This window comes from Coptis chinensis, chromosome 3, assembly GCF_015680905.1.
Source record: "Coptis chinensis isolate HL-2020 chromosome 3, ASM1568090v1, whole genome shotgun sequence".
Classification (NCBI taxonomy): domain Eukaryota; kingdom Viridiplantae; phylum Streptophyta; class Magnoliopsida; order Ranunculales; family Ranunculaceae; genus Coptis; species Coptis chinensis.
The window spans coordinates 123,242,653-123,314,741 of record NC_141458.1 but is presented as its reverse complement, the minus strand read 5'-3'; the positions used below and the strand labels follow the sequence as shown (position 1 = coordinate 123,314,741).

General features: G+C 38.1%; 1 protein-coding gene, 2 long non-coding RNA genes and 1 pseudogene across 3 annotated transcripts; 1 reads left to right on the top strand and 3 right to left on the bottom strand.

Moving 5' to 3' along the window:
• Positions 1–41,694: 41,694 nt before the first annotated feature.
• Positions 41,695–50,111, bottom strand: LOC147514067 (pentatricopeptide repeat-containing protein At4g22760 pseudogene; annotated as a pseudogene).
• On the top strand, positions 49,975–51,206 carry LOC147514066 (uncharacterized). The gene has a single exon (XM_086598988.1). The coding sequence runs from the start codon at positions 50,194–50,196 to the stop codon at positions 51,037–51,039; it is 846 nt and encodes a 281-aa protein (XP_086455114.1). The 5' UTR covers positions 49,975–50,193; the 3' UTR covers positions 51,040–51,206.
• Positions 51,207–62,262: 11,056 nt separating this feature from the next.
• LOC147514065 (uncharacterized) lies at positions 62,263–62,694 on the bottom strand. The gene is made up of 3 exons (XR_015215886.1): positions 62,656–62,694; positions 62,455–62,543; positions 62,263–62,363 (listed from the first exon to the last, which is right to left on the bottom strand). It is a non-coding gene; the product is annotated as an uncharacterized LOC147514065 (long non-coding RNA).
• Positions 62,695–62,701: 7 nt separating this feature from the next.
• Positions 62,702–63,598, bottom strand: LOC147514064 (uncharacterized). The gene is made up of 4 exons (XR_015215888.1): positions 63,502–63,598; positions 63,198–63,404; positions 62,855–63,119; positions 62,702–62,751 (listed from the first exon to the last, which is right to left on the bottom strand). It is a non-coding gene; the product is annotated as an uncharacterized LOC147514064 (long non-coding RNA).
• Positions 63,599–72,089: the final 8,491 nt, after the last annotated feature.

Sequence of the window (72,089 nt, the reverse complement as noted above, 5' to 3'; positions counted from 1 at the left end):
TAGTTGGTTTAGGGACTTATCTTTCACAGGAGGTACTTGGGTTTGAGCTGTGGTGAAGCTAAAATAGGTAGAACTGGGTTTGTCTACCAAAGTCTTATTTCTTGAAGACAAAACACATCTGAGCTCCTTTTGCCTAACAAAACAATTTTTCCTAATAGTTAAAAAAAACAACTAATTTCTATTATTTTTGGGGTTTTCATAAAGGCACCACCAATTTTATCAAGTGGTGCCAACACTAAAACAAAACCAAACATACCCAAAATTCCAAACATGCACTACTTGAAAATTAAAAAGGCTTATAACTTTACATAAAAAAATAATTGTTGAAAGGTTTTGATTTTTATGTTTACGTTGAATTGAATATATGAGCCTTTTCAAAGCGTTAATAAATTTATAATTTCAACCTTAGGATTTGGACTAGACCGGACAAGTTTTATTGATTTGCTGACTTGGGTTATCTATTATTCCATTTTAATCCACCGACTTATTTGTATAGATACTGTATTATACTGGTCAAGCGAAGCCATTTGTACTTTATGCTGTCTTGGTCCTTAATTATTTTTTTTTTCTATAATTCTTGATAATTCTTGGTCCTTAAAAAAACACAAAAGATGGTTGTTGATAATTGGGTACCCACTGACAACCCTAGTCTTAATACTATATTATTTTGGTCAAGCTTTTAAATCATTTGTACTTTATGCTTTCTTGGTCTTTACAAAAACACAAAAGAAGGATGTTGATATTTCATGTTATGTAAAAATAATTAGCATTGCTTACACAAATTAAACAACAGCTAGCCTAGTTGGTTTAGGGACTTAGCTTTCACAGGAGGTACCTGGGTTTGAGCTGTGATGAAGCTGATATAGGTAAAAACAGGGTTTGCCTATCAAAGTCTGATTTCTTGAAGGCAATTCACATCTGAGCTCCTTTTGCCTAACAAAACATTTTTTCCTAATAGATCAAAAAACAACTAATTTCTATTAGTTTTGAGGTTTTCATAAAGGCTCCACCTATTTTTCCCAGTGCTGCCAACACAAAATCAAAACCAAACATACCCAAAATTCCAAACATGCACTACTTGAAAATTAAATAGGCACCACTTAAGATTTATAACTTTACATAAAAATATTGTTCTTAGGTTTTGATTTTTATGTAATGTTGAATTGATTATATGAGCATTTTCAAAGCGTTAATAAATTTATAATTTTAACAAAGGATTTGGACTAAACCGGACAAGTTTTATTGATTTTTGACTTGGGTTAATTATTATTCTATTTTAATCCACTAACTTATTTTTCTTGATACTTTATTATTTTGGTCAAGCCAAGCCATTTGTACTTTATGCTCTCTTGGTTCTTAAAATTTTCTTTTCGATAATTCTTGATAATTCTTGGTCCTTAAAAAATAAAAGATGGTTGTTGATAATAGGGTACCCATTGGCAACCCTAGTCTTGATCTTGTATTATTTTGGTCAAGTGAAACCATTTATACTTTATGCATTCTTGGTCCTTACAAAAATACAAAAGAGGGTTGTTGGTATTTCATGTTCTATAAAAACAATTAGCATTGCTTGCACAAACAACAACTATACTAGTTGGTTTAGGGACTTAGCTTTCACGGGATGTATTGGGGGGTTGGTGGATGAAGCTAAAATAGGTAGAACTGGGTTTGTCTACCAAAATCTTATTTCTTGAAGACAATAAACATCTGAGCTCAGCTTCTTTTGCCTAACAAAACATTTTTTCCTAATAGTTCAAAAAACAACTAATTTCTTTTGGTTTTGGGGTTTTCATAAAGGCACCACCTATTTTATCAAGTGGTGCCAACACTTAAACAAAACCAAACATACCCAAAATTCCAAACATGCACAACTTGAAAATTAAATAGGCTTATAACTTTACATAAAAAAATTGTTGATAGGTTTTGATTTTTATGTTACGTTGAATTGAATATATGAGCCTTTTCAAACGTTAGTAAATTTATAATTTTAACCATAGGATTTGGACTAATCCGGACAAGTTTTACTCTTTTGCTTTGAATTGGGCTATCTATTATTCTATTTTAATCCACCGACTTATTTGTATAGATAATGTATTATTTTGGTCAAGCCATAAGCCATTTGTACTTTGCTGCTCTCTTGGTCCTTAAATTTTTTTTTTTTTTCGATAATTCTTCAAATTCTTGGTCCTTAAAAAACACAAAAAGATGGTTGTGGATAATCGGATACCCATTGACAACCCTAGTCTTGACATTTGTATAATTTTGGTCAAGCAAAACCATTTGTACTTTATGCTTTCTTGGTTTTACAAAAAAACAAAAAAGGGATGTTGATATTTCATGTTATATAAAAACAATTAGCATTGCTTACGCAAACAAAAGCAAGCCTAATAGGTTTAAGGTCTTGGTTTAGGGACTTACTTGGGTTCAGTTTGTGATGATGCTTAAATAGGTAGAAATGGGTTTGTTACCAAAGTCTGATTTCTTGAAGACAATTCACATAGGAGCTTTTTTAACCTAATTTTTCTAAAAAAAAAAAACTAATTTCTATTAGTTTTGGGATTTTCATAAAGGCTCCACCTATTTTGCCTAGTCTTGTGCCCAACACAAAAACAAAACCAAACATACCCAATATTCCAAACATGCACTACTTGAAAATTAAATAGGCACCACTTAAGATTTTTAATTTTACATAAAAAAATTGTTGTTAGGTTTTGATTTTTATGTAATGTTGAATTGAATATATGAGCCTTTTCAAACATTAATAATTTTTAATTTTAACCATGGGATTTGGACTAAACGGACAAGTTTTTCTTGATTTTTCTGACTTGGGTTATTTATTATTCTATTTGAATCCACCGACTTATTTGTTTAACTTTGGTCAAGTTTAAACCCGTAATTTAAGTTCTTTGGTCCTTGATAATTCTTGGTTCTTTAAAAAACAAAAAGATGGTTGTTGATATTATTTTGGTCAAGTGAAACCATTTGTACTTTATGCATTCTTGGTCCTTACAAAAACACAAAAGAGGGATGTTGATATTTCATGTTATGTAAAAACAATTAGCATTGCTTACATAAACATGCTAGCCTAGTTGGTTTAGGGACTTAGCTTTCACAAGAGGTACCTGGGACGTTCGAGCTGTGATATGAGGTTGAAATAGGTAGAACTGGGTTTGTCTACCAAAGTTTGATTTCTTGAAGACAATAAACATCTGAGCTCCTTTTGCCAAACAAAACATTTTTTTCCTAATAGCACAAAAAAACAACTAATTTCTATTAGGTTTGGGGTTTTCATAATGGCACCACCTATTTCCACAAGTGCTGCCAACAAAAAAAAAAAAAACCAAACATACTCAAAATTCCAAACATGCACTAATTGAAAATTAAATAGGCTTATAAATTTACTTAAAAAAATTGTTGATAGGTTTTGATTTTTATGTTACGTTGAATTGAATATATTAGCCTTTTCAAACGTTAATAAATTTATAATTTTAACCACAGGATTTGGACAAATCCAGACAAGTTTTACTGTTTTGCTTACATTGGTTATCTATTATTCTATTTTAATCCACCGACTTATTTGTATAGATACTGTATTATTTTGGTCGAGCGAAGCCATTTGTACTGTGTGCTCACTTGGTCCTTAATTTTTTTTTTCCAATAATTCTTGAAATTTCTTAGTCCTTAATAAAACAAAAAAGTTGGTTGTGGATAACCGGGTACCCATTGACAACCCTAGACTTGATACTGTATTATTTTGGTCAAGCTAAACCATTTGTACTTTATGCTTTCTTGGTCTTTACAAAAACACAAAAGAGGGATGTTGATATTTATTGTTATGTAAAAACAATTAGCATTGCTTACACAAACAAAAGCCAGCCTAGTTGGTTTAGGGACTTAGCTTTTCTGGGTGGTTTTGGGTTCGAGTTTGTGATGAAATTTGAAAATAGGTAGAACTGGGTTTGTCTATCAAAGTCTGATTTTCTGAAGACAATTCACATCTGAGCTCTTTTTGCATAACAAAACAATTTTTCCTAATAGCTCAAAAAACAACTAATTTCTATTAGTTTAGGGGTTTCCATAAAGGCTCCACCTATTTTGCCCAGGGCTGCCACCACTAAAACAAAACCAAACATACCCAATATTCCAAACATGCACTACTTGAAAATTAAATAGGCACCACTTAAGATTTATAACTTTACATAAAAAAATTGTTGATAGGTTTTGATTTTTATGTTACGTTGATTTGAATATATGAGCTTTTTCAAACGTTAATAAATGTATAATTTTAACCATAGGATTGGGACTAAAGAGGACAAGTTTTACTGCTTTGCTGACTTGGGTTATTTACTATTCTATATTAATCCACCGACTTATTTGTCTTGATACTGTATTATTTTGGTCAAGCGAAGCCATTTGTACTTTATGCTCTCTTGGTCCTTAATTTTTTTTTTCTGATAATTCTTGATAATTCTTGGTCCTTAAAAAAAACAAAAGATGGTTGTTGATAATTGAGTACCCATTGGTCAAGCGAAACCATTTGTACTTTATGCTTTCTTGGTCCTTACATAAACACAAAAGAGGGTTTTTGATATTTCATGTTATGTAAAAACAATTTGCATTGCTTACACAAACAACAACTAGACTAGTTGGTTTAGGGACTTAGCTTTCACAGGATGTATTGGGGTTCGAGCTGTGAACAAGTTGAAATAGGTAGAACTGGGTTTGTCTACCGAAGTCTTATTTCATGAAGACAATACACATCTGAGCTCCTTTTGCCGAACAAAACATTTTTTCCTAATAGCTAAAAAAAAAACTAATTTATATTAGTTTTGGGGTTTTCATAAGGCACCACCTAATTTACCAGGTGGTGCGCGCCAAAACTAAAACAAAACCAAACATACCCAAAATTCCAAACATGCACTACTTGAAAATTAAATAGGCTTATAACATTAAATAAAAATATGTTAATAGCTTTTGATTTTTATGTTACGTACGTAGAATTGAATATATAAGCCTTTTCAAACGTTAAAAAATTTATAATTTTAACCATAGGATTTGGGCTAGACCGGACAAGTTTTACTGATTTGCTGACTTGGGTTATCTATTTTTCTATTTTAATCCACCGACTTATTTATATAGATATTGTATTATTTTGGTCAAGCAAAGCCATTTGTACTTTATGCTCTCTGGGTCCTAAATTTTTTTTTTTTCCGATAATTCTTGTTCCTTAAAAAAACACAAAAGATGGTTGTCGATAATCGGGTACCCATTGACAACCCTAGTCTTAATACTGTATTATTTTGGTCAAGCAAAATCATTTGTACTTTATGCTTTCTTGGTCTTTACAAAAACACAAAAGACGAATGTTGATAATTCTTGTTATGTAAAAACAATTAGCATTGCTTACTAAAACAAAAGCTAGCCTAGTTGGTTTAGGGACTTAGCTTTCACAGGAGGTAATTGGGTTCGAGCTGCGATGAAGCTGAAATAAGTAGAACTGGGTTTGCCTACTAAAATCTGATGTCTTGAAGACAATTCACATCTGAGCTCCTTTTGCCTAACAAAACAATTTTTCCTAATAGATAAAAAAAACAACTAATTTATATTAGTGTAGGGGTTTTCATAAAGGCTCCACATATTTTGCCCAGTGCTGCCAACACAAAAACAAAACCAAACATACCCAAAATTCTAAACATGTACTACTTGAAAATTAAATAGGCGCCACTTAAGATTTATAACTTTACATAAAAAAATTGTTGTTAGGTTTTGATTTTTATGTAATGTTGAATTGAATATATGAGCCTTTTCCAACGTTAATAAATTTTTAATTTTAACCATAGGATTTGGACTAAACCGGACAAGTTTTATTGATTTTCTGACTTGGGTTATTTATTATTCTAATTTAATCCACCGACTTATTTGTCTTGATACTGTATTGTTTTGGTCAAGCCAAGCCATTTGTACTTTATGCTCTCTTGGTCCTTAAAATTTTCATTTTCCGATAATTCTTGATAATTCTTGGTCCTTAAAAATATACAAACGATGGTTGTTGATAATCGGGTACCCATTGGCAACCCTAGTCTTGATACTGTATTATTTTGGTCAAGCGAAACCATTTGTACTTTATGCTTTCTTGGTCCTTACAAAAACACAAAAGAGGGTTGTTGATATTTCATGTTATGTAAAAACCATTAGCATTGCTTACACTAACAACAACTAGACTAGTTGGTTTAGGGACTTAGCTTTCACAGGAGGTACTTGGGTTTGAGCTGTGGTGAAGCTAAAATAGGTAGAACTGGGTTTGTCTACCAAAGTCTTATTTCTTGAAGACAATACACATTTGAGCTCATTTTGCCTAACAAAACATTTTTTCCTAATAGCTCAAAAAACAACTAATTTATATTAGTTTCGGGGTTTTCATAAAGGCACCACCTAATTTACCAGGTGTTGCAAAAACTAAAACAAAACCAAACATACCCAAAATTCCAAACATGCAATACTTTAAAATTAAATAGGCTTATAACATTAAATAAAAAAAAATTGTTAATAGGTTTTGATTTTTATGTTACGTACGTAGAATTGAATATATACGCCTTTTCAAACGTTAATAAATTTTTAATTTTAACCATAGGATTTGGACTAATCCGGACAAGTTTTACTGTTTTGCTTACATTGGCTATCTATTATTCTATTTTAATCCACCGACTTATTTGTATAGATACTGTATTATTTTGGTCAAGTGAAGCCATTTGTACTGTATACTCTGTTGGTCCTTAAAAAAAAAATTCGATAATTCTTGAAAATTCTTGGTCCTTAAAAAAATACAAAAGATGGTTGTGGATAATCGGGTACCCATTGACAACCCTAGTCTTGATACTTTATTATTTTGGTCAAGTTAAAGCATTTGTACTTTATGCTTTCTTGGTTTTTACAAAAACACAAAAGAGGGATGTTGATATTTCTTGTTATGTAAAAACAATTAGCATTGCTTACACAAACAAAAGCTAGCCTACTTGGTTTAGGGACTTAGCTTTCACAGGAGGTACCGGGTTAATTTTGTGATGAAATTTGAAATAGGTTGAACTGGGTTTGTCTACCAAAGTCCGATTTCTTGAAGACAATTCACATCTGAGCTCTTTTTGCATAACAAAACATTTTTTCCAAATAAAAAAAAAAAAACTAATTTCTATTAGTTTACGGGTTTTCATAAAGGCTCCACCTATTTTGCCCAATGCTGCCACCACTAAAACAAAACCAAACATACCCAATATTCCTAACATGCACTATTTGAAAATTAAATAGGCACCATTTAATATTTATAACTTTACATAAAAAAATTGTTGATAAGTTTTGATTTTTATGTTACGTTGAATTGAATATATAAGCCTTTTCAAACGTTAATAAATTTATAATTTTAACCATAGGATTTGGACTAGACCAGACAAGTTTTACTGATTTGCTGACTTGGGTTATCTATTATTCCATTTTAATCCACCAGCTTATTTGTCTTGATACTGTATTATTTTGGTCAAGTGAAGCCATTTGAACTGTATACTCTGTTGGTCCTTCAAAAAAAAAATTCGATAATTCTTGAAAATTCTTGGTCCTTAAAAAAACACAAAAGATGGTTGTGGATAATCGGGTACCCATTGACAACCCTAGTCTTGACACTGTATTATTTTGGTCAAGTTAAACCATTTGTACTTTATGCTTTCTTGGTTTTTACAAAATCACAAAAGAGGGATTGTAGCGACCCAATTCATGAGGGCCGAGGGTCTGTCGGGTAAGGGAGCCGGGAAGAGGACGGGGTGTGGGATGACGGACAGGCTACTTAAGACGGTGGGCATGGAAGCCAAATATGGAGGCCGAGAACCGAGGACCGATAGTGGTGGAAACCTGGCGCTGAAGGCTAGTGACATGGAATTGAACCATCTAGACCGTGCCTAGCAGGAGGAAGAGGGGCGAAACCCTAACGCCAGACGGGAACTTAAACACATGGCACTCCGAGGGACCGTAAGATGAGTGGGCGGGAAGGAGGGCCGGGGAGGGAGGAGGGGGATTATAAATAGAATAGTAGAGGAGGAGAAGAGATAGGTCACAACATTTTGGCCGTCTGTGGGGAGAGAAAAGAAAGAGAGTAAGAAAAATAGTGAGATGGCAAAAAAAGAAGAGTGGGGGCGAAAAAAAAGAACCGGTCGCCGAGATGGGCGTGGAGTCAACAAGGAGGCGAAGGGGAGGGCGGGATAGGGAAGAGACAATAATGTCTGGAGCGGAGGAAACAAGGTTGTTGCATGAGGAAATATCGAGGTTGAGGGAGGAAAATGAGGGGTTAAGAAGGGAGAGAGAAACAATAGAGGAGTCGGAAAGGGAGGTGTCTAGAGCAGGAAAAGAGGAGGAAGGGGGAACGGATGCGGAAGAACAAACGGGGGTGGGGCTCATTAAGGAACAAGTCAGGGAAATGATAGCCAGCGATCTGAAGGCTAGCTTGGGACAGACCAAGGGAGCAAGAGGTACGGCGAGTCAGGTGGTGGCGGGGTTGAATCGCAACCCACTGGCAGATTTGGTATGGAAGTCAGAAGTGCCGAAGAGGTTCAACCAGCCAAGGTCTGAGAGGTATGATGGAACGGGAGACCCAGCGGACCACATTCATCATTTCCGGCAGCAGATGCCGTTGTGGCAGGAGCCGCGGTATGACGGACTAAGATGTATGATGTTCCCGGCAAGCTTAAAAGGTGGAGCATCCGATTGGTATTACAGGTTACCTTCTAAGAGTATTGATAACTTTCAGGAGTTGGAGCAGGCGTTCATTGATCACTTCATACATCAAAAAGCGTGTGGTGGTGGACATCGCGCCTTGTTCAACGTAAAGCGCGAGATCCGCGGAATCGATGAGAGATTTCTTGTGTAGATTCAAGGCGGAGACTTTGAAAGTGGAAAATCTAGATGAAAGGACTGCGGTGATAGCTTCGAGAGAGAGGGTTCGCCGGGAACCGGGGTACATGAATCGGTAGCAAAAGAATGAGATAGCAACACTACGGGACTTGTATCCGAGGGTGGAAAAGTACATCGGTATGAGGACACCATGCAGAAGGAGGTGAGAAGGCCAGGAAAGGCGGTGTTATCGTTGGACAAAGCGGAGGGGCGTCGGCAATACGAACCCTCTGACAAAGGGGGCAGCGGGTATCGAAAGTACTCATCACGGCCCGAGAGGGGCCGCGAAGAGGCTAGGAGGGAGGGTCGAGACAAAAAGCCTTATCGCGAGGAAGAGCAAGTGCCAATGAATAAGCCGTTGAGTGAAATACTACCGTTGATTCAGAATTTGCAGGGGTATGAGGGTCCGCGAACCAAGCCAGTGGAGGTACAAGGCAGACCTTATTGTGCTTATCATCAAATACACAATCACGAGACGGACGGCTGCTATGCGTTAAGGTGGTTAATTCAGAGGATGATAGCAAAAGGATTATTGAAGGAGTTTGTAGCGGAAGGGGAAAAAGGGGAGCAGGCGCCTACCTAGGGGAGGATACTGGGAACGATCAACGTGATCTTGGTGAGAGATATTGAGCCACAATGCACACCGACAGGATAAGGCGGCGGCAAGCATACAACAAGTACATGAGGCGGCGAGGGCGATTCGCGGATGGATTACTGGGTCGCATAAAAGGAATGAAGAAAGCATCACGTTCAATCGTAGCGGACCTCCGAGCCATCGACTCCCCGCATGAGGACGCGTTGGTGGTCACGGTGACTATGGGAAATTACATAGTAAAGAGGGTGTTGGTGGATTGCGGCAGTGCTGTGGATTTACTATTTCGAGGAGCAATGGAAGAAATGAACATAGAAAGGAAGCAGCTGAGACCCTCACTAACAAATTTGTTTGGGTTCAACGGGAGCATGACGGAACCCCTGGGGGAGCTCTTGCTCCCAGTGACTGCGGGACCTGTTACGGTGTTTTCAAGGTTTAAGGTGGTGGATGCCGACTTCATGAGATAACGCCATCCCGGGAGGAGATGGATTCCGCGAGATGAAAGCGGTTCCCTCCACTTACTACCAAGTGATTCGGTTCCCTACCCTACCCGGGGTATACGAGGAATCCGGAGATCAGGGTGTCGGCAAAGAATAGCCACCGAAAGTACGGTGAAGAGATTGATCCGGTGGGGGGAAGAGACCTCGCGGTCCGGGAAAAGGCGTGCATAGCAATTCATAATTGCCCTGATTGCCGAGAGGAGGGATCGGCGGAGTTAGTAGAAGGGCGAAGACCTTGGATGAGAGAGTGAGGTAGTAAAATTGGGGAGAACGGTGAAGAGAAGTTCACATCGTGGGGTCGTTTTATCCGAGGAGTGGAAGAACAAATTAGTAACGATTCTTATCATTAACCAAGATGTATTTGCTGGATGATCGAGGAAGTCACCGGATTGGACCCGGAGTTCGCATGTCATAAGTTACATATGAGGGGGCGCTAAAAACCAGTAAAGGCGAGAAGATCACGGGATTAGACCGAGGTAATGCCGATGAATTAGCGAAGAGGTCGCGAGGTTGAAAGGGCGGTATATCTGAGAGGTGTCCTTTACCGAATCGGGTTGTCAAATGTGGTAGCGGTACCTAAGAAGAATGGCAAGGTGCGGATGTGCGTCGACTTCACGGGCGTGAATTGAGTGTCCCAAAGATAGCTACCCCATGCCGAGAGTAGACGAGTTGGTGGATAGAACGGCAGGGTTTAAAGTGTTTTCTTTCATGGGCAGCGTCAATGGGATATAACCGGTGGCCATGTATGGGCGGATCGGGGAAAAGACAGCCTTCGTGGTGGAAGGTGGGGCGTCTTGTTACAAGAATGCCGTTTGGATTGAAGAACGCCGGGCCACATTTCAGTGGGGGAGAAAATGTTGAAAGCAAGATTCGAAAGGGGATTGAGATTTACATAGACGACATGGTGGAGAAGAGCATGTCGGAGGAAGAGCATCTAGAGGGTTTGAAAGAGACATTTAGGATACTGCGGTTGTACAATTTAAAACTTAATCCAGAGAAATGTACGTTCGGCGTCACTACGGGGAAGTTCTTGGGATACATAGTTACTCACCGGGGAATAGAAGCCAACCCCGAGCAGATAAGGGCCCTAGTGGAGATGCCGTCGCCTTAGGATGTCAAGGAGGTGCAGAGACTTGCCGGAAGAGTCGCGGCTTTGAATAGATTCATCTTGAAGTCGTCAGATAAGTGTAGGCCGTTGTATCGGTTGCTGAGGAATACGCGGGATTTTGAATGGACCCCGGAGTGCGAGAGGGCGTTCCAAGAGTTAAAGGGTTATTTAGGTAAGGCCCCTATCTTTGTCAGCGACGAGCGAGGGAGAAGTTGTACTTATATTTGGGGTCACGAAACGCCATTAGCTTCGGTACTAGTCGAATTGTGGGTAAATTGGAAAAGCGGTGTACTTCCAAAGTAAAACACTTCTTGGAAGCGAGACCGGATATAGCGAAAGAAATATGCCTTGGCATTGGTGTTCGACCACGAAGTTGAGACCGTATTTTGAGGCGACTCTGTAGTGGTGGTGACCAATTTGTCGGCTGAAGCAAAGCGTTGAAAAGCTGAGAAGTCGGGAAGGATCTTTGAAATGGGCGTAATGTTGAGTTCTTACGAGATCTGATATCAGTTAGAATAGCGAAAAGCGCAGCGGTGGCAGAATTCTTAGCAGAGTTTCCAGCGGAGGACCCCACCTGGGGAAACGAGATGGTCATGGAGCCGGAAAGGATCATGGAACAGGATTGGTTGGACCCCTGGGATCGAAGGAATGGGTGGAGAGTCTTCGCCGACGGGTCGGCTACAGACAATTGCAGTGGGATAGGGGCAGTGTTGGTCACGCCGGAAAACAACAGAATAGAATTAACCATGAAGCTTGGGTTCGCGGCATCAAATAACGAAGCAGAGTACGAGGCAGTGATAGCGGGCATGAGAATGGCAGAAGAGGTAGGGGTGAAAGAATTGACAGTGTATTCCGACTCAAATCTGGTGGTATGTCAGGCAAACGGAGGGTTTGTGGCGCGGTGCCCACGCATGGCAAAATATTTGGAAGTGCTGCAAAAGAGGGCTGCCGGGTTTGCGAAGGTTAAGTTCATACACTTGGGTCGCGGTGAAAACAGACATGCCGACGCCCTAGCATACGTGGCGGCCGCAATCCCTGAATCGGAAGAGAGGGTGATAAAAGTAAAGCGATTGGAGAAGCCTAGCACGGAGGGGGGGGAGGAAAGAGTGGCGGAAATATGTCAGGCCGAGGAGGAAGAAGGGGGATGGATCGTACCCATCAAGAGTTTTTTGTCGGGGGACGTGGTGGAAGATAAAGGGGAGAAAAGGAGACTGGAGCAGACGTCTCGGAGATACGTGCTCATAGAGGGGGAGCTATATCGAAGGAATTTCAGTGGGCCTTTGTTAAAGTGTCTCGGGCCGAGATTAGCCCTAGAAGTGTTAGCGGAGTTGCATGAGGGAGACTGCGGGAGTCACTCGGGGGCAGAACAACGACACACGGACTGGTATCAAAAGGGTAATTTTGGCCGCACATGAAAAGGGACGCCGTGGACTATGCTAAACGATCGCGAAGTGCGGAAGTTCGCTCGGATGATCTTTGCACCAGTGAACCGTTACGGTGTGTCAAGTCCGTGGGCTTTTCGCAATGTGGGCAATGGACATAGTTGGCCCGCCCATGGCTACGGGCAAAGGAGATTCATGTTGGCGGCCACAGATTATTTTACCAAATGGATTGAGGCGGTGGCCGCGAACAGTCAAGGAAACTCACGTGATCAAGTTAGGTGTGGGAGAATATCATCGTAGATTTGGGTTGCCATATATTATCATAGCGGACAATGGAACCCAGTTCACGGGTCCAAGGTGAAGGTGTTCTTGCAAGCATACAAAGGTGAAGCGGGGTTCGGCCCCATACAATCCAGAAGGCAATGGGCAAGCGAGTCTTCCAACAAGGCCATTATGAACAATCTCAAAAGGAAGCTAGAGGATAAGAAAGGAGTGTAGGGGATGAACTTAGTCATGTTCTATGGGCATACTGGGACCCGCCTCGGACATCAACAAAGGGAAACTCCGCCGGCTTTGGCTTACGGGGTAGAGGCCGTGATTCCCACGGAAATGGTAACAGCCACGAGCGAGGACAAAGGGCGTGGAGGCGGGGGCTGAACGAGGGCATATCTTGGCGGTGGATATGACCTTAGCGTAAGAAAGAAGAGAGCGAGGTAGCGAATCGGACTAGAGGAGTACCACCGCAGCCCGCGGAGGCGTTATAACAAGAGAGTCAAGCCGAGAGCAGATTCAGGGGTAGGGGGATGCCGTGCTGCGGCGGGTGTATGAGTACCAAGAGAGAATGATGGAAAGCTTCGGGCCGAACTGGGAGGGCCCTATACGATTGGTCGGCGTGGGAGGAGCCGGTACCTTACAAGCTAAGAACGGCGGAAGGAAAGGTGCTAGAAAAGCCATGGAATGTGAGAATGCTAAAAAGTTTCATGTTTGAATGTAATGAAAGTCGAGAATGATACTTTGGAGCTATTTGTAAATATATAATACAATGGCACTTTTGAGGAGTAAATTTCACCATTTTACATAAACCGCAACGGTCGGGGCTAAACACAAGTGAGGGCAAAGAGATGCCCGGGGGACGAGAGGTCCACCTCAAGATAGAGCCGCGGGTCGGGGAGAGCCGTCCCGGAAGAAAGGCATCACTGGCGCACCGGGGGCAAAGAGAAGCCCAACGGTAGGCGAAGCCACTCAAAAAGAGGCTGCGGAGGGATGAGCCTTCAGCGGTTGAATGGTTCGAATCAGACCCACGGCAGGTCGAAGCTGCCCGATGGAACCCTAGAGTCAACGAAAGTGACTCAAAGGGGAAAAGAGGAATTCAAAGCGAGGCGGGGATCACACATGGGGGCAAGAAGAAGAGAAGGCCCCAAAGATAGATAAGGACGAAATGAGAAGAAATAGGGGCAAGAAAAATGAGCGGTGACATGCCAGACAAAGCAACAATTAAAGCTAAGAGATTATACATGTAATCGGGAAGAGTGAAACAGTTTCTAATCACGCCAACATACGAATGAAAGGGAGAGAACAAATAAGATTAGTGGCACACTTAGTTGGAAGAGTAAGTTACAAAATAGCTAATACAATAACAGACAGCCAATGTGGGGCTAGTCTAAATTCTGCACCAGATCTTCGGCAAGGGGAGCTTGGTCAAGAGCACTCGAGTCGGGGACCAGGGAGGCGGCCTCGCAAACAGAGCCTTCAGGCAGCGGATTGAGGAGGGCAACGTCAGCCGACCCCGAAACGAGCGGCAATGGGGGTACCAGCGGTGGATGGATCTTCCGGCATGGGGAGGGGGCTTTTGGGGAAGGAGTCTGCGCCCTCTTTGAGAAAACGCGCACATGTTCCTCGGCAAGCTTCTTGGCCACCCGTTTGTCGGCAGGCCTTGAAGCTTACCCCACCGCTCCATGTCTTGAGTGTGTTCTGCAGAAGGAGGAAGCGGCCGTATTTTTCCTTATCTTTGGAGGGCAAAAGGCGTCCCGTTGTTTGCTTAAGCGGTCGTTCCTCCGTCCATGAAGCCCTGGGTGGGAAGCTTCGGCGATCCTCGGTTCATCCTCGGCTTCGGAGTTTGGCCATGTCCGCTGCCGACAACTTCGGCTTGGGGCTCACAGTGGCCCTTAGTCCATCGGGGCGCCGACCTCCTTTCTCAAGGATTCCACGAGAACTTCGGGGAAGAGAAGAGGTCGCGGATCATATAGGCCATGTCCGGGCTCACCTAGCAGGAAGAAGCGTCGAATAAGAGTCAATACAGAAAGTGCAAAGTGGGCAAGAGAGACGGACCTTCTTCCGGCCGGCATACAAAGAGGTGCGCGATGTTGTTCGAAGGTCGAGTCGGCATAGGCCAAGTCCACGAGGAAGATGGGAGCCGTAGAACATTGCTTGAGGCCACGGCGAGGGTTTTCTAAGAGCAGAATCCTCTACATTGACCCGGCCGCCAAGACCTTGAAGTGGGGGGAAAGTTTCTGGAGTCGCAGAGACCGGGGAGAGAGCGGCGGTTTTTTTTGCCGGGCTGTGGATGGGGGAGAAGGCGGAGGAGCCGCAGAAGGCTTTGCGATGAAGGAGAAGACCTGCGGCACTTGTGGGGGCTCTTGGATGAGGGATCCGTGGGCAGTGGGGGAACAGCAGAGGCCGGACGATCGCGGGGAAGGAGGGACTTGATCATCCGTCATCGTCGAAGTCATTGTCAAACGGCTTGATCTTGGAGAGCGTCCATAGGGGAGGTGATGAGTCGGGCGGGGGGGAATTGGGGAATATATTGATCGTCGGTCGGTAAAGGGAACGGAAAGAAGGAGATGTATATTGGCGAGGCCGAGAAGAAAGATGTCGCGGTGGACTTTCGACTATCTCCTCTAGAGCCCGAGCCCGGCCCGGAGACTTGGTGGTTTTATGAGTGAAGCCGAAGCCGGCGGTGGGGTTTACGTTGGGACGGATGGGAGGCGGATAGTGAGGATGGAGAAGCGGCGGAGCTTTTCGTTCTTGGGGGCGGAGGACGATAAAAGGGAGCTGAATATTTGCCCAAGGTGTGCAAAAAGAGGGTCGGATAAAGGGGTTCCATGAGAGGGATCTATGTCGAGGACTTCACGAGAAGAGCCCAAATTGCGGATTTGCTCAAAGATTGCAGACACCGGGCCGACGTAAAATCGGGACTTGGAGTCGGACTTCCAACCCGGGAGAAAAATAGAGACAATGAGTGAGTCCGCAGTATAAGTCAATATAAGAAAAAGAGGCAGTAAAGCGAACTCACCACGAGGCAGGAAGGTGAGATGGTTGAGAGTCACTTCAGGTGGAACCTCCGCGGACACGAAATTACCAGAAACATACAGGGGGTAGTGATGCCAAGTTTTGTCCGAGGTGGTGAGTTTGAGAATGAAGGACTGTTTACCGAGACGGACACAGAAAGAATGGTACCCAACGCTCACATCTTTGGTACTTTTGCGTATGTAATAGTGAGAAATTATGTCGCGGAGGACTATTCGGGGCTCGTGGTGGAGGTTATAATAGTTCGCGGCATACATGATACGCCAAAAATTGCCGATACCCTGGCAAGGGGGAATGTTGAAGTGGTTGCATACGTCGACATCTAGTCGAGACAGTGGCAGTCGCAAGCCAGATACAATTTGGCCGACTGTGACCACGAGGCATCCCGGCTTGGGGGGGACTAGATGAGGGAAGTGAGTCACGTCGGGCACGTGCTCGAGGAGGATGTCGTCTGGGATGCCATAGCCAACCCTAATCGCTTCCAAATTAGGTCGACGGGAGCGTGGGGGAGGCGGTGGAAGCTTGAAAGGCCGCCCAGTGGTGGAGGGGGCCGCGGTGGGATCAGGCGGAGGAGAAGACTCCTCCGCATACGACCGCGAGGAAGTCGGACCGTCGGATTGGGAATCCGACATGGGAGGAAGCTAGGGAATATGAACGGTTTACGAAAAGAAATGCGAAAATTAAAGAGAGAAGAGTACCAACCTGGTGCACCAATCCAGCAGCAGAGGCAAACGTTCGAGCGGGCAAGGTGTGTAGAATGGAGGAGTAGGAGGAAAGTTAGAAGAAGGATGGAGTTGACTGTAAACAGGGGCGACAGTAGTGGGGAAGGAAAGTGGAAGGTTTGAAAATGGCGACTGGTAAGGAAGAAGTAGAAGGGTGAGAAAGGAATGAGAAGGAAAGAAGGGGTAAGTAGAAGTTGAAGCGTGGAGGGGGTAAAAGGGGAAAGAAATAGGATCAAAAATCAAGAAGCCATCAGTTGAACCAGAGGAAAGGTGACACGTGGAGGGGCAAGAAACGAGGCGACACAAACCAAGCACGCGGGGAACACGTGTGTCAATAATAGAAAGGCGTGCAGCAGAAGTTACGGAAAAAGGCAGGTGATTTGAGTTCTCGGGTCCACGAACATTCGAGAGGTTCGCGAACTCGAGAGGGGGCATTGTAGCGACCCAATTCATGAGGGCCGAGGGTCTGTCGGGTAAGGGAGCCGGGAAGAGGACGGGGTGTGGGATGACGGACAGGCTACTTAAGACGGTGGGCATCGAAGCCAAATATGGAGGCCGAGAACCGAGGACCGATAGTGGAAGCGCTTGGCCGGAAGGCTAGCCGACATAGAATTGAACCATCTAGACCGTGCCTAGCGGGGAGGAAGGGCTTAAACCCTAACGCCCGTGCGGGAACTTAACACATGGCACTCCAGAGACCGTAAGATGAGTGGACAGATGGAGGGCCCAGGAGGGAGGAGGGGGATTATAAATAGAATAGTAGAGGAGGAGAAGAGATAGGTCACAACAGGGATGTTGATATTTCTTGTTATGTAAAAACAATTAGCATTGCTTACACAAACAAAAGCTAGCCTAGTTGGTTTAGGGACTTAGCTTTTCGAGGAGTACACAGGTTAGAGCTGTGATGAAGCTGAAATAGGTTGAACTGGGTTTGTCTACCAAAGTCTAATTTCTTGAAGACAATTCACATCTGAGTTCCTTTTGCATAACAAAACATTTTTTCCTAATAGCTCAAAAAAAAAACTAATTTCTATTAGTTTACGGGTTTTCATAAAGGCTCCACCTATTTTGCCCAATGCTGCCACCACTAAAACAAAACCAAACATACCCAATATTCCAAACATGCACTATTTGAAAATTAAATAGGCACCACTTAAGATTTATAACTTTACATAAAAAAATTGTTGATAAGTTTTGATTTTTATGTTACGTTGAATTGAATATATAAGCCTTTTCAAACGTTAATAAATTTATAATTTTAACCATAGGATTTGGACTAGACCAGACAAGTTTTACTGATTTGCTGACTTGGGTTATCTATTATTCCATTTTAATCCACCGACTTATTTGTCTTGATACTGTATTACTTTGGTCAAGCGAAACCATCTGTAATTTATGCTCTCTTGGTCCTTAAAAAACGATAATTCTTGGTTCTTAAAAAAAACAAAAAAGATGGTTGTTCATAATTGCGTACCCATTGGCAACCCTAGTCTTGATACTATATTATTTTCGTAAAGTGAAACCATTTGTACTTTATGCATTCTTGGTCCTTACAAAAACACAAAAGAGGGATGTTGATATTTCATGTTAAGTAAAAACAATTTGCATTGCTTACACAAATATGCTAGCCTAGTTGGTTTAGGGACTTAGCTTTCACAGGAGGTACCTGGGTTCGAGCTGTGATATGAGGTTGAAATAGGTAGAACTGGGTTTGTCTACCAAAGTTTGATTTCTTGAAGACAATACACATCTAAGCTCCTTTTGCCAAACAAAACATTTTTTTCCTAATAGCACAAAAAAACAACTAATTTCTATTAGGTTTGGGGTTTTCATAAAGGCACCACCTATTTCACCAAGTGCTGCCAACATTAAACAAAAAAAACAAAACATACACAAAATTCCAAACATGCACTACTTGAAAATTAAATAGGCTTATAACTTTACATAAAAAAATTGTTGATAGGTTTTGATTTTTATGTTACGGACGTAGAATTGAATATATAAGCCTTTTCAAACGTTAATAAATTTATAATTTTAACCATAGGATTTGGGCTAGACCGGACAAGTTGTACTGATTCGCTGACTTGGGTTATTTACTATTCTATTTTAATCCACCGACTTATTTGTCTTGATAATGTATTATTTTGGTCAAGTGAAGCCATTTGTACTTTATGCTCTCTTGGTCCTTAAAAAAAAATTCTGATAATTCTTTATAATTCTTGGTCCTTAAAAAAAACAAAAGATGGTTGTTGATAATCGAGTACCCATTGGCAACCCTAGTCTTTATACTGTATTATTTTGGTCAAGCGAAACCATTTGTACTTTATGCTTTCTTGGTCCTTACAAAAACACAAAAGAGGGTTTTTGATATTTCATGTTATGTAAAAACAATTAGCATTGCTTACACTAACAACAACTAGACTAGTTGGTTTAGGGACTTAGCTTTCACAGGAGGTACTTGGGATCGAGTTGTGAACAAGTTGAAATAGGTAGAACTGGGTTTGTCTACCAAAGTCTTATTTCATGAAGACAATACACATCTGAGCTCCTTTTGCCTAACAAAACATTTTTTCCTAATAGCTCAAAAAACAACTAATTTATATTAGTTTCGGGGTTTTCATAAAGGCACCACCTAATTTACCAAGTGGTGCCAAAACTAAAAGAAAACCAAACATACCCAAAATTACAAACATGCACTACTTGAAAATTAAATAGGCTTATAACATTAAATAAAAAAAATAGTTAATAGGTTTTGATTTTTATGTTACGTACGTAGAATTGAATATATAAGCCTTTTCAAACGTTAAAAAATTATTAATTTTAACCATTGGATTTGGGCTAGACCGGACAAGTTTTACTGATTTGCTGACTTGGGTTATCTATTTTTCTATTTTAATCCACCGACTTATTTATATAGCTATTGTATTATTTTGGTCAAGCAAAGCCATTTGTACTTTATTCTCTCTTGGTCCTTAAAATTTTTTTTTTCGATAATTCTTGATCCTTAAAAAAACACAAAAGAAGGTTGTCGATAATCGGGTACCCATTGACAACCCTAGTCTTAATACTATATTATTTTGGTCAAGCGAAACCATTTGTACTTTATGCTTTCTTGGTCCTTTCAAAAACACAAAAGAGGGTTTTTGATATTTCTTGTTATGTAAAAACAATTTGCATTGTTTACACAAACAACAACTAGACTAGTTGGTTTAGGGACTTAGCTTTCACAGGATGTATTGGGGTTCGAGCTGTGAACAAGTTGAAATAGGTAGAACTGGGTTTGCCTACCAAAGTCTTATTTCATGAAGACAATACACATCTGAGCTCCTTTTGCCTAACAAAACATTTTTTCCTAATAGCTAAAAAAAAAACTAATTTATATTAGTTTTGGGGTTTTCATAAGGCACCACCTAATTTACCAGGTGGTGCGCGCCAAAACTAAAACAAAAGCAAACATACCCAAAATTCCAAACATGCACTACTTGAAAATTAAATAGGCTTATAACATTAAATAAAAAAATTGTTAATAGCTTTTGATTTTTATGTTACGTACGTAGAATTGAATATATAAGCCTTTTCAAACGTTAATAAATTTATAATTTTAACTATAGGATTTGGGCTAGACCGGACAAGTTTTACTGATTTGCTGACTTGGGTTATCTATTTTTCTATTTTAATCCACCGACTTATTTATATAGATATTGTATTATTTTGGTCAAGCAAAGCCATTTGTACTTTATGCTCTCTTGGTCCTTAATTATTATTTTTTCGATAATTCTTGATCCTTAAAAAAACACAAAAGAAGGTTGTCGATAATCGGGTACCCATTGACAACCCTAGTCTTAATACTGTATTATTTTGGTCAAGCGAAATCATTTGTACTTTATGCTTTCTAAGTCTTTACAAAAACACAAAAGAGGAATGTTGATAATTCTTGTTATGTAAAAACAATTAGCATTGCTTACTAAAACAAAAGCTAGCCTAGTTGGTTTAGGAACTTAGCTTTCACAGGAGGTAATTGGGTTCGAGCTGCGATGAAGCTGAAATAAGTAGAACTGGGTTTGCCTACTATCTGATGTCTTGAAGACAATTCACATCTGAGCTCCTTTTGCCTAACAAAACATTTTTTCCTAATAGATAAAAAAAAACAACTAATTTATATTACTTTAGGGGTTTTCATAAAGGCTCCACATATTTTGCCCAGTGCTGCCAACACAAAAACAAAACCAAACATACCCAAAATTCCAAACATGTACTACTTGAAAATTAAATAGGCGCCACTTAAGATTTATAACTTTACATAAAAAAATTGTTGTTAGGTTTTGATTTTTATGTAATGTTGAATTGAATATATGAGCATTTTCAAACGTTAATAAATTTTTAATTTTAACAATAGGATTTGGACTAAACCGGACAAGTTTTATTGATTTTCTGACTTGGGTTATTTATTATTCTAATTTAATCCACCGACTTATTTGTCTTGATACTGTATTGTTTTGGTCAAGCCAAGCCATTTGTACTTTATGCTCTCTTGGTCCTTAAAATTTTCTTTTTCCGATAATTCTTGATAATTCTTGGTCCTTAAAAATATACAAACGATGGTTGTTGATAATCGGGTACCCATTGGCAACCCTAGTCTTGATACTGTATTATTTTGGTCAAGCGAAACCATTTGTACTTTATGCTTTCTTGGTCCTTACAAAAACACAAAAGAGGGTTGTTGATATTTCATGTTATGTAAAAACAATTAGCATTGCTTAATTACACTAACAACAACTAGACTAGTTGGTTTAGGGACTTAGCTTTCACAGGAGGAACTTGGGTTTGAGCTGTGGTGAAGCTAAAATAGGTAGAACTGGGTTTGTCTACCAAAGTCTTATTTCTTGAAGACAATACACATCTGAGCTCATTTTGCCTAACAAAACATTTTTTCCTAATAGCTCAAAAAACAACTAACTTATATTAGTTTTGGGGTTTTCATAAAGGCACCACATAATTTACCAGGTGGTGCAAAAACTAAAACAAAACCAAACATACCCAAAATTCCAAACATGCACTACTTGAAAATTAAATTGGCTTATAACATTAAATAAAAAAAATTGTTAATAGGCTTTGATTTTTATGTTACGTACGTAGAATTGAATATATAAGCCTTTTCAAACGTTAATAAATTTATAATTTTAACCATAGGATTTGGACTAATCCGGACAAGTTTTACTGTTTTGCTTACATTGGCTATCTATTATTCTATTTTAATCCACCGACTTATTTGTATAGATATTGTATTATTTTGGTCAATTAAGCCATTTTTATCTTGTATACTCTGTTGGTCCTTAAAAAAAAAAATCGATAATTCTTGAAAATTCTTGGTCCTTAAAAAAACACAAAAGATAGTTGTGGATAATCGGGTACCCATTGACAACCCTAGTCTTGATACTGTATTATTTTGGTCAAGTTAAACCATTTGTACTTTATGCTTTCTTGGTTTTTAGAAAAACACAAAAGAGGGATGTTGATATTTCTTGTTATGTAAAAACAATTAGCATTGCTTACACAAAGAAAAGCTAGCCTAGTTGGTTTAGGGACTTAGCCTTCACAGGAGGTACCTGGGTTAGAGCTGTGATGAAGCTGAAATAGGTTGAACTGGGTTTGTCTACCAAAGTTTGATTTCTTGAAGACAATTCACATCTGAGCTCCTTTTGCATAACAAAACATTTTTTCCTAATAGCTCAAAAAAAAACTAATTTCTATTAGTTTACGGGTTTTCATAAAGGCTCCACTTATTTTGCCCAATGCTGCCACCACTAAAACAAAACCAAACATACCCAATATTCCAAACATGCACTATTTTAAAATTAAATAGGCACCACTTAAGATTTATAACTTTACATTAAAAAATTGTTGATAAGTTTTGATTTTTATGTTACGTTGAATTGAATATATAAGCCTTTTCAAACGTTAATAAATTTATAATTTTAACCATAGGATTTGGAGTAGACCAGACAAGTTTTACTGATTTGCTGACTTGGGTTATCTATTATTCCATTTTAATCCACCGACATATTTTTCTTGATACTGTATTACTTTGGTCAAGCGAAACCATCTGTAATTTATGCTCTCTTGGTCCTTAAAAAAAACGATAATTATTGGTTCTTAAGAAAAACAAAAAAGATGGTTGTTGATAATTGGGTACCCATTGGCAACCCTAGTCTTGATACTATATTATTTTGGTCAAGTGAAACCATTTGTACTTTATGCATTCTTGGTCCTTACAAAAACACAAAAGAGGGATGTTGATATTTCATGTTAAGTAAAAACAATTAGCATTGCTTACACAAACATGCTAGCCTAGTTGGTTTAGGGACTTAGCATCCACAGAGGAGGTACACGGGTCGATTTTGTGATATGAGGTTGAAATAGGTAGAACTGGGTTTGTCTACCAAAGTTTGATTTCTTGAAGACAATACACATCTAAGCTAGCTCCTTTTGCCAAACAAAACATTTTTTTCCTAATAGCACAAAAAAACAACTAAGTTCTATTAGGTTTGGGGTTTTCATAAAGGCACCACCTATTTCACCAAGTGCTGCCAGCATTAAACAAAAAAAACAAAACATACCCAAAATTCCAAACATGCACTACTTGAAAATTAAATAGGCTTATAACTTTACATAAAAAAATTGTTGATAGGTTTTGATTTTTATGTTACGGATGTAGAATTGAATATATAAGCCTTTTCAAATGTTAATAAATTTATAATTTTAACCATATAGGATTTGGGCTAGACCGGACAAGTTTTACACAAACAACTAGACAAGTTGGTTTAGGGACTTAGCTTTCACAGGATGTATTGGGGTTCGAGCTGTGAACAAGTTGAAATAGGTAGAACTGGGTTTGTCTACCAAAGTCTTATTTCATGAAGACAATACACATCTGAGCTCCTTTTGCCTAACAAAACATTTTTTCCTAATAGCTAAAAAAAAAACTAATTTATATTAGTTTTGGGGTTTTCATAAAGGCACCACCTAATTTACCAGGTGGTGCGCGCCAAAACTAAAATAAAACCAAACATACCCAAAATTCCAAACATGCACTACTTGAAAATTAAATAGGCTTATAACATTAAATAAAAAAATTGTTAATAGCTTTTGATTTTTATGTTACGTACGTAGAATTGAATATATAAGCCTTTTCAAACGTTAATAAATTTATAATTTTAACCATAGGACTTGGGCTAGACCGGACAAGTTTTATTGATTTGCTGACTTGGGTTATCTATTTTTCTATTTTAATCCACCGACTTATTTATATAGATATTGTATTATTTTGGTCAAGCAAAGCCATTTGTACTTTATGCTCTCTTGGTCCTTAAAATTTTTTTTTTTTCAATAATTCATGATCCTTAAAAAAACACAAAAGAAGGTTGTCGATAATCGGGTACCCATTGACAACCCTAGTCTTAATACTGTATTATTTTGGTCAAGCGAAATCATTTGTACTTTATGCTTTCTTGGTCTTTACAAAAACACAAAAGAGGAATGTTGATCATTCTTGTTATGTAAAAACAATTAGCATTGCTTACTAAAACAAAAGCTAGCCTAGTTGGTTTAGGGACTTAGCTTTCCACAGGGAGGTAATTGGGTTCGAGCTGATGATGAAATTTGAAATAAGTAGAACTGGGTTTGCCTACTAAAATCTGATGTCTTGAAGACAATTCACATCTGAGCTCCTTTTGCCTTACAAAACATTTTTTCCTAATAGATAAAAAAAAAAACAACTAATTTATATAAGTTTAGGGGTTTTCATAAAGGCTCCACCTATTTTGCCCAGTGCTGCCAACACAAAAACAAAACCAAACATACCCAAAATTCCAAACTTGTACTACTTAAAAATTAAATAGGCGCCACTTAAGATTTATAACTTTACATAAAAAAATTGTTGTTAGGTTTTGATTTTTATGTAATGTTGAATTGAATATATGAGCCTTTTCAAAGGTTAATAAATTTTTAATTTTAACCATAGGATTTGGACTAAACCGGACAAGTTTTATTGATTTTCTGACTTGGGTTATTTATTATTCTAATTTAATCCACCGACTTATTTGTCTTGATACTGTATTGTTTTGGTCAAGCCAAGCCATTTGTACTTTATGCTCTCTTGGTCCTTAAAATTTTCTTTTTCCGATAATTCTTGATAATTCTTGGTCCTTAAAAATATACAAACGATGGTTGTCGATAATCGGGTACTCATTTTCAACCCTAGTCTTGATACTGTATTATTTTGGTCAAGCGAAACCATTTGTACTTTATGCATTCTTGGTCCTTACAAAAACACAAAAGAGGGATGTTGATATTTCATGTTAAGTAAAAACAATTAGCATTGCTTACACAAACATGCTAGCCTAGTTGGTTTAGGGACTTAGCTTTCACAGGAGGTACCTGGGTTCGAGCTGTGATATGAGGTTGAAATAGGTAGAACTGGGTGTCTACCAAAGTTTGATTTCTTGAAGACAATACACATCTAAGCTAGCTCCTTTTGCCAAACAAAACATTTTTTTCCTAATAGCACAAAAAAACAACTAAGTTCTATTAGGATTGGGGTTTTCATAAAGGCACCACCTATTTCACCAAGTGCTGCCAGCATTAAACAAAAAAAACAAAACATACCCAAAATTCCAAACATGCACTACTTGAAAATTAAATAGGCTTATAACTTTACATAAAAAAATTGTTGATAGGTTTTGATTTTTATGTTACGGACGTAGAATTGAATATATAAGCCTTTTCAAACGTTAATAAATTTATAATTTTAACCATAGGATTTGGGCTAGACCGGACAAGTTTTACACAAACAACAACTAGACTAGTTGGTTTAGGGGCTTAGCTTTCACAGGATGTATTGGGGTTCGAGCTGTGAACAAGTTGAAATAGGTAGAACTGGGTTTGTCTACCAAAGTCTTATTTCATGAAGACAATACACATCTGAGCTCCTTTTGCCTAACAAAACATTTTTTCCTAATAGCTATAAAAAAAACTAATTTATATTACTTTTGGGGTTTTCATAAAGGCACCACCTAATTTACCAGGTGGTGCGCGCCAAAACTAAAATAAAACCAAACATACCCAAAATTCCAAACATGCACTACTTGAAAATTAAATAGGCTTATAACATTAAATAAAAAAATTGTTAATAGCTTTCGATTTTTATGTTACGTACGTAGAATTGAATATATAAGCCTTTTCAAACGTTAATAAATTTATAATTTTAACCATAGGATTTGGGCTAGACCGGACAAGTTTTACTGATTTGCTGACTTGGGTTATCTATTTTTCTATTTTAATCCACCAACTTATTTATATAGATATTGTATTATTTTGGTCAAGCAAAGCCATTTGTACTTTATGCTCTCTTGGTCCTTAAAAATTTTTTTTTCAATAATTCATGATCCTTAAAAAAACACAAAAGAAGGTTGTCGATAATCGGGTACCCATTGACAACCCTAGTCTTAATACTGTATTATTTTGGTCAAGCGAAATCATTTGTACTTTATGCTTTCTTGGTCTTTACAAAAACACAAAAGAGGAATGTTGATAATTCTTGTTATGTAAAAACAATTAGCATTGCTTACTAAAACAAAAGCTAGCCTAGTTGGTTTAGGGACTTAGCTTTCACAGGAGGTAATTGGGTTCGAGCTGCGATGAAGCTGAAATAAGTAGAACTGGGTTTGCCTACTAAAATCTGATGTCTTGAAGACAATTCACATCTGAGCTCCTTTTGCCTAACAAAACATTTTTTCCTAATAGATAAAAAAAACAACTAATTTATATAAGTTTAGGGGTTTTCATAAAGGCTCCACCTATTTTTCCAGTCTTTGCCAACACAAAAACAAAACCAAACATACCCAAAATTCCAAACATGTACTACTTGAAAATTAAATAGGCGCCACTTAAGATTTATAACTTTACATAAAAAAATTGTTGTTAGGTTTTGATTTTTATGTAATGTTGAATTGAATATATGAGCCTTTTCAAAGGTTAATAAATTTTTAATTTTAACCATAGGATTTGGACTAAACCGGACAAGTTTTATTGATTTTCTGACTTGGGTTATTTATTATTCTAATTTAATCCACCGACTTATTTGTCTTGATATTGTATTGTTTTGGTCAAGCCAAGCCATTTGTACTTTATGCTCTCTTGGTCCTTAAAATTTTCTTTTTCCGATAATTCTTGGTCCTTAAAAATATACAAACGATGGTTGTTGATAATCGGGTACCCATTGGCAACCCTAGTCTTGATACTGTATTATTTTGGTCAAGCGAAACCATTTGTCCTTTATGCTTTCTTGGTCCTTACAAAAACACAAAAGAGGGTTGTTGATATTTCATGTTATGTAAAAACAATTAGCATTGCTTACACTAACAACAACTAGACTAGTTGGTTTAGGGACTTAGCTTTCACAGGAGGTACTTGGGTTTGAGCTGTGGTGAAGCTAAAATAGGTAGAACTGGGTTTGTCTACCAAAGTCTTATTTCTTGAAGACAATACACATCTGAGCTCATTTTGCCTAACAAAACATTTTTTCCTAATAGCTCAAAAAACAACTAATTTATATTAGTTTCGGGGTTTTCATAAAGGCACCACATAATTTACCAGGTGGTGCAAAAACTAAAACAAAACCAAACATACCCAAAATTCCAAACATGCACTACTTGAAAATTAAATTGGCTTATAACATTAAATAAAAAAAATTGTTAATAGGTTTTGATTTTTATGTTACGTACGTAGAATTGAATATATAAGCCTTTTCAAACGTTAATAAATTTATAATTTTAACCATAGGATTTGGACTAATTCGGACAAGTTTTACTGTTTTGCTTACATTGGCTATCTATTATTCTATTTTAATCCACCGACTTATTTGTATAGATACTGTATTATTTTGGTCAAGCGAAGCCATTTGTACTATATAGTCTGTTGGTCCTTAAAAAAAAAAATCGATAATTCTTGAAAATTCTTGGTCCTTAAAAAAACACAAAAGATGGTTGTGGATAATCGGGTACCCATTGACAACCCTAGTCTTGATACTGTATTTTATTTTGGTCAAGTTAAACCATTTGTACTTTATGCTTTCTTGGTTTTTAGAAAAACACTTAAAAGAGGGATGTTGATATTTCTTGTTATGTAAAAACAATTAGCATTGCTTACACAAACAAAAGCTAGCCTAGTTGGTTTAGGGACTTAGCTTTCACAGGAGGTACCTGGGTTAGAGCTGTGATGAAGCTGAAATAGGTTGAACTGGGTTTGTCTACCAAAGTTTGATTTCTTGAAGACAATTCACATCTGAGCTCCTTTTGCATAACAAAACATTTTTTCCTAATAGCTCAAAAAAAAACTAATTTCTATTAGTTTACGGGTTTTCATAAAGGCTCCACCTATTTTGCCCAATGTTGCCACCACTAAAACAAAACCAAACATACCCAATATTCCAAACATGCACTATATGAAAATTAAATAGGCACCACTTAAGATTTATAACTTTACATTAAAAAATTGTTGATAAGTTTTGATTTTTATGTTACGTTGAATTGAATATATAAGCCTTTTCAAACGTTAATAAATTTATAATTTTAACCATAGGATTTGGACTAGACCAGACAAATTTTACTGATTTGCTGACTTGGTTTATCTATTATTCCATTTTAATCCACCGACATATTTGTCTTGATACTGTATTACTTTGGTCAAGCGAAACCATCTGTAATTTATGCTCTCTTGGTCCTTAAAAAAACGATAATTCTTGGTTCTTAAAAAAAACAAAAAAGATGGTTGTTGATAATTGGGTACCCATTGGCAACCCTAGTCTTGATACTATATTATTTTGGTCAAGTGAAACCATTTGTACTTTATGCATTCTTGGTCCTTACGAAAACACAAAAGAGGGATGTTGATATTTCATGTTAAGTAAAAACAATTAGCATTGCTTACACAAACATGCTAGCCTAGTTGGTTTAGGGACTTAGCTTTCACAGGAGGTACCTGGGTTCGAGCTGTGATATGAGGTTGAAATAGGTAGAACTGGGTGTCTACCAAAGTTTGATTTCTTGAAGACAATACACATCTAAGCTAGCTCCTTTTGCCAAACAAAACATTTTTTTCCTAATAGCACAAAAAAACAACTAAGTTCTATTAGGTTTGGGGTTTTCATAAATGCACCACCTATTTCAGTGCTGCCAGCATTAAACAAAAAAAACAAAACATACCCAAAATTCCAAACATGCACTACTTGAAAATTAAATAGGCTTACAACTTTACATAAAAAAAATTGTTGATAGGTTTTTATTTTTATGTTACGGACGTAGAATTGAATATATAAGCCTTTTCAAACGTTAATAAATTTATAATTTTAAACATAGGATTTGGGCTAGACCGGACAAGTTTTACACAAACAACAACTAGACTAGTTGGTTTAGGGACTTAGCTTTCACAGGATGTATTAGGGTTCGAGCTGTGAACAAGTTGAAATAGGTAGAACTGGGTTTGTCTACCAAAGTCTTATTTCATGAAGACAATACACATCTGAGCTCCTTTTGCCTAACAAAACATTTTTTCCTAATAGCTAAAAAAAAAAAACTAATTTATATTAGTTTTGGGGTTTTCATAAAGGCACCACCTAATTTACCAGGTGGTGCGCGCCAAAACTAAAATAAAACCAAACATACCCAAAATTCCAAACATGCACTACTTGAAAATTAAATAGGCTTATAACATTAAATAAAAAAATTGTTAATAGCTTTTGATTTTTATGTTACGTACGTAGAATTGAATATATAAGCCTTTTCAAACGTTAATAAATTTATAATTTGAACCATAGGATTTGGGCTAGACCGGACAAGTTTTATTGATTTGCTGACTTGGGTTATCTATTTTTCTATTTTAATCCACCGACTTATTTATATAGATATTGTATTATTTTGGTCAAGCAAAGCCATTTGTACTTTATGCTCTCTTGGTCCTTAAAATTTTATTTTTTCAATAATTCATGATCCTTAAAAAAACACAAAAGAAGGTTGTCGATAATCGGGTACCCATTGACAACCCTAGTCTTAATATCTTGTATTATTATTTTGGTCAAGTTTAAATCATTTGTACTTTATGCTTTCTTGGTCTTTACAAAAACACAAAAGAGGAATGTTGATAATTCTTGTTATGTAAAAACAATTAGCATTGCTTACTAAAACAAAAGCTAGCCTAGTTGGTTTAGGGACTTAGCTTTCACAGGAGGTAATTGGGTTCGAGCTGCGATGAAGGTGAAATAAGTAGAACTGGGTTTGCCTACTAAAATCTGATGTCTTGAAGACAATTCACATCTGAGCTCCTTTTGCCTAACAAAACATTTTTTCCTAATAGATAAAAAAAACAACTAATTTATATAAGTTTAGGGGTTTTCATAAAGGCTCCACCTATTTTGCCCAGTGCTGCCAACACAAAAACAAAACCAAACATACCCAAAATTCCAAACATGTACTACTTGAAAATTAAATAGGCGCCACTTAAGATTTATAACTTTACATAAAAAAAATTGTTGTTAGGTTTTGATTTTTATGTAATGTTGAATTGAATATATGAGCCTTTTCAAAGGTTAATAAATTTTTAATTTTAACCATAGGATTTGGACTAAACCGGACAAGTTTTATTGATTTTCTGACTTGGGTTATTTATTATTCTAATTTAATCCACCGACTTATTTGTCTTGATACTGTATTGTTTTGGTCAAGCCAAGCCATTTGTACTTTATGCTCTCTTGGTCCTTAAAATTTTCTTTTTCCGATAATTCTTGGTCCTTAAAAATATACAAACGATGGTTGTCGATAATCGGGTACTCATTGGCAACCCTAGTCTTGATACTGTATTATTTTGGTCAAGCGGAACCATTTGTACTTTATGCTTTCTTGGTCCTTACAAAAACACAAAAGAGGGTTGTTGATATTTCATGTTATGTAAAAACAATTAGCATTGCTTACACTAACAACAACTAGACTAGTTGGTTTAGGGACTTAGCTTTCACAGGAGGTACTTGGGTTTGAGCTATGCTGAAGCTAAAATAGGTAGAACTGGGTTTGTCTACCAAAGTCTTATTTCTTGAAGACAATACACATCTGAGCTCATTTTGCCTAACAAAACATTTTTTCCTAATAGCTCAAAAAACAACTAATTTATATTAGTTTCGGGGTTTTCATAAAGGCACCACCTAATTTACCAGGTGGTGCAAAAACTAAAACAAAACTTAACATACCCAAAATTCCAAACATGCACTACTTGAAAATTAAATAGGCTTATAACATTAAATAAAAAAAATTGTTAATAGGTTTTGATTTTTATGTTACGTACATAGAATTGAATATATAAGCCTTTTCAAACATTAATAAATTTATAATTTTAACCATAGGATTTGGACTAATCCGGACAAGTTTTACTGTCTTGCTTACATTGGCTATCTATTATTCTATTTTAATCCACCGACTTATTTGTATAGATATTGTATTATTTTGGTCAAGCGAAGCCATTTGTACTGTATACTCTGTTGGTCCTTAAAAAAAAAAAAATCGATAATTCTTGAAAATTCTTGGTCCTTAAAAAAACACAAAAGATGGTTGTGGATAATCGGGTACCCATTGACAACCCTAGTCTTGATACTGTATTATTTTGGTCAAGTTAAACCATTTGTACTTTATGCTTTCTTGGTTTTTACAAAAACACAAAAGAGGGATGTTGATATTTCTTGTTATATAAAAACAATTAGCATTGCTTACACAAACAAAAGCTAGCCTAGTTGGTTTAGGGACTTAGCTTTCACAGGAGGTACCTGGGTTCGAGCTGTGATGAAGCTGAAATAGGTTGAACTGGGTTTGTCTACCAAAGTCTGATTTCTTGAAGACAATTCACATCTGAGCTCCTTTTGCATGACAAAACATTTTTTCCTAATAGCTCAAAAAAAAACTAATTTCTATTAGTTTAGGGGTTTTCATAAAGGCTCCACCTATTTTGCCCAATGCTGCCACCACTAAAACAAAACCAAACATACCCAATATTCCAAACATGCACTACTTGAAAATTAAATAGGCACCACTTAATATTTATAACTTTACATAAAAAAATTGTTGATAAGTTTTGATTTTTATGTTACGTTGAATTGAATATATAAGCCTTTTCAAACGTTAATAAATTTATAATTTTAACCATAGGATTTGGACTAGACCGGACAAGTTTTACTGATTTGCTGACTTGGGTTATCTATTATTCCATTTTAATCCACCGACTTATTTGTCTTGATACTGTATTACTTTGGTCAAGGGAGACCATCTGTAATTTATGCTCTCTTGGTCCTTAAAAAAACGATAATTCTTGGTTCTTAAAAAAAACAAAAAAGATGGTTGTTGATAATTGGGTACCATTGGCAACCCTAGTCTTGATACTATATTATTTTGGTCATGTGAAACCATTTGTACTTTATGCATTCTTGGTCCTTACAAAAACACAAAAGAGGGATGTTGATATTTCATGTTAAGTAAAAACAATTAGCATTGCTTACACAAACATGCTAGCCTAGTTGGTTTAGGGACTTAGCTTTCACAGGAGGTACCTGGGTTCGAGTTGTGATATGAGGTTGAAATAGGTAGAACTGGGTTTGTCTATCAAAGTTTGATTTCTTGAAGACAATACACATCTAAGCTCCTTTTGCCAAACAAAACATTTTTTTCCTAATAGCACAAAAAAACAACTAATTTCTATTAGGTTTGGGGTTTTCATAAAGGCACCACCTATTTCACCAAGTGCTGCCAACATTAAACAAAAAAAAACAAAACATACCCAAAATTCCAAACATGCACTACTTGAAAATTAAATAGGCTTATAACTTTACATAAAAAAATTGTTGATAGGTTTTGATTTTTATGTTACGTTGAATTTAATATATTAGCCTTTTCAAACGTTAAAAAATTTATAATTTTAACCACAGGATTTGGACTAATCCAGACAAGTTTTACTGTTTTGCTTACATTGGTTATCTATTATTCTATTTTAATCCACCGACTTATTTGTATAGATATTGTATTATTTTGGTCAAGCGAAGCCATTTGTACTGTATGCTCTCTTGGTCCTTAAATTTTTTTTTTTTTCGATAATTCTTGAAATTTTTTGGTCCTTAATAAAACACAAAAGATGGTTGTTGATAATCGGGTACCCATTGACAACCCTAGTCTTGATACGGTATTATTTTGGTCAAGTTAAACCATTTGTACTTTATGCTTTCTTGGTCTTTACAAAAACACAAAAGGGGGATGTTGATATTTCTTGTTATGTAAAAACAATTAGCATTCCTTACACAAACAAAAGCTAGCCTAGTTTGTTTAGGGATTTAGCTTTTACAGGAAGTACCTGGGTTCGAGCTGTGATGAAGCTGAAATAGGTAGAACTGGGTTTGTCTACCAAAGTCTGATTTCTTGAAGACAATTCACATTGAGCTCTTTTTGCATAACAAAACATTTTTTCCTAATAGCTCAAAAAACAACTAATTTCTATTAGTTTAGGGGTTTTCATAAATGCTCCATCTATTTTGCCCAGTGCTGCCACTACTAAAACAAAACCAAACATACCCAATATTCCAAACATGCACTACTTGAAAATTAAATAGGCACCACTTAAGATTTATAACTTTACATAAAAAAAAATTGTTGATAGGTTTTGATTTTTATGTTACGTTGAATTGAATATATGAGCCTTTTCAAACGTTAATAAATGTATAATTTTAACCATAGGATTTGGACTAAACAGGACAAGTTTTACTGCTTTGCTGAGTTGGGTTATTTACTATTCTATTTTAATCCACCGATTTATTTGTCTTGATACTGTATTATTTTGGTCAAGCGAAGCCATTTGTACTTTATGCTCTCTTGGTCCTTAAATTTTATTTTTTTTCTGATAATTCTTGGTCCTTAAAAAAAACAAAAGATGGTTGTTGATAATTGAGTACCCATTGGCAACCCTAGTCTTTATACTGTATTATTTTGGTCAAGCGAAACCATTTGTACTTTATGCTTTCTTGGTCCTTAGAAAAACACAAAAGAGGGTTGTTGATATTTCATGTTATGTAAAAACAATTAGCATTGCTTATTCAAACAGCAGCTAGCCTAGTTAGTTTAGGGACTTAGCTTTCACAGGAGGTACCTGGTTCGTGCTGTGATGAAGCTGAAATAGGTAGAACTGGGTTTGTCTACCAAAGTCTAATTTCTTGAAGACAATACACATATTAGCTCCTTTTGCCTAACAAAATATTTTTTCCTAATAGTTCAAAAAATAACTAATTTCTATTAGGTATGGGGTTTTCATAAAGGCACTAAAACAAAACCAAACATACCCAAAATTCCAGACATGCACTACTTGAAAATTAAATAGGCTTATAACTTTACGTAAAAAAATTGTTGATAAGTTTTGATTTTTAAGCTACGTTGAATTGAATATATGAGCCTTTTCGAACGTTAATAAATTTATAATTTTAACCATAGGATTTGGACTAAATCGGACAAGTTTTACTGATTTACTGACTTGGGTTATCTATTATTCTATTTTAATTCATCGACTTATTTGTCTTGATACTGTATTATTTTGGCCAAGCGAAGCCATTTGTACTTTCTGCTCTCTTTGTCCTTAAAAAAAAATCGATAATTCTTGATAATTCTTGGTCCTTACAAAAACACAAAAGATGGTTGTTGATAATCGGATACCCATTGGCAACCCTAGTCTTGATATTTTATTATTTTGGTCAAGCGAAACCATTTGTACTTTATGCTTTCTTGGTCCTAACAAAAACACAAAAGAGGGCTATTGATATTTCATATTATGTAAAAACAATTAGCATTGCTTGCACAAACAAAAGCTAGCTTAGTTGGTTTATGGACTTAGCTTTCACAGGAGGTACCTGGGTTTGAGCTGTGATGAAGCTGAAATAGGTAGAACTGGGTTTGTCTACCAAAGTATGATTTCTTGAAGACAATTCACATATGAGCTCTGTTTGCCTAACTAAACATTTTTTCCTAATAGCTCAAAAAACAACTAATTTCAATTAGTTTTTGGGTTTTTATAAAAGCTCCACCTATTTTACCGAGTGATGCCAACACTAAAACAAAACTAAACTTCCCAAAATTCCGAACATGCACTTTTTGAAAATTAAATAGGCACCACTTAAGATTTATAACTTTACATAAAAAAAATTGTTGATAGGTTTTGATTTTTATGTTACGTTGAATTGAATATATGAGCATTTTCAAACGTTAATAGACTTATAATTTTAACCATTGGATTTGGACTAAACCGGTCAAGTTTTACTGACTTGTTTTACTGATTTGCTAAATTTGGTTATCTAGTATTTTATTTTAATCCACCAACTTATTTGTCTTGATACTGTATTATTTTGGTCAAGCGAAGCCATTTGTACTTTATGCTCTCTTAGTCCTTTTTTTTTTTTTTAAAAAAAACGATAATTCTTGGTCCTTAAAAAAACTCAAAAGATGGTTGTTGATATTTCTCGTTTTTTTTTTTCTTTTTAACTTCATTCCTATTAAATTAAAACATGCCTAATGTGTTCTGCTTGATACAAACAAAAGTTGTTGGGCCATGAAGAACGCCAAGGAGTTGGCAAATACATGGCATAACATAAACTTGGAGAAATTAAAAGATTCAAATGCAACAATTAAGCTATCAACTATTGGTCTCCAAGTCTAGTTATAGCTCACATCAAAACAATTATTTTCGTTTACATAATAAAACAGCTAGCCTAGTTGGATAAGGGATTTAGCTTTCACAGGAGAGACTTGGGTTCGACTTGGATATGTGGTGAAGTTGAAATTGGTAGAACTGGACTACAATTTACGTCTGAGCTCCTTTTACGCATTTGCACACATTTCCCACTAACTACCCTTTTAATATGTTTGGCCCACTAATACAAAGTGACAGTTTTGCAATATGTTGCACTCATGTACACAGTATAAATATAAATAGGTCAAGAGGGGGTTAGTTATTCTTGGGATTTCTGATTTTGTATTGAACTATTAAAATTAAAAAACCAATTTTAATCTTAAAAGTGGATATATGAAAGTAATGAAACTATGGAGATGAAAAAATCATTTGGTTATGCATTTGTTGTGAAAAAGACGATGAAAAGAATGTATAAATAAATAAATAAAATTAAGTAAAAGATGACATAAGGTAGTTTTTCACTTCTGCACTACTCTAGCCAAATAGGTGAAGTGAATTGTCAATGCAATTCATTGTCATGCATTAGGCTGCAATTGCATCCGTTTGCTGTTTGCACTTGTTTGCATCAAACAAAACAGAGTGTAATAGTTCAAAAAAACAACTAATCTCTTTTAATTTTTACTAGTATTTTGGTTTCATACATTTTTGTTAATCATTGGAAGTGATAGGTTTTTTTTTTTGGGGAGGGGTTAGTTATTCTTGAGATTTCTGATTTTGTATAGAACTATTAAAATTAAAAACCAATTTTAATCTTAAAAATGGGTATATGAAAGTAATGAAATTGTGGAGATGAAAAAATCATTTGGTTATGCATTTGTTATGAAAAAGACGATGAAAAGAATGTATAAATAAATAAATAAAATTAAGTAAAAGATGACATAAGGTAGTTTTTTACTTCCGCACTACTCTAGCCAAACAGGTGAAGTGAATTGTCAACGCAATTCATTGTCGTGCATTAGACTGCAATTGCATCCGTTTGTTGTTTGCACTTGTTTGCATCAAACCAAACAGAGTGTAATAGTTCAAAAAAATAACTAATCTCTTTTAATTTTCACTAGTATTTTGGTTTCATACATTTTTGTTAATCATTGGAAGTCAATTTTTTCGAGACTGGTTTATCAATTACATTTATCAAATTTACATAATTTCAGTTACATTTATCAAATTTACATAATTCGACTACATACACACTAATATAGAAGGTTAAAGCTCTGGCAAGCGTGATGCGCCTGGTTCTTTCACACCATTTTGTTGCTCATTGGAAGTTTCCAAGACTAGCTAGTTTATCATGTTTCACTTATCAAATTAACACAATTCAACTATACGCTAATATAGAATGTTAAAGGTATGGAGTATTTGATCACTACCTCAAGCTTTGCCATCCAATATTCTATATTAATTTGGTGGAGTGAAGCCATTTGCATTTTATGCTTTCTTGGTCGTTAAAAAACACAAGAGCGGCTATTGATATATTCATGTTATGTAAAAACAAATAGTTTTGTTTACACAAAAAACAACTAGTCTAGTTGGATAAGGGACTTAGCTTTCACCCCAGAGACCTGAGATCAAGTTGGAGCTGTGATGAAGTTCTACCCAAGTCTGATTTCTTCTTTTGAAGACATTTCATATTTGAGCTCATTTTTGCCCAACAAACCTAATAGCTCAAAAAACAACTAATCTCTTTTAATTTTCACAAGTATTTTGGTTTCATACATTTTTGTTGCTCATTGAAGTCAATTTTTCCGAGACTAGTTTATCCGAAACTTATCAAATTTACACAATTCGACTAACATACTATACGCACTAATATAGAATGTTAAAGCTTGGGAGTTTATCGGCACGCGTGATGCACATGCTTCTTTCACACCTTTTTGTTGCTCATTGGAAGTTTCCAATACTAGTTTATCACGTTTCACTTATCAAATTAACACAATTCAACTACACACTAATATAGAATGTTAAAATTTTGGAGCACTCCCTGTAGCGCCCCAATTTTCTAAACAATTGAATATTCAGATAAAAAAGCTCGATCCAAATATTCAACCATCTAATAAACCAAGATGTGAGCGGGTTTGACTCCCACGAGTCCAAACTCGAACTAAAACATAACACAACCTCTAAACATCGCATTCTAAAAAAAAAATCGGCAGAATTTTCTCTGTATTACCAACTTTTTATAAATTTAAAACCTGTCCTAACCTGAAAATCAAATAATATACTTCCATTTGATATATTAAAGAGTCGCGGTATTGACACCCTACTTTTTGAAATTGGCACCCCTTTAACCAATTCAAAGGTACTGGCACCCCTCTATTAATCACATAAAAAATACTCGCTGCAAGAAGCTGCCGCAAAATCGCACAATCTACGACATTGGATTGCCACGTGATCCCATATCTCACAGAAGGTAGTTGTCGTGGGTCATTTTTTCTTTTAAATTTTTTTTAATAGCCACAGTAAAAAAAAGTTAGTTGCCGCGAGATGGTTGTATTCACTAAAATGGAGTTTTTGCTTGTGTTAATTATCAAAAACCCTTCTTCATTAATTTGATCACAAATTTTTCTTATAGCATATGAAATATATTTGCTACGAGATAGCAAAATTATGCCTCGATTGTACATTTTTTTTGTTATGGTTTTGGTATTGTTCTTGGAGTGTATAAAGAAACTTTAAAGAATAAAATGAGGTATCCATATGTCGTGTGTGTCAATACGCAAAATTTGAAGTGAAAAAAAAAACAAAAAACACAAAAAAAAACGTTCCGCAGCAACACCCTGTCGTGGGATATAGGATCTCGCCGCAACCTAATGCTGTAGATTGTGCGATCTCGCGGCAACTGCCTGCCATGGGATATGGGATCTCGCGACAACCCGATGTTGTAGAACTATCAGGCATGTGGGGTATAAAAGGACATATAAGAAATAACCATTATGATTTTACTTTTTGCTAAAGGGGTGCCAATACTGCGCCCCATATTAAAACCTTAATCGTAAACCTAACTACTAAAAGATATATTGATTCGTTGCACTGGCTACTTAACCATCTCGACAAATGCCAATTAAATCAAGTAGCTGCAGCGCCCCGAAACCGATCTTTTACCCAAGATCGGTACTTTACACCTGGACGCTAATTCACGTCATAATTTGTAACTAATATATGCATGCTAAGGTGGATTCATAATTAAAGACAAATAACATTATAACTAAATTATTACAAAACAACTTAAAATGAATCAATTTGAAAATAAAATGAATAGGTAAAAGAATCGTTGTATCAATCAGAGTGCGCTTCATTCACGTTAAATTGTTCTTAACTTACACATACGCCCTTTCTTGTCTTATGGCATGGGGGCACCGGTTCATCCTTGTGAAGATACTCCAACGCCCAAACATTGGATACATAGTCAAGATATAATAATCAACTTGAAATGAAATTGAATACAAAAGGCAAGGTTAACACGTACCTTTAGCTGCTTAATAAAACTTACCGTTTTCTTATTAAATCCTCGTAAGCGCATTGACTAACATAATCTCAAGAAAAGCGTTAGCATTCAATATAAATCAATATTTCCATGCCTAACACGTACAATTATATATTTCTCATGTCCCAATTCAACAGCGATAAAAGAATATTAAAACATTCGGTTCTCTTTCTCAAAAGGGTAGGGGTTTTCCTATGGAAGCGGCTGAGCCAGGTGGCTGCCTACATACCCATTTAGAGATCAAGCCAATCATAGTTCTCCTTTTGATAGGGCGTTTATATAGGAATGGATTAAGCCATTTCCAATGAGGAAGGCGGTGTGGGTTCCTCACTCATGTTCTAATTATGTAACGCCACTAATTAACCAATTTCCAACCTTGAATCCGTATTCCACATGGTATTTCACTTCACTTCTACTCATTTGAGGTCTTTCCCGAATCTCAAGCAAACAAACAAAAATCTCAATACCAATAAAAGAAGATTAATTCATTACTAATCTAACTAACATATATAGCTACGCTAGAAAAATCAAACGATAATTAATTAACTAGATAAGAGAATAATAAACATAAAATGGCCTACGGTGGGTAGTTTGGCACGTGACATGTAACTGCTGGAGACGGCCTGACGCGTCTAAGCAAATGGCCTGCAACGGCCGGAGCGGCTTGTAGAGTGCCCTGGTACGGCTGCTAGTTACGCAGAAATTAATAAAGCATATCAATCAAATGATAAGGCTTGTACCATTAGTTAGCCAAATTCAATTACCTAGTTCCAGTCCAGCATGAAACTTCTTTACCATGTTCATATCTTTCTTATTTTATCTATTACTAATTATCAACCACACATGTATACATGTATAGATTTAAGCAAGTATAATATTCAAACTATTCAATAGCTCGACATGCCGTAAACATTCGAACCAAAGGATGATCGATATCAGGTGAGATTCCTCCTCTTTTTCTTCTAGCAGCCCTTTCTATTTTTCCATATGGAATCCTCTGATGAGTGAGGTGGTGACAATATCGTAGATTTCTTTTTTCATTCTCAAAACCCAGCTCCTCTCATCAGGCGTATCCCCTTTTCTTTTTCTCTATTTTCCCCAAAAGATCCCGTATTCCCGAGAGAAAAAGTGAGTGCTGCCAGTGTTTTTTCTTCCTTTCTAACTGTCAGCTCCCTTCCATTCCAAAGGAGGAGGTGTCCTCTCACAAATTACTCCCTTATATATATGAAGTTTCATGGTAAAGAAGGAGCAACCCATTATATATGAACAGGCCCATATAATAGCATAAGCCAAAATAACCAAACAAGGCCAGTAATAAAACAAACCCAAGAATATAGCATGCTCAATTTTAATATAGAAGGCCCAATAAAATAGAATATGTACATTGATTTTTCTATCCAAGCCCACACAAATGCCCAATTCAAACAACTATCCAAATCTATATCTAGGGATGTCCAAACGGGTATCTGATCCGGTCCGAACTCGACTTTTCCGGTTTTGAACGGGTATTGGGTTATCCGAACCTAGACCGGTTTTCAGCTAGTCGGGTTCAGAGTCGGATATTTTGTTGAAAAGTGTGACCAAACCCTATCCTAACCCTATATTTCGAGTACCCATCGAGCTCGAGTTCGGGTTTCGGGTAGAATAAAGCCCGGTATAAATAAAGAAAGAAGACAATAAAAACTTTATTTGAAATATATATCTACATTTTATTTCTTCTTCTATTATTCACCAATCCTTCAAAACAAAATAAAACTTCTAATGAACTTGGAAGTAATTATCACATATACTTTGGACATAATTATTCGATATGATTTAAAATAGATAGACTCAAAATGAACTATAAACACATGATCACGTGCAATTATTGAAAAAATTGGAAATTCCGACATAAATTTTTTCATAATCCAATATATTAAATAACTCATCATTGTAAACATGAATGAGATCATAATCCAAATATTTATCAAACTCATTCTTTTATATGAGATTAGTAATATACAATTGAAACCGGATTTGGGGTTCTATTTCTGTCCGGGTTCGGTTTCGGGTTTTTTAGCCCTTTTAACAGGTTTATGGTTAAATTATCGGGCCGGTCCGGATTTAGAGAGTATGACCAAACCCTACCCTATGTATTTCGGTTTGGGTTCAGGTTCGGGTTTTGTCGAGTTCAAATAGGGTTTCAAAAGGTATTTTGTTGGGTTTTGGGCGGGGTTTCAAGTTTCGGACAAGATGGACATCCCTATCCATATCAAACCCCGCCAAATATATACATGTTAAACCTCCGTCAACCGGATTCCAATTAATGATATAAATAATAAATTCACCCTAGATAATAACTACACATCAACTAATTATGTAAACCGCTTAACAATTTATTCGTGTCAAATACAACTATGCAAGTCCACATCAAAATCAATTAGAACAAGACAAGTCGAACACGTAATTTCTTACATAAATGTTGAAATAGAATAAAAAATGACCAGAATACCCGTTACTAAAATCCGGGTCATTACACTACCCGACTAAGCTTTGCCATCCAGTATTATGTATTATTTTGGTGGAGTGAAGCGGTTTGCACTTTGTGTTGTCTTTGTTAAAAAACCCAAAAGAGGCTGTTGATATTTCATGTTATGTAAAAACAATTAGCTTTGTTTACACAAAAAACAGCTAGCCTAGTTGGATAAGACACTTACTCTCACAGGTAGAACAAACCCACCTAAGTCTGATTTCTTGAAGACATTTCACATCTGAGTTCCTGTGCAATAACAAGGTTAGAGAGATTCATTTCTGTCCTAAATTGATATCAGGTGGAATCAATAGAGTACGGACTACAGACTCCACCTACAGTACACCTAGAAGGAAGAGGGAAAACACTAAAATCCTTGCATTGTTAGAACCTGTTTAGCATATACACCATGGATACTAATAAGTTGTACAAAGTAACTTTACAAATACTATTTTCAAAGAGGAATCGCAGACTCCAGCTGACTAGGATTTCCGCCACTTCTTTTCAAACTCCGAATAAGGACGTTCAGTAACAAACTGGGTATCCATTGGATAACCCAATGATGCTCGGACCATCACTTGATGGGGCCAACTTATTTAAGATCTAACAAATGAGTTCCAGGTTATAGCTTCTGCATCAGTTTGAATGTTTGATTTAGCCGTTCTGATCGTATGCAAATAATAATCAGAAAACCCCACTCGTCCAGCTTTTAATCATAGCTCCCGTTTGGGAAAGGCTAAGAGACCTCCCGAATGAAGGTTGGGTTACGGAAGTATATCTTCAAACAAATAGAAGCTAGTAATCTGAAACTCTGTATCCACACTTTCAAGTTGATTCCATCCAGCTACGACCAGGTGTCTTGGTCAAACTTCGTTTCCTCCATCATTTTTCTCAATCTTTTTGCGTCGTCCCATCTTTCAGCAGAAGCATAGATATTAGCTAGAAGAGAGCAGTACCCACTTGAGTCTGGCTCCATCTCAATGCAATGTTGAGCAGCAATTTCACCCAGCTCAACATTACTGTGTAACCGACAAGCAAGAAGCAAGGCTCCCCAAACACCTACATTAGGTCGCATTGGCATACTCTTTATCAATCCATGTGCCTCGTCCAACTGTCCAGCCCGACCAAGAAGATAAACCATGATGCCATAGTGATCCGCTGAGACATGAGACATGAGTCCATGCTCAGTCATCGAAGAAAAGCATTTCTACCCTTCTTCAACCAGTCCAGCATGGTTGTAAACAGTTAAAATCCCGGTATAAGTAATTGAATTTGGCATTATTTGAGCAGTTGTCATCTCTCTGAAAAGCCTAATTGCTTCAAAAGCTTTACCATTTATGCCACATCCGAATATCAATGCACTATATGCAACCACATCTTTCTTTTTCAAGCCATGAAATAGCTCATATGCCTTCTCAATGTTACCACATTTAGCATACAAGTCGACTAGAGCAGTAGCCAGGTGATCATCCAATTCAACCCCGATTTTACTCAAATAAGTCTCTATCCATAACCCGAATTTCAAGTCTCCCAACTGAGAACACGCAGATATAGCACGGTCAAATATCATTTCATCAGGCTGCACACTTACATTGTGGTTCCTCATTTCATTAAAAAGCTGAAGAGCTTCCTTCGGTCTACTATTCTGAGCATAACATGCAATCATAGCATTCCACGACAACAAATCCTTTTCACCCATCTGATCAAAGAGCTCAGAAGCCGAATTAACATCACCACTCCTTGAATACCCAGATATCATTGTTGGGGTTAATACCAATACCAATCGATCCCCACTACACAAATAACTTGTACTAGGACCAACAACAATCACCAGACAACAATCTAAATATCAACTACAACTTAGCTAATATGCCCAACTCTCAAAACAACTATTAACAGCAGATAATAATGTAAAGAGAAGAACAAACAAACTACAACACAAAGATATATCGTGGTTCAGCCAATGTTGTCTATTTCCACAAGAGCTAATCCTTTTATAAAGTAGGAAGGAAAATTACAATCATTCTTTTCAGTCTCTCACCTTACTAGATCACTCTTCTCTCTTTACAGGTTTGTCTCTCTGTAAAGGTTATCTCTTAATCTTGATTGCTTTCAAGATTGGGTTTGCTTTTTCTTGTGTTACCTTGGTTCGTGTTGCTTAGGTTTTCCAAAACCTTGTTTTGTTTATATAGTAACCCACAATCTCGCCGGTTCTTGAAGAAACCGAAACTACTAAAAATAGACATGGGGGAAGGTTTGGAAGGCCAATATCGGTAGCCAGCCGCCTCAATGTACTTTAAGTTGTTCACGACATGGCGCTGGCGCTTTGGACCAAACTAAACCGAAGGCTACGGTCTTCTTCACGCAAACTGAACTTCTTTTTCTCTCCTCATGTGAGGGATAATTCCAACAATCTCCCCCTCCCGAATAGCGCTCAGTCTGCTACCATTTCGACGGTAGCACAACAAACATTAAACTTACTTTTCGGTAAGACTTTGGTCATCATATCCGACCCGTTCTTGTCGGTATGAATCTTCTCAATACACAAATGTTTGTCTTTGAGTACTTTTCTAATCCAATGATAACGCACATGCATGTGCTTGGATCTAGAATGAAAACTCGGATTCTTGCTCAAATGGATAGCGCTCTGACTGTCACATAGAACTACAAACTGTTTCTGCTTTAGCCCTAATTTATCGAAGAATCTCTTCATCCATAGTATCTCTTTTGCAACTTTCGATGCTCGCAATATACTCGGCTTCTGTAGTGGAGAGGTCAACACACTTTTGCAACTTAGATTGCCAAGAAACTGCTCCCCCTACAAAAGTAACCAGATAACCGGAGGTGGACTTCATCAAGTCAACATCACCTGCCATGTCTGCATCAGTGTAGCCGTCAAATAAGGCCTTACTTCCACCAAAACACAAACACAATTTGGAAGTGCCCTTGAGATATCTCAATATCCACTTAACACCTTCCCAATACTCCTTACCCGGATTTGACAGAAATCGGATTACAACACCAACGGCGAAAGCAATATCTGATCTTGTATACACCATTGCATACATCAAGCTGCCCACTGCGGATGTATACAGAATCTTTTCCATCTGACTCTGCTCATGCTCACCCTTTGAACACATCTCTTTGGTCATGCGGAACTGGCTACCAAGCGGACAACTGATTGGCTTCGCTTGATTCATGTTGAATATACCTTCTCAATGTAGCTTTATTAAGAAAGCCACAACTTCCCACTCTTTCTGTCACAAGTGATCCGCATCCCAAGTATCTGCTTTGTTTGACCCAAATCCTTTATCTCAAAGGACTTACTCAAGTCTTTCTTTAGCTTGGATATATTGTTGATGTTCGAGCCAACTATCAACATATCATCCACATACAACAAGAGCACTATGAAATCCCCATCTGGAAATTTCTGAACAAACACACAATGATCGGACGCAGACTTCTTGTATTCTTGCTTCACTATAAAAGAATCAAACTTTATATACCACTGTCTCGGTGCCTGCTTCAACCCATACAAGCTCTTTATTAGCTTGCATACTAGGTGTTCCTTGCCTTTGATCTCAAAATCCTCGGGTTGGTCCATGTAGACATCTTCTTCAAGGTCTCTATGAAGAAAAGCTATCTTAACATCTAGCTGCTCAACCTCCAGGTCCATACTTGCAGTCATACCCAATACCACCCGGATAGAAGTCATCTTCACTACAGGAGAGAAAATCTCATCAAAGTCAATGCCTTTCCTTTGACCAAATCCCTTCACAACAAGGCGAGCTTTGTGCCTTGGGTGTGGATTATTCTCCTCATACATGACTTTGTAGATCCACTTATTCTTGAAAAAATTTCTTCCTTCCGGTTTCTCAACTAACTTATAAGTGTGATTCTTATGCAAAGAATCTACCTTATCATGCATGGCCTTCAACCACTTTTCTTTATCTGTACCTTCAAGAGCCTCTTGATAGTACATAGGTTCTCCACTATCAGAAATTAAAATATACGTATGTGGTGGATACCTGGTTGAAGCTTGTCTCTCTCTGTCTGACCTCCTTGCCCCATTTGCTGGTTCCTCAAGAGGATGCACTTGTGCTTGCTCTGGTGGTAGTTCATACACTTCATCTGTATCTTCTATATCAATAGGTTATATCCCATCATGAGCAATAGGATTCTCATCATGAGCTTCAAGCCCATGGTTCTCTGCATTCTCAATGCCTTCTGCACGTTCCACAGTAGGAACTTCTGGTTCTGAATCAACAAGATCATTAGTGAAAACTTGTAGCTTCTCACCCTCCTCGAAATCTGCTATGGTTTGGTCTTCCAAAAACACAACATCTCGACTTCGGATTACCTTCTTGTTAATTGGATCATAGAGTTTGTAACCAAACTTCTCATCCCTATAACCAAGAAAAATGCACTGCTTGGCTTTGTCATCAAGTTTGGATCTCTCATCTTTCGAAATATGCACAAATGCCCTACACCCAAATACCCTCAAGTATCCATAATCAACATCTCTGCCTGACCATACTCTCTCTGGATAATCACTATTCAGAGGCTTTGACGGTGATAGGTTGATCACATGCACATCTGAATGCATTGCTTTTACCTAGTAGATTTTAGGTAACTTAGAGTGAGATAGCATGCATCTCATCCTCTCTACAATGGTACGATTCATCCTCTCGGCTATACCATTTTGCTGCGGAGTTTTGGGAACGGTCTACTCATAATGAATCCCATGACTCTTGCAATACTCTTCAAACAGCCCAATGTACTCACCCCCATTATCTGAGCGAATACACTTCAAAAGCTTCCCTATCTCTCTTTCCACCATGTTATGCAATTTCTCAAACATGTCAAGTATTTCATCCTTAGTCTTCAGACTATATGCCCATGCCTTTCTCGACGCATCATCAATGAAGGTCACAAAGTATAAAGCTCCCCCGTGGGACTTTACTTTTATAGGACCACATAAATCTGTGTGCACTAGTTCAAGGACGTTGTCCTTTTTATGAGACGGGAATCTTTGGAAAGACACTCTGTGTTGCTTTCCTACCAAACAATGAGTGCATCTATTTAAATGTGTACCTTTGATGTCTGGCAAGGCCTTTTGCTTGGCAAGAACTTCTATCCCTTTTTCGCCCATATGACACAGTCTCTTGTGCCACAGTTCGGATGAAGCTTCTTCTTCTACCGCATTTACTTCTGCTTTACACAAACTACCCCGTTACCAAACAAGTTTAGAAAGCCATCATTATCTAACTTCCCATCGGAAATTAGGTTTAACCAAATGTCAGGGACATGTCTTACATCTTTGAGTGTCAAGGTGTATCCGACATTGGTTTCTATATGAACATCCCTAATGCCTACAATCTTCGAGACTCCACTGTTGCCCATCTTCACTTCACCATATTCACCACAGCTGTAGGTAGTGAAGAATCCCCTGTACGGTGTGACGTGATAGGATGTTCCTGTATCTATCACCCACTCTGTATCTTGGCATGAGGTACTAAGACAACACTCACCAGAATCTGACACAATTCCTACTAGACCATCATCGACTAGTGCGGTAGTATCTCTGCACGAGTTTAGTTCCTCTTTACCATGTCTTCGGTACATACGTTATTCTTCTTATCCCTCTTCGATTGTTTAAGACTCATACCTAAAGTGACCCTTGGTGGCACAATAGTAACATTGCCTCTCTGCCTTAGGAGTTCTAGCTTCACCCCTAGATTTGCTTCTGTCATCAACTCTAGAAAAAGATAATTTTCTGCTCCTTCCTCTCCCCCGTTTCTCTGTGACAAGGATCTCTGAGTGAGAGGAGCTGCTTCTTGAACTCCTTCTAGTCTCCTCATTAAACAAAGACGTGGTAGCCATCTCCATGAAAATGATTCCATCCTTAGCTGATCCATGTAGAGAAACTGCAAACGTCTCCCAACTTTCGAGTAGAGAGTTTAATAGAAACAAAGCATCAACTTCGTCTCCCATATTAATCTTCATCAAATGCAACTGATTGATGGTATTATGTACTTCATTAAGATGCTCAGACATTGAATAATCTTCTTGGTATTTCGTGTTGGCAAACTTTTTAACGAGCAACACTTTGTTTCCGCCCGACTTCCTCTCATAGAGGTTTTTGAGTTTCTTCCACAAACCAAAAGTTGTAGTCTCTTGGGATACATGGTGAAAGACACTATCGTCAATCCACTGTCGAATGTACCCAATTGTTTTTCTGTCAAGCTTGCTCCACTCAACCGCAACAACCGATTCCGGTTTTTCTCCTCCATTCTTAATGGGTTGTGCCAAGTCCTTGCAATAGAGTAAGTCTTCCATCTTGGCTTTCCAAATGGTATAGTTCTTTTTATTCAAACTAGTCATGCGAGTGCTCAAGGAATGGTCCATCTCTACAAGTTATTTTCAACTCAAACCTCCTCTCAGGAATTTGCTCAAACACCTTCTTGGCTAGCCTTGGATAACACCCTATCTAACTTTGGCTCTGATACCACCTATTAGGGTTAATACCAATACCAATCGATCCCCACTACACAGATAACTTGTATTATGACCAACAACAATCACTAGACAACAATCTAAATATCAACTACAACCTAGCTAACATGCCCAACTCTCTAAACAATTATTAACAACAGATAATAATGTAAAAAGAATAATAAGCATACCACAACACAAAGATATACCGTGGTTCGGCCAATAGTGCCTACTTCCACAAGAGCTAATCTTTTTATAAAGTGGGAAGAAAGATTACAATCACTCATTTCAATCTCTCACCTTACTAGATCACTCCTCTCTCTTTACAGGTTTGTCTCTCTGTAAATATTATCTCTTAATCTTTATTGCTTTCAAGATTGGATTTTCTCTCACTTGTGTTGTCATGGTTCGTGGTGCTTAGGTTTTCCAAAACCTTGTTTCTGTTTATATAGTAACCCGCAATCTCGCGGTTATTGTAGCAGCTAGAAACTACGAAAATAGATATGGGCATGCCGTGGGCAAAAATGTCGAAATCGGCGTCTTGGCCCCCTCAATGTATCTTGTAAGTTGTTCGACATGGGCGTATTGAAAGCAAGACCAAACCGGAAGGCCAAATTTTCTTCACACAAACTTGCTCAACTTTCTTCACGCAAACTGAACTTCTTTTTCTCTCCTGTGAGGGATAACTCCAACAATCATTGGAACCCAAGAAACATTGCTTCTCTCCGGCATCTCATTAAACAACTTCCTTGCCTCTTCCATGTTTCCACAATCAGCATACCCACTAATCATTGAATTCCAAGAAGCAGAATTCCTGTCTGGCATCTGCGCAAACAAATGATTCGCCCTTTCAAAATCCCCCGCTTTTGCATACCCCGAGATCATCGAATTCCAAGTAACGACGTCCTTAATCGGAATCTTATCAAAAATACCACGAGCCTTACATAACTCCCCAGCTTTCAAAAACCCAAAAAGGATCGACTAATCGAGTTCCAGGAAACTACATTCTTCTCTGGCATCTCATTAAACACTTTTCAGCAGTTTCATATCATCCAACTTTGAGTAAAAATCAAGAAGAGACGCTTGAACATAAACATCTGAACAATACCCATAGTTAACAACCTGACAATGTATTGATACACCAAATACCTTGTCAAACATTCGAGCACACGCCATTCGAACGTAAAGCGCAATGGCATCTTTGAACCGACCATGTTGCGAGAAGTAACGAATGGCAGTAGCCCATGTGAATTCATCTGGTGTTGGCAATTGGCGGGTGTACTGAAAGCTAGCTGTAGAAGATGTACCGTTGGTGAGGATTTGTTTAATTTGGTTGAAAGTTTTGGATTTAGTGAACAGTGTTTTCAGTCCTGACTTCTGAGACCAGATTTTTAATTTGTTTAATTTGATTAGACCCAATAACCGTGACGTGAGGACTTGGAAAATATCGTCAGTCTACGACGTTCTTTCTTCATAATCATGCATGTCGGTACATTTTGAGTTTCTGGCTGTCAATAAGCAGATATGATTCGAATTTTTATTTGAGGACAAAATAGAAAAAAGAAGGAAAGCTGAAAAAGGAAAAGTCAGTTGAAGTACGTACACTCGAAACTTGGATCGATCCGCATGAAGGCTACTGTGGTACTGTTTGCTTTTTACTTAATGCCAAAAGTTGTCGGAAATATAGAAAAATACTCGAGAGACTCTAGTCTCAATCGACCTTAGATCGACTGAGCGAGTCCTATAGCTACTATTAGGTTACTACAAAGTCTACAATGATCTTATGATCTAGTGCACAGAATGATATCCAGTCGAGGGAACATGTTAAATAAATGAGCAACTTAAGCAATCAGGTTGGTGTAAAAAATGAAAGATAGAAACAATGTTGCTGTTCGTGAGCTGATATGCTCAGTCCGTCAACTTCACTGATATATTCATGAACTTGACGCGTCCAAGTGTACTTGATATGCAATTAAAGTCTAACAAGTGATTCGATGAGACATATCATTAAGATGACCAAGAATTTAAATAAAAATTTATTAAACCATAATAGTCTCACACTCTCACATATCTAAATCCTGGAGACGATAAAATTGCAGCTAGTTTGTCGATGATCCCCACCCCGTATACATCCAAATGTAGGAGCATCACCTATTTCCCAGCTCAATCCATGGGCAATTCACACTAGCAAAACGATTCTATTTACACTAATTAAATCTTTCACCAAATTCAGTGAAATCACACTCCTAATTGCATCCCTATAAATATACACCATTCACAAATACAGTTCATCACCCACACAGTACACCTCGAATCACTAGTACCACTAAAAGAGTACTACAAACAGTGAATAAGAAATGGGTTCCAAGAGCCATGCATCAGTAGCTCTTTTCCTTGCACTCAACCTCCTCTTCTTTTCCCTTGTCACTGCAACGAGCTGCTCTTACTGTCAGCCTAAACCAAAGCCAAAGCCAAAGCCAACTCCAAGTCCTCCCAAGTCAAAGCCTACCCCAACACCTAAGCCAACATTTACACCACCAACGCCTAAGCCAGCATCAACGGCTCCAACTCCACCAGCGCCTCCAGCTCCACCAAGCTCCACCAACGCCTCCAGCTCCACCAGCGCCTCCAACTACTCCAACTTCAGCTCCACCAGCGCCTCCAGCTCCACCCAGCTCCATCAGCGCCTCCAGCTCCACCAGCGCCTCCAACTACTCCAGCTTCAGCTCCTGGCGCCTCCAACTCCACCAGCTCCACCAGCGCCTCCAACTCCACCAGCGCCTCCAACTCCTACAACACATCCAACTCCACCAACACCAGAGCCAAAGCCAACACCTCCTACTCCCACACCTAGCCCACCAGTGCCAAAGCCAACACCTCCTACTCCCACACCTTGCCCACCAGTGCCAAAGCCAACACCTCCTACTCCCACACCTACCATGGGTAGGTGCCCAAGAGATACTCTAAAGCTAGGTGTTTGTGCCAACTTGCTTGGTGGATTGGTTGGTATTGTAATAGGTACTCCTGCTGAGAGCTCTTGCTGCACTCTCATCCACGGGTTTGCTGACCTTGACGCGGCTCTCTGCTTGTGCACTGCTATGAAAGCCAACATATTGGGTATCAACCTCAATGTCCCAATATCCCTCAGCATGATTCTCACCGCCTGTGGAAAGGATGTCCCATCTGGTTTCGAATGTGCCTAAGCAATCGTACTTTTAGTTGTATTAAGCCTCTACAATATCGTAGTATTAGTAGAATTTCTGATTTCAAGTTTTGGCACTGATTATCCTGCTTTTCTTCTCAATAAGTTCTCCCTTGTAACATTGAGAAAGGATTGAATAAAAAAAAATTATGTGGACAAGTACCTAAATATATGCTCACACAGTGAACGACGCCAGTGAATGACATTAAAGCATGTTTTGTGAGGGAGTAATATACACTTCCATTGAATATTAGCCACGTGTCCAACACACCAGGACGATCACACTCATCCACATATTCAGGTCGTTGATGACCAATTCATACAGATTAAGCGATCTCATCAGCACCCCGAACGTCCTTCTCCCATAGCGCCCGCGTCCAGAATGTCAAGCTTCTACGCAACCTGGCACACTCGAAACACTCTCTCGGCGATGCGGCTCAATCGAGGCTCAAATGCTTTATGGCACTCTAAGTCTTCCTAGACAGCGGGATATACATCTCTAGGTCTAATTCCTACTCAAATGTCAAGACAACACACACCAAGCATTAAAAAAAAAAAACTAATACTTCAAAGCAAACATGCATTTCATAAGTGCAAAATCTGAACTGCTGAACATACTCGGAAAACCGGTTCTTTATAACTACCGAACTGCCACTTATGTGGAAATCAGCTCGTCCAAATACCAAAATTACAGCAAAAAGTAAAGGCAAACTGCCTAGGTCGCCCCAGGTTAACAGCTCTTAATGTATGTAGCACAAGCCATAGCGAACATAAAAGACAAACTACCCAGGCAAGCCCAGGAAACCAACTCTATTGTATTAAGATAACCCTTTTAAAGACAAAACAAAGACGAACAGACTTTCAAGAGAACACTCACTCAAAGGTGACAAGATTCAAGAAACATTCGGCAAATTCTCAGTGGCTAGGGGCTCTAGTGCGACCTCCAAAGCGGCTGCATCCAAGGCTAGATCTAAAGGCGAGTCATTCACAAGAAACGGTACCTTCCGGATACGGGGAAGAGCGGTACTAGCATCTCTAGGTGTGTCTATCACTATTGCACCTCGAGCCCCACGATCGGTTCCTCTTGTAAAGCAAGATACTTATGCTCGGCTTCGTTGTAATCTTTGGCCCATTTCGATTCGCCTCTCCAAAAGCGAGTCTCATAGGCGCCCTACACGCCGCCTTGGCTGCGGTACATTGCTTTCTCGACATACCCGATTAATACAATGCCACCTCGTCATTCGCTTCCTCGATTGCCCTGCCCGGGTTCATTTTCTCAAAGCGGCCGACCTTGCTTCTTCAATTCGTCAAAACTAGCTTAGAGAGACTTGATGGTGCGAGCGTTCTCTAGTTCTTCTTTCATCTTCTCTCGTTAAGCTCTTTTTCGAGCATCGGTGATCATAGCCGACTCTTTCGGTTTACGGTATCCGGATAGTACCTACAAAACAACGGTACACTCACACATCAATACATCATTCTACCCACACATAAAAAGCCAAACCACACAAATACTTACCAAACAATACCCGAGGTCCTTCAGCCTCACATTGGCGGCAAAGGTCTCCCATGGCGTCCGGGTTACGCGATCTCCATTGAAAGAGCAATGCTATCCGATAGCGACTCGGCTATAGGCCGAAGGGAAGCTATAGTCGAGCTTCGGCCGTGCTAAGTCTCACCGATGTCGGGGATTGACATAGGAGACCCCGCTTCACCGAGGGCCTGACCCTTTCCCTTGCCAAAACCGGTCTTGGCACCTCCCCTTTACTTGAAGCTTTTTCTTTACCTCTACTAGGCGGGGAAGAACAACAACAACATAACTATTTTTCTCTCCTTTCGGGGAGTTGGATCCATCTCTCAAATCGACCCTGCGGGCGACCTCCCGGGAACTCAAACCACCACCGGTTCGCCCGGTCGGTCTATCAATGAGGCGATGACCGAATCTCCCTCATTATGCCCCTCCGACGAGCGCCGCCTTTGGTAAGCGTCTATCGTCTGACACCGACTTTTCTCTTTAACAAGCTTCGGGTTCTGGCTGGAACTAAGCTCCCCTACATCCACCGCGGAGCGGGCACTGCGCCTCCTAGGTTGTTCCACAGGAGTAGGATCGAGAACCGGCATGGTGACCGCTTCTACCAAAATGCTTGGTCACACCATCATCACCCCGGAGGTCCCACCACCACTACCGAGGCCTCGCGGCCCGCTCCGACTCTGTTCCTAGCCTCCCTAGTTCTGGCGCCACTATCTTCCTTCTCATGACAAACTTGCTGGAGCGACCTTAGCTATCGACGACCCGAGCCGCTTTTCTTTTGACTCTTCCGGCTTTAGCCTTATCCCGCGACCTCCCCTTTCCCAAAGAAAGCCCTACCTCGGCGGTTTCTTTTGCTTCCTAGCTTTCGACTAAGCTTTAGCGAATCTCCGATCCTCCCGGTTAGTGCGACTTGTAATAGGGACCTCTGCCAAAACAATCGGTTCAAGGTCGGTTCAAAATAAACAAATATTGCTTTCGATATCTGACAAAGACACAAAACATACGACCAAAATTGCAAACCTGAGTATGAAGCGAGCTGCAAACCCGTTAGCCGCGATAATTTCCAATTAACAACAACGGCCTTCTCTCCCCGAGGTTTGTTGCTCACACCACCGAATGCTTTCGACTTCCTGTTGGCGTCGCAAACTGAAATTATTGGCATGAAATCAACTTCCGCGACAAAGTGCTTCAAGAATATCGGCTGACCTCGATCGATACTCCCCGCTATCGTTCACCGGATCGAAAATTCTAAAGCAGCCCGGTGTTGCCAATGGCGGCATGGCGGCTTTCTTACAAAAGTTCAAAAGCGCAAGTAAAGTTTGAGCGGTATCCTCATACCCATTTCGTAGCGCCCCTGCTGAACAACTACCCTGAAAACATGGCGGTATGTAACCGTTGCTAAACACATTTGCATCCTCCCCAAGTTAGGTGTATCTCCAAGTTAAACACATGTAATATCATAAAGCTTCCTTTTAACTCTACAAAAAGCTTTAGCGACGACGCTTATCTAATACCACAGGCGGTAAAACCACTAGGGGATGGCGAAAATCTATTACGGAACTACTGCGCCCGCGGTGACTACGAATCGGAACCAACATCTTCAACTTCCTCGCTCGATGAAACCTCTCCGGATCTCGTCGGATCGGTATCATCTGAATCGGACATACTTCCCTCTTCTAATACAAGTTCGACAACAAGTAACTTCTGACTAAACCTAACAAATGACAAAGAAACAAGAATCAAAGAAAGCGCCAAAAAAATGGAAGGAAACTAACCTTAGCCTCTTGAACTCGAAAGGATGCAATGAGAAACTTCATGAGTTCTCGGTATATTACCAAAGCCGTGCGTTTCCCAAAGAAACACAATCATGTATTTAACCACAACATGCCCGTCGCTCCACAAAACAAAGGCGGTTAGCTTGCGACCCTTCAAATCAACCGTCCCCGTGCCATCCCGCGTGCCAACTTAAATCTCACCGGATCGCTATCCGGTATTTAGCGACCTGGGCGAGGCGAATGAGGGAGTAATATACACTTCCATTTAATATTAGTCCGTGTCCGGTACGCGGGGCGATCACAAATCCATCCACACATCCAGTCGGCGAAGACCGGTTCATCTGATTAAAGCGACCTCGTCGACACCCCAAACGTCCTCTCCAGGCCCGCGTCTAAAACATCAAGCTTCTAGAATGCTAACTCTAGCCCGGCACCCAATGGCTAGTAGCGTATGTTGCATTTGGCATCATCAATACGAGGCTTGACTATGCTTGCCATTACTCAGCGCAAAGGCACCTTCATGGTTCATTAAATGTCATCAAGTCGAACTTGACTGACGCGAGAGGAGGAGGCAGCGGTCATCTTTGCCTATATAAAGAAGATAAGGAACTTCGTCGACTGATTCAAGTCCCCGTGAGAGAACGATCGTAGACAATTCATCCAAAGCGAACTTCGGTCGATTCAATCCCACAAACACCTTTCCCTCGAAGATTGCCTATATCGTAAGGTTAACCAAATATAACATTTACATGTTCAATCGGTTCTTATATAAAGACCAAAATTTGGTATCTTTAAAAATTGTACATTTACCCGATCCACGGGGCTCCCTTGGACTATTGTACTACACTTCCATATATTTTTGTCATAGAGTTGGAAGGTTGTCCGCAACAAGACTATAATGTACAACCCTGATCAGAAATAGTTCATCGATGCATTCCTCATTACCCATAGCTTGATCTTTGTCGGACCACTCCACGAACAAAGTGGTGATGTCGAAGCAATGTTGGCGTTATCCCGCATGAGGAGAAAAGGTGTTATGTTTGCGTGCATAAGCCTAAAAGCGTGACCGCTTCGAGAATAGGTTTGCTTTCAGTAGCGACCAGCTCATGCATTAAGTGGACCTCCGGGCACTTTAAGCGATCCGTGCTCGACTTGGCCTTGCTTTCGAGGTATACAATGCCCATGCCTATTTTTAGGAGAATTTTATTTTTGTGGACCTTGAGTTTGCAATAAGGGTTGGGGTTTTGGCAAAATCTAACACTCGAAAACCAAACACGAGAAACAACATAAAAGTCATAAAAACCCAATCTTGAAAGCTATCAAGATTGAGGAGATAATAACTTTATAGAATCTGACCACGTAAAGAGATGAGTGATCTAGTAAAGGGCGCAAGAAGTGATTGTAATCTTCCTTCCGGCTTTATATAAGGACTAGCTCTTGTGGAAGTAGGCATCATTGGATGAACTACGGTATATCTTTGTGTTGTGGTTTTGCTTTTCTTGTTTTACATTATTATTATCTATTGTTAATAGTTGTTTAGCGAGTTGGGCATGTTAGTTTGGTTGTATGGAATATTTAGATTGTTATGCAGAGTTGAATTGAGTTCAAATACAAGTTATCGTGTAGTGGAGAATCGATTGGTATTAGTATTAACCTCGACAAGTGGTATTGGGGCCCGGGTTAGATTAGCTTAGGGTGTTATCGAATCTTGGTGGAAGGTGTTTGACAAAACTCCTTAGAAAAGATTTAAGTTTAAATAATTTGTAGAGATGGACAATTCCATGAACTTCACATGATGAGTCTGAATAGAAAGAACTACACCATTTGGAAAGCGAGATGGAAGACTTGCTTTATTGCAAGGACTTACCTGACCTATTGAGAATGGAGGAGAAAGACCGAAAGCGGTTTTTCACGGTGAGTGGAGCAAGCTTGAGAGAAAAACAATTGGGTACATTCGACTGATGGATTAGCGGCGGTGTTTTTCACTATGTATCGAGAGACTACAACTTTTGGCTTGTAGAAGAAACTTCGAAGACCTCTATGAGAGAAAGTCGGTGAAACAAAATGCTAGTCATTAAGAGTTTCTTGAGCCGCGAAGTACCAAGAAGGTTCTTGAATGCGAGCATCTTAACAAAGTCAAAATACCATCAATCGGATCGTTTGATGAAGATTAATTTGGGAGGCGAAGTTGGGGCTTTGTTTTATTAGGCTCTACCCGAAAGTTGGGAGGCGTTAGCGAGTCTACCGCGGGCTGACGAGGATGGAATTATTACCATGGAGATGGCTCTGGCGTCTTTGTTGAATGAGGAGACTAGGAGTTCAAAAGTGACTACTCTCACCTCGAGGAGATCATTGTCCGCGAAAGCGGGGAGAGGTGAATCTGAGAAAACCATCTCATTCTAAAAGGTGATGGCCAGTAAATCTAGAGGTGAAGCTAGAACTCACAAAAGGCGAGAGAGGCAATGTTACTATTGTGCCTGCCCCTTAGGATATGAGTCGCGAGAAATTTGAAGAGGGATGAGAAAATAAGCGTGTACATGAAGACATGGTGCGGAGGAGGCGAAAACCGAGGCAAAGATCTTACGCACTAGTCAGCGACCTAGTGGAAATTATATCAGTTGTGGTGTGTCTTTGTCTTAGTACCTACGTGTCGGGATCTGAGTGGGTGATAGAATCTGAGGAGCATCTATCCGTCTTTGCTGCCCGGGGAATTCTTCACTATCTCACGGCGGTGGTGAATATGGTGAAGTGAAGATGGATACGATGATGCGTCGAAGATTATAGGCATTGGTGATGTTCATGTAAGAAACCCGATGTCGGCTACACCTTGACCTTTCGAGGATGTAAGACATATCCGACATTAATTAAACTAATTTAATTTGGTTGGGAAGTTAGATGGCGATGGCTTTGTAAACTTGTTTAGTAGCGGGGTATGGAAATTGAAAGGAGGTTCCATTGTAGCGGCGAGGAAGGGAAAACTTGCTCTTTACAAAACAGGCTAGTTTATTGTAAAAGCGAAGTGAATGTGAGAAGAAGAAGCTTCCTCCCAAATTTTGTGGCACAAGATTTTGTGTCATATGGGCATAAAAGGGATGGAAGTTCTTGCTAAACAAAAGGTTTTGCGGACATCAAAGGTACACATTTAAATACATGTACTCAGCTTTTTGATAGGAAAGCAATCTGAGGTGTCTTTCCAAAGATTCGATCTCCTGAAAAGGACAATGTCCTTGAACCCCAATTGAGACTTATGTAGTCTATAAAAGTGAAAGTCCCGTAAGTGAAGTCCCATTGGGGAACTTCATGCCGTGACCTTCATTGATGATGCATCAAAAAGATATGGGCATATAGTCGAGAAGACCCGAGGATGAAGTACTTTGCGTATTTGAAATTCCATGACATAGTGGAAAAAAATTTGGGAAGTTGTTGAAGTGTATTACATTTCGGATAATGGGGGTGAGTACATTGTCTTGGTTTGAAGAGTATTACCGAGTCGTAGGATTCGTCATGAAGCCGGACCCGTTTCAAGACACATGACAAAATAGAATAATAGTAGAAGAATGAACCATTACCATTGTAGAGGGGATGGGATGCATAATATATCACTACAAAGCTACCTAGAACCCTCTTTGGGTAGAAGCGGTCGTCTGACCCGTGCATGTGATCAACCTATCGCCGTCCAAGCCTACGAATAGTGATTATCTAGAGAAAGTATGGTCGGAGGAGATGTTGATTATGGATCTAAAAGGTATTTGGGTGCGGGGGCATTTGTGCATATTAAGAAGGATGAGAGATCAAGCTTGATGACAAAGCCAAGCTGATTACATTTTCCCAGGTTATGGAGATGAAAAGTTTGGTTACAAACTCTATGATCCGATTAACAAGAAGGTAATCGAAGTCGGGATGTTGTTCTTAGAAGACCAAACCATAGCGGACTTTGAAAGGAGGAATTTGAAAGCTACATTCTTCACCTGATGATCTTGTTGATTGAAACCCGTAAGTTCCTACTTATGGAGCGTCACGAGAGAAGCGTGAGAATCTGAGAGAACCATGAGTTTGAATCTCATGATGAGAATTCTATTGCTTTCATGATGGGATAAAACATATTGGTATAGAGGATCTTGAGATAAAGTGCATGAACCACCACCGAGCAGCGAAGTGCATCCTCGAGGCACCAACGAGATGGGACAAAAGAGATCAAGCGAAGACTAACTTCAACTGACGGATATCCACCACATACATCGTTCCTACTATCGGATGGTAGAAAGAACCTATGTACTATCAAGGCACTTGAAAGTCTGGACAAAAGAAAAGTGGTTGAAGATGTCATTGCATGGCCGAGTTGGATTTTTGCATGAGAATCACACTTATGAGTTAGTTGAGAAACCGCAAAGAGACAAAAAATTCTCAATAATAAGTGGATATACAAAGTTAAGCATAGGAAAAAACAATCCTCACCTGAGGCACCGCGGCTTCAAGCCTTGTTGTGAAGGGATTCGGTCGAAAGGAAAGGATTGACTTTATGAGACTTTGATGACTTTGATGGGATTGACTTCAATCGGGTGGTATTAGGTATAGCATGCAAAGTATGAACTAGAGGTTGAAGCGGTTAGATGTTAAGACATCCTTTCCATGAAAGAAGATGTCTGGACCCGGACCGAGTGGTTTGAAATTCCAAAGGCAAATAGCACAAGTATAAAGATGATAAAAGAGCTTGTATGGGTTTGAAAAGCGCGAAATGATGAATACGTAAAATTTGATTCCTTTATGGCGGCAAGAATCCAAAGTCGCTTCATCATTGTTTGTTCCTTCGAGAGATTTACAGATAGAGGGATTTCATAGTGCTCTTGTTGATATGTGGATGATATGTTGATAGTTGGCTGAAACATCAACAAGATATCAAAAAGAAAGACTTGAGTAAGTCCTTTTGAGATTAAAGATTTAGGTCAAGCAAAGCGGATCTTTGGGATCACGGATCACTCGCTGACAAAAAGTGGGAAGTTGCGGGCTTTCTCAAGAAAGCTACATTGAGAAGAGTTGAAAAGATTCAACATGGATCAAAGCGAAGCGATCCCGGTTAATCGGCGGTGGCGGTTCATGTGAACAAAAGAGATGTGTAATCGAAAGGTGACAAAGCGGGCGGATGGAAAGGATTCATTATGCATCCGCGGTAAAACTTGATGTATGCGATGGCGCAGTACAAGACCGGATATTGCTTCGCCGTTGGTGTTGTAAGCCGTTTTAATCAAATCCGGTGCGAACATTGGGAAGGTGTTAAGTGGATATTGAGATATTTCAAAGGCACTTTCAAATCGTGTTTGTGCTTTGGTGGAAGTAAGCCCCTTATTTGAAGTTACTAGCGATGCGGACATGGCGGGGTGATGTTGACTCGATGAAGTCCACCTCCAGGTTATCTAGTTACTTTTGCGCAGAGAGTAGTTTCTTGGCAATCAAAGTTGCAAAAGTGTGTTGACCTCTCCACTTCTAAAACCGAGTATATTGAAGCCACCGAGGTGTTGCAAAGAGATGTTATGGATGAAGAGGTTTTTGAAGAACTAGGACTAAAAGCGGCCGGTTTGTAGTTCTATGTGGTGATCGCCATCCGTTTAAAGCAAGAATCGAGTTTTTTATTCTAGATCGAAACGCATTACATATGCGTTATCATTGGATTAGAAAGTATACTTTCAAAGACAAGCATTTGTGTATCGAGAGAAGATCCATCTAGGACAAAGAGCGGATTGGGATATGATGACCAAAGTCTTATCGAAGATAAGTTTGATATTTGTTTCTGCTTGGTAGATAGTATGCGACTCCTCTATTGATTTGGAAATTGCATGGAGGGGTATCCCCTACAACATTGACCGAGGGGAGATTGTGGCGTTATCCCCTCACACATGAGGAGAAAAAGGTGTTATGCTTCGAGGCGTAAATTCGGCGACCCTTCATTACGCCAATCGAACCCTAGAGGCTTCGGACTCGATCGCGTTAGACTGACTTTCGAAGCGCCGCGCCTATTTTATTTTTGAAGAATTCTATTTTGTGGAATTTGGTTTTCACGATAAAACAAAATCAAGGTTTGGCAAAACTAACTGGCTTCCAAAGAAAAACTACAGAACAACACAAAAGTCGAGAAAAACCGATCTTGAAAGTTATCAAGATTGAGAATAACCTTTACAAAATACAACTCGAAAAAGAGATGGTGATCTTCAAGTAAAGTGAGATTTGTAAGGGTAATTGTAATCTTCTTTCCCATTTTATATAAGAACTAGGCTCTTGTAAGAGTAGGCATAATTGGTAGAACCGCGGTATATCTTTGTGTTGTGGTTTTGCTTTTCTTTTTTACATTATTATCATTTGTTAATAGTTGTTTAAATGAGTTGGGCATGTTAGTTTTGGTTGTAAAAGGGAATATTTAGATTGTTGTCTAGTAGTTGAATTGAGTTCAAACACTGAGTTATTTGTATAGTGGGGAATCGATTGATATTAGTATTAACCAACATAATCCGTAGACAAAGTCGCATGATACACAAATTTAGCAACATTTGCTAGTAATCAAATTATGTGTAGTCCGCACCTCTTTTTCAGGTTGCAATCAGCTAGTCGAGAGAGATCAAAGGGAAATATGTTGAGAGAACTTGCGGTTAAATTTCAAAATCTAATAAAAACTTGAATGGAACAAAAAACATAAATAGTTCATGAAAATACAAACTAAATTTCTAAGTTTCAGGCTAACGCCGCGCACAGTTAAAAGCGTAATTCATCTCTTTTATGAAGCATCCAGCTCTCTTTTTCCCTCTCTTTTCCATTTTTCACTGCCACACATAATGATGGAATATGTCTCGCTAATAAGGATCAGGAAGCCACAACGGCTTTTCAATTTTAGTTCCCGTTATAGTGATAACAGAAAGTAAATGTGTAAACCAAGACTACTTGCGTTAGCAATTTTACAACAACACCATGGTTTTATTTTTTTAGGATGCTTTCTTTTTATCTTTCTTGTTGTACTTGTAGGCATAGTATAAAATATCGGCCACGGGTATTTATTGATACTCAATTTCTTGATATGTATAGTGGATATATCTCCTCTCGGGGATATTTTACATTGTTTCATATGCAAATATTGTGAATATATCCAAACTATCAACAAATATCGAGAATATTGTGGAAATTTCTTGTTATATCATTTATATTTAATTGAAATATAATGGTAAATATTAAATAAAATTGTTACATAAACCAAATATCTCCAAATATCGCCAACATCGTCAAAATATGGACGATATTTGCAGTCTTAAATATCTCTACACATATCACAATATTTATGTATCCCTTGCTGAAATCTCGATAGATATCGCTATATGATATTTTGTACTGTGCTTGTAGGTTTTCTTGACCTACTTATTTTTTAATGGAAATTTCAATTTACCGATCAAGAGAAAGATATACCAATTATAGGCTCCATCTAGTAAATAAATGATGATGTGGCCATGCAGGACAAGTGTAGGGCACCTGTATAAGTCAGAATAAGTTTTCTAATTTCTTTACAAAGACATTGTCAGGACAATTGAACCACGTCATCACCATTGTTTGTACTTTCTCTAGTAATAAACAGACAGGAATGAAAAGAAGAAGCCATAATCCATAGGAAGAAATTAGATGAGATTAACAAACCTCGCAGTTGTCGAGAATGAGTGATCTAAGAGTTGGACAACCGCCTCCATCACTAAAAACATCACAAATAGAATTGGTCAAGGACTCACACTCAGTAAGGTCCACTTCTTGCAAACAGTGACAACGCAATGCCAAAGTGGTCAAACTTTCCTGCCGTTGCACCAATTTCTGCATACACGAGACACTAGATTTGAAATCCAGTTCTTAAAAATGTTTAGAATAGAAAATTTATGTTGACTGTCTTGAACTCAGACCTGAAGCGAATTGGAACTAAGGTTGATGCGATGCAGTGAGGCACAATTAGAAACAGTTATAGATGAAAGCTTAGGGCTTTGTAGGCTTAAATCAACAAATCTGCAGAAATCAGGGAAAGGTTATTTGGTAACGTGAGTTTTCTTAACAGTAGTACGACTAGAAGAAGAAAGTCAGAAGTAATATATCATACTTGCGGCAATGTATAAGTCGGATATTCTGCAAATACTGAAGGTTTAAGGACACTGATGTCAATAACCCACAATTATCGAGCTCCAGAACCTGCAAAGGGAATAATCATTTTATTTTGATCGTTGGGTTCTATGTGATGGAAAGACTACACACAACATACGTAAAGAAAATCAGAACGTCTTATAAGTGAAAAAAGATTAACCTCCAACATATAACTATGAGATATTGCAACCATTGACGGATGTTATCCCTCACAGTTATCAAGCTTCAGAACAGACAGCATAGGGAGCCTAACAGACTTGCAGCAGAAAGAAATCATGTCAGGAAAAATAACCTAAGACTAAATCAAACAAGAGTCCTCCAACCCCACAAAAATAAACAGGAAGGAGAAAGAAGCTGACCTCAAGTGAGATGTTTGGACAGTAAGATGCATTGAGGTCGAAGATTAGAACAAGCTACGGCTATTTCATGAGAGTTTCATCAGTAACACATGAGCAGTTTGACATGTCCAGAGATGTTAATAATGGGCATGAAGTTGCTGCAGAGCGTATCCCTGTATCCGATAGCTTGTGACAAGAACCTACATCTAATTCACGTAACTGAGGACAATTCAGGGCATGTGCCATGTTTGAGCGCTTCATAGACAAAACTTCGAGTTGGGGACACCTGATAAGTACCAAAGTTCAGTACAAAAGTTCATTCAAAGCTAAACCATGCCAGCTTGTAAGCCTAACAATATCTCACCTGACAGAGACCAAGCACGCGGCACTTTACAATTTGAAGACTACGCAGTCTATCATGAAAGACAGTTATCTCTTGGATACCATTACCAAGGATACCATCACCAAGAATTGCATCAATGACACTCAAACTTTTAAAGCGGCACAATCTCCTAATACGTTAAAAAACCTTCTCCTAGCTGTCCCACCCAAGATTAGAATCTCCAAGTTCCTGAAGATTAATCAAATTTGTAGGCTTAACGGAAAAATAAAATAATAGAACTTTCTATAAAGCATGGCAGTTTGTACAAGCCCAAAATGTTGATTACCTCAGTAACTCTATTGCATTTATACCAAGCCAGTGAATACCAGGAGCCACAGACATTCACCTCAGTGGCATTGGGATACCGTGACACATATCAGTAACTGCAAATGCACAAGTTCAGTAACAATTGGCTACCACGTTCAAACTAATAAAATATACATTACAAACCACATAACTTAAACCAATTTTAAATACTAAAAAGTACAGAAAATTAAGCAAGGCTACAACTCGTCCATGACATCTGAAGATGGGTATGTCAAACTCACTAATTAACCTAATTTGTAACAAATGTTCAAAAAAACTCATAAAGGCAATGCGCCGCAAGCTTTTGAAGACTAGGACGGACCTCAGAGTCAATTGAGGCATAAGCCGCATTAACGGGAAAAATTCAAAGTGTTTTTCAAACTTTGATGCTAACTAAGATGTCAACGGCATTTCCTGAACAAAACTGTGCTGTGGAATTGTCTGGAAATTTTAACTAGCAAACCTGAGGCCAACATGGAACCCAACCCACAATTCCACCAAACGTGAGGTAGTACCTCCAAAACTCAAAAATTCCTTAATAGTGCGGTGAGATTTGCACAACTTATTCTATATTAAGTTCATTGCACACCGCGTCATCAGCATCAAGGCTCCTATTTTTGTTTGTCAAGAACTCACGATTACAATTTTCGATACTTTGTAGCCAGCTGGGATGCCACTATTCTACAATATTATGGCTGTATATCTACTGTTAATGAGTGTACCCTGGGACCTTGCTAAAGGGAGTAATATGTGGGACTGACAAAGGATAGTTGGACTAAAAGAAGCCAAATTAGTTAGAATATCAATGTGATATAAAGATACCTAATCATCCTTTTATGGCTGCGAGTTATTTAACATTCCCCAAAATAACACACATTTATTTGAAGACGGTATTGTGAGGAAGACTTACACTGTTGATGAAATACACCCGATCTTAAAATTTAAGTACCTCCAAGAGTCTTCTACCGTGGGCTTTTAGCTACTCTCCACTGTCTACATACACTAGCAGCTCGAGAAAAGATCAACTTGGCCCAAGAAAGATGGAAACCTGAGACCAATTGCATACCTCTGATTATACAGATAACAAAACGCATAAAAAATAGAAAAAGGAAAATGACAAATGCCTTCGAGTTACCATATGCAACAAGTCATCTGTCAGGTCCATCTAATTTCAAATTCTTCCATTTTGGAAGCATCGTCACTAGGTCCATATGGTCTTCACTACCACCCTCAATTGGGTTGGTTGAGATAAAGGACCATTACTTAAATTAAGTGTGAAACAGAATCCAAAGATATAATATGTCCCACATCAGCACGTGAGGTAGGCGAATCAAGACCTAAGGACAATACATTTTCTATAGTGGTGTTCCTGTAAACAAGACAGCAAAATCAGAGTTCAGATCCAAATATAAATCACATTTTCAGAATGCTCCTAGCAGACATATCAACTGACATTCAGGAAGAAAACAATATAGGGTAGATAAATTTTGTGGAAGAAGATGTGGTTCAGCTAAGAACATGTCAAAATCTCAAAAGTTATTGGTGTCACTAAGATTTACCACAACTTCGGGGAATGGATTTCGAAGTAACTTCACTAGAACTCCATCAAGGTGTCATTCAGGGATTTACATTAGTTTATTATGAATCTAATGTCAGTTAAAGGCAAAGTATTAAATGTCCATGGAATTTCATTATAAGCCAAATAAAATATTGCAATGTTTTTACAATAAACAGTGAACCTCCACATTGCATAAATTTTCCAAATGGAATTTTAACAATTGTTTACAGTGAATGGTAACACGTTATTATACATAACAGCAACCAAGTGCTTCAACACCTCCATGATCATATGATGCATTTACTATAGAAAAGATATAATCATGCAACGTGTAAATCACAGATTGCATATACATATAGCCATAGTCTCTAGAAGCACTACTATCCGTGTTAAAAATTGATGATACTGAAAACTCACATATAATCTGAATGCACTTTAGCTCTTTTTATGTTGGGAATCGCGACTTTTGGTCATTTGCACCGAATAACATCATCCAGAAAAATCAACATTAATAATAATTCCCTCGTACTACCAGAACCAAACTCATCAAAATTGCTTGAACTCCCATCCCCAGCTCCATTCCAGCAGAACTTTCACCTTCAACTGCTGTCCCCGAAGAACCTTCCCCATCCATGAATCTATCTAAAGCTTTTACGTCTCCTCGAATCAAGACTTCTAGATTCATCATTCCCCAAATCACCATAACCATTCTCCTCTCCTTTCCCTTCATTCATTTTCTCCCATATATCACCAAAACAACAACACCAAAACCTGTATACAATTGAACAAAACAATCAAATTCATTACCAAAACCTCGAATTATTCCATTTCCAGCCAAAGTTTCAATCTTTTCACAAACCTAACCAAATTTTCAAAAATTTCTCATCCAAAAACACTAATTTAACAAAGCCCATCATCCAAATTCATCATTTCCAAAAACATCACCCCATTCTAAACTAGTTCATAAAAACACTAAAAATAGCCCAAAATTTTACCTAATAAAAGTTTTCATTGTGAACAACACAGATCCAAGGCTTCTCAAAGCTGTGAGAAATGAAAGTTCATAGAGATTAACAGATCTGATCACTTTTTTGTGTGTGTGTTTGTGTGAGAGAGAATTGAATCGGCGGTGTTGAGAAATTAGGAGAGAAAATTTGAAGGTTTTATACTCGTACTGATTTTTTGGGATTAAAGTTTGCTGACTGTTTTTCTTCTTTATGCAAAATAAATTTTACCAATTATAGAAACCAAATCTTTTATTATTATTATTATGAGTTTTCCTCTATTTTAACTTAACCTGAAAATTGCTTTTGTTTTTTTTAAATTCATTTTAAAGAAATTTGAAATTTGAATCTAGATTCAGAGGTGGCTCTTTGTCATCTTTTGACTGTTTCTTCAATCTTGATTGTTTGAGCCCCAAGTCGGGTTTGTGAAAGCAAGGCCCAAAATTTCGATATCGGTTCATATATCGGTGTACCCAAAAACCGATATATATAGGATATATCCATTTTTTTTGTGACGAGTCCAAACTATTTAAAATATCAGATATATCGGAAATATAATATCATAAATATCAGAAATATATCGAAAATATATTAGAAATATCGGATTTATATTAAAAGATGGTCAAAAAGTCAACCGATATATATCGATTATATCGGCGATATAAAGTTTCATATCGGAAATTTTGACATATATCGGAAAAAAGGGGTTCAATATTCGGTGGATATATATCGAAAATATCGATATCGGTGTACCATTTTACCGATATATATCGGATATATCGATGATATTTTGGGCCTTACATTGTGAAAGCAAGTCCAAAAAATATAGCTCTCCAACTACAAAAATGTCATTTTAATAGAATTCACTAAAAAGGTCTTAAATTTGGAAAAGAAAACTTCGGTAAAGTTAAGGCCTTAGATGCCATTTCTTTGTAATAAGTTCGGAGGCGGATGGCATACTTATATCGTGATGTGTGTTAAAATTCGATGGGCCGGTAGAAACCGTGGTCGTTTGTCCAAAAATTTAACTGAAATTTAAAATAATTGATGAACTAAGAACGTGTTATTAAGTATCATTTAGCACTTCAAAGCAGAAAATGTGATTGGATTGACTTTTTTTATTTTGTGGTGCCAAATTTGGCTTCGGCAAGGTAAAAAGCCTATGTGACACCTTTTAGCAGCCCAATTTAACAGCTCTCTATTGGACTTGTTTTGAGTCATAAATTAATTAGGCTAGTGGGGTTGGTTTTAGATTTTCATACTCATTAAATGTGTATAAGATGTAAAATTTAATTAATTTACACCCCAACTTCAAAAAATAATAAACTACTAGCAAATAGAGCGAGTGAGAAACTGAGAATGCACTGAATAAAACTATCTCCAGTAGTAATAATATAGTGAGTTGAACGAGCTTGGACATTGGGCCACCAAAAGCTTCCCCATTCAGCGTCTGAGGTCCTGCCTTAACTTGAAAGGTGAACCATCGAATGCAAACATCTTTTTTTTTCTTCAGAAGATAAAATTGATTAAACATAGGCATGCCAAACAACAGACAAAGATCCATTTCCAATGTGAACCACATGTCCCACAATCCCCACATGAATATCTTCACCAGATACTACACTTGAAGAAACAATACCTAAACCTTCCACAAGTCTTTCAAACTATTTCTAATTAGCAAAATCTTAAGTTAACATGAAATCATCAAGATATATATACGACTGCAAATATCAGTTATATTTCGATAATATTTACAATATTTGGCGATATTTTGTATATATAATAATTTTATTTAATATTTACCATTATATTTCAAATAAATATAAATAATGTATCATGATATATCGTTAAATATCCACAATATCCACAATATTTATCGATATTTGGATATATATCCACGATATTTACAAATAATGAAACAATGTCAAATATCCCAAAAAGAAGGATATATCCACGATACATATCCGAAATTGAATATCGATAAATACCCATATCCCCGATATTTTGACCATTTAAGATATGCACAAAAGAACTTTATCCCCGTTGTCCCACATATAGCATACACCTTCAGGGGAGGCTCTGTAAGAGGTAAGGCTAGGCTTTCTTTTGGGTCGAAAACTTCAGCCCAGGGTGTTGGGATATCTGTAGAACCACCATGATTAGGATGGTGAAAACTTATGCCTTGAAAACAACTCGTCATAAAAATCTTGGACCCTAGACCTACAGAACCGAAACATCTACCAACTTCAGGGCAGGGAAGTGTGCGAAGCGGGGACATAAAAGTATTAGTTTTAATGTTTGTGCTCTTCTTAAGATCAATCTTGTCCCAATAAACAGTGTAATCCAAGCCATAGTTTGCAAAATTCATAAACAAATGTTTAACCTGCTTTGAATCCAACCTGGGGCAGATGGATTCTTTCCCATCTCCATTCGTGGTGTCCTAAACTTTAATTCTTTGCCTTTATTATCTATAGAAGACATGTAAAGACACCATGTTGGCGCTCCGCACTACGAAGTAACCGACATCAAAAGTTTAAAAACCCAAAAAATGAATTAGCATTCACGAAATTGCTGGGCTTGTTTCTTATGCAAATGCTATTTTTAGTATTTTCTCTTGTTCTAAAAATGGGGTAAATGCTATTTTCATTATTTTCCTTGTTCTAAAAATCGGTCTAGGGCGGGTTCTAGGCGGTTAAGTGCTTAACCGACTTCGCTTAGGTCCTAGTCGTTTAAAAATCAGTGGACCGACTAAGGGTCGACCGATAAAGGCCGGGTCTAGGCTGGAAGTCGATCAAGTATTTTTTTTTTAATGATTAAATGTGAAAAAAAATAAAGGCCTGTATTGGGCTTAAGATTTGAATGAGTTTAATAAACTTAAGTCTAATGTAAATTATATGCCACTATAACAAAGAGTATGTTTTATATGAAATCAATATTCCCAATTATTACGCATTTTTGTAATAAGTATCTCATTTTGTGTTTATTTTTGAGTTATTGTAAAATGTCTAAAAGGCCTAGAGCGCTCTCCCACTGCCTAACTACCGCCTAGTGTTTTAGAACTTTCTTGGTATTTTCCACACACTGTTATGCAAACGCTCAACACCTGAAATGCAACCAATATTTAGTGTAAAAGGACATAAGTAGCAACAAGCCCGATAAACTCCGCAAATTATTACGATATCTACAAGTGTCCAAGATCACGAAACACGATTGCCATAAAGCGAGAATATACTTTATAAAAAAAATAAAGCAGAATATATGATATGTTACAAGTATATATATATATATATCGAGGGCGCTACGTCGACATACTATTCTAACATACTATATTGACATACCCAGCCGACCCTCAGATCAAATAAAATCTAATAGTCGATTTATTTCTAGAAAACCAAGCAAATAATTAAAAAATAACGGCAAAAATAACGTTTTTGTTTCAAAAAGGAAAAACTTTCTTTTTCAGTGGCTTTTTAAGCTTTTACACAAAAAAAGGGTGTATTGAAGCCACTTATATTAGATCGGCTGACCTCCGCCCAAGCCCAAACAACAAAGCCCAAACAATAAAGCCCAATACACCCCACCAAAATCTAAACCGCAACAACCTACCATTACCGGTCGTCTCTTTCGCCTTCAAAACCCTTCAAACCCTAACCCCAAATTTTTCAAATTTCAAATCTCCAACAATCCCGATTCGAAGTTTCTCCAACAAATCTCCAACAATTCAAATTAAGAACGGTTGTTGTTTTGGCCAAAACAACAACAAATCTCCAACAACTTCGAGTTTGCAAAGTCTTCGACTGGGTTTGTTTGTGAGGATTGTCACGATCAAGAAACATCTGAAGATCTCTTTCGGACGCTTTAATTTATCGTTCTTTATCAAGTTAATAAAAAGGAGTACCAATTGAGAAATCTGAAGTGTATAACCATACTAAAGGTACTTTCTTGATAGAGATTTCCTTGGTTATCTATAATTGGGATAGTATTCCAATGCAACTTAACCCGACACACAATGATCTTGATTACCCTTATTATGCCAGTGCGGATCAAGATGGTGCAATCCAACCATGAGTTCGGGCACTGAGAACGGTACATCTTGCAATAATATGAACCCTATTAGGTTATGTTAGTGTGAATATATATCAATAATATGAACCCTACTATTAGGTTATGTTAGTGTGAATATATATCTCAATTATAATCAGATCGAATGTAAATTTATTTGTCTAAGATACTAAGCTACCGACCATAATGTTGGATTAAATCTTGTTCTAAGAACATCGCGGGTTTGATTTAGTCGTAGTCTTGATGTGCCCAACTCATGTCACAATAATGTTAACTCTTATTGCACGGAAAGTAGCTAGAGTTTATACTAATATAGTAATACACTCATTTTATTTTCAGTTTACCTACTTGAGTGTTGATTATCTTGAAGAATTGATAGAGCTAACTACCAAACATCTCAAGGAGGAATCGCCTTTGTGCCCATCTACGAGGTACTTGTTGAATTTCTCCAAAAGCATTGTGTGCCCAACTATGGACTTGAGTGTCGTAATTTTCTTTATTATACAGTTCAATTATATGAAACCATCCGTGTTTAATGGGTACAACGCAACTAATTGTCGCTGCAAAATGAAGATAAAGTTTGTTTATGGAGTAAAACTATAAGGAAGAAAATGTAAGAAGAGATAACAGGAAAAATTCAATAGTTAGTTAAACCGGTATTATAGCATGACATGTTCACTTATAGGATCGGTTGTGTCTTTTTATTGATTGTGTGTATTCTAGGCTTCCATGTTGTTGATATGTATTTGGGTTTCCTCGAATTTCCAAATATTGTTTGACACGCAAAGTCGGCAAGCAAGGTGGATTTAATAAGTTACGCTTTTTAGTTGAACGATTTGGCCATTGGTGTAGGTGCATGTCATGCTAGTTCCATCTGCATTCGAGAATGTGGATTAATGGCTTGAGTCATTGTTGTTTCATTATTGTTTACCTTGGAATAAAACCTTGTTATATTGATTACTTGATGATTAATGGTGGAGAGCTAGAGATATTGATTCTGCCGAAGTTATCTCGTGTTTTTGTTGTGAGGGTTAGTTGGGTATTATGTTTAGGACGCCATTGCTCTCTTTCTACTTTTAGTGTTGTAAGTTGTGAATATTTAATTCTTAATGGAGGAGAGTACTATGAATGTGAGGAAAGCTTAAATCTTGGCTATAAGATTGCTTTCTTCAGACTCTTCGGTCATTTGTAGGAACTCCCGCACATCTTAGTGTAGCTATGTTGGTCGGTGTGAGGTCCTTTGGGAGGCCATAGCAAAACTTTAGAACGGTCTCAAATGTTTCTACTCCTCTCGGGAAGTTGTCTAGTTTGAAGTCGAGCCATTATCCGAACTATGAGACCTACGATTGAGTTATTTCAGTGTACGCTTCTTGAAATCAAAGGAAGCCGCGTCATCATCACAGAGGGAGGAACTGAATTATGTATCGCCCTTGAAAGTTTCATTCATTGAATATCTTGTGTGGTCAAGTTTAAGTCCGCCAAATGAGTTCAAACTTGAATATCTAAATCTAGTGTATTATCATGTGTTAAAACAGAGAAAAATGGCACGCTCTTAGTTAACCTTGTGATTTTCTCGAAGTGGGCATTGATTTTGTAGGTTCATTTTATAGGATGCCAAAAAACAGACAAATTTGAATTAGTAAAGCCGTTTAACCTATTTTTTTTTTTTTCTAGAGGGTTAGCTTCCTAGCATATTTTATTTTGTGGGTATAATTTCATTTTGCCCAACAAGTTTTTCATTTTTTCATGTTTTTCTTATAATTTCTTAAAGTATTGTATATTTTATGCATCTCTCGCTTGAAATCTTTCTGAACTTCATAATGTAAAGGCACCAATTTCCTATCAATATCACACCAATTTTATGCATCACATTATTGATTTCCGTGTTATGGACAGTTTAAGTATTTAAATGTTGACTAAACAAAGGAAACTCGCTTTAAAAAT

Excerpts from the sequence above, each read along its gene's own strand:
- LOC147514066 (XM_086598988.1), top strand. The coding sequence starts at position 50,194 with ATGGGTTCCAAGAGCCATGCATCAGTAGCTCTTTTCCTTGCACTCAAC.